The sequence below is a fragment of the Triticum urartu genome, chromosome 2A (genome assembly GCF_056163025.1).
Source record: "Triticum urartu cultivar PI428250 chromosome 2A, HENAU_Tu73, whole genome shotgun sequence".
NCBI classification, from domain to species: domain Eukaryota; kingdom Viridiplantae; phylum Streptophyta; class Magnoliopsida; order Poales; family Poaceae; genus Triticum; species Triticum urartu.
Genome location: NC_141874.1, coordinates 57460244 through 57532332, shown reverse-complemented (window position 1 = coordinate 57532332; position 72089 = coordinate 57460244). Strand labels below are relative to the sequence as shown.

Genomic DNA, 72089 nt, shown 5'->3' with positions numbered 1-72089 from the left:
TGTGGTGGGCTCTGGCGTTCCACCCGGCGCGGGAGCAGCTCTGGATGGTGCCCGTCGGGCTCGTCCTCCTCGGCACGCTGCTTGTCGCTTGGCTCTCCCTCTTTGCCTCCGCCTCGGGACCAGCCTCCTCTGCACGCCGAGCTGCACGGAGAGGAGCCGTGGCCGGAGCTCGCAGTCGCCGCGCGTGGCCGGGGCGGAGCTCACCCGCGCCCGCCTGTGCGTGGCCGGGGCGGCCCGCACACGCGCCCGCCTGTGCGTGGCGGAGCTCGGCCGCGCCCGTCCGCCTGGGAGCTGCCCTACTCCAGGTCGCGGACGACATCTCCTTCAAGGCCGAAGCTGACCGCAACAAGGCCGGCGCTTCGCGTCCCCGGCGCGGAGCTCGCGCTCGCGCGGCCTGAGCGAGCACGCATTGCCCGGCGCGGAGTTCGCGCTCGCGCGGCCTGAGCGAGCACGCATTGCCCGGCGCGGAGCTCGAGCTCGCGTGGCCGTGGCGGAGCTCGCGCTCGCGCGAAGTTGGAGCGGAGCACGCATGGCTAGCGCGGAGCGGAGAGCGCGCATGGCCGTGGCGGAGCTGGCTCGCGTGGAGGAGGGAGCTGGACGGAGGGCACGAGGACGGAGGGCTGGTGGTGCGTGGCGGACGGTGGCGGATGTCCTTGATGGTGCTGGAGACGGTGTGTGGGGGCGGAACGAGTGGATATTTTCTCGATCGCAGGCGAAAAAATTCACCGGCAGCCCCTCAAGAGGCAATAAAAATGCCTCCTGGGGGGCTCTACGGCTGGAGATGCCCTTAATCTTGTTCTCCAATGAGGTCGTTGTCAGCTGCGGCCGCCATGTTTATGTCCGCTTGTGCTTTTTCGGCCGCAGACTTCTGCACATTAATTCAGTGAGCGAGAGGCAGCCTTTTTACTGCCACTAATTCAGTACTTCTGTACTTATTACTGTGGAGTCACAGATGTTGTGTACTTCCAACGATTGTTAACTGGTCACGGATGCTTGATTAGCATATGACGGCGCCAGCTTTTGCTGAGAGGCAGGTGCAGGTGATGGACGGACGGACGCCTTCACCTGGTGCCGGAGACGGCGATGATTACCGTTTGGTGGGTCGGTTGCTTAACAGACTGGATATGGAAGAATTCTGGAGTGCGGCGTTGCAAACACCGGACTCCATGTTGCTCGTTTTCCAAAAAAAAAAAAAAATTTAATATATTTAAAAGTTTCCAAAAATGCCATTTTTTTTGTACAAATACATATGCATATTCTTTAAGTATGTGTAAATTTTCAGTAACTAATTTGATCATTTGCATGCTACAAAAAAAGACAAATATCTGACACAAATACAACAAAGAAAAAGCCTATTTCAATCTGTGTATTTGTCTTTTTTGTATACATCACATATGAATACATATGTTTACGAAAATTTGTACACGTATACTTTAAGTATATGTCTACATAAAAACAATTTTTTTAGATTTTTTTGAGTTATGAAAAAGGTATTTTGGCTGAGAAATGTATATAGAGCTCAGTGGAGCTCGGCCTCTGCAGCCACTTTTCGAGAATTCTGGCATTGGTACGACGGGAATCAGACGGCGCCGCTGCAGGACAGGAGACTAATGGCTCAATGATAATCATTAAGCGACTCTGACATTATATGCTGCAATGATCCGTGATTGGATCCGATCTGTACCACTTGCTCTACGCCGCGCATGTACGACAGTACGAGCATGCAGCAGCAGCAGGGTGCAGTACTTCTTTTGTTTTTAAAGAGGTGGACGTTGCATGCGTGCATGGCTGACGGCCTCTGCTCGTGTTACTTAAGTGCTCTTATTAATAACTAAGAAAAGAACTAAGGAGGAAGAGCATCGTTTTTGAGATTCGTTGCACTCACATGCACGGCATGGCTTTGGTTATTAAGGTTGGGAATTTTCAGACTTTGCTGCTGGTGGAGCGATAGTGCGGACTAGTGGGATCGGTGGCGTGCATCGTGCGCCCAAAATTTACTTCTTCTACTAGCCGTGGAAGGAACAGGCGTGCATCCGTTTTGAAAAGAAAAGGAACAGGCGTGCATGGAGTTTCTGGCTTCTCCAACAAGTGTGCCGGCCGGGAGATTCTAGCCAGCTTCTCGAACAAGTCGCGGCTTGCCAGACAAGACTTGCAGCTCACACTGGAGCTACTAGCACTAATTTGAAAGCGGCAGACTTGTAAAAGGACTATGAAGCACCGATACGGCATCACCGATACAGCGATACGAGTACGGCGATACGGGATACGGCAATTTTTAAAAACATCAATACGGCAATACGTCGACTATATATAAATATTTAATAAAATAACATGTAATAATATGAACATAATAGAATGTGTGAGATGAGATCAAAATACTGGCCCAGCACATGTCATATTGATTTCCCTCCCCAGCAGTAGATAATAGCAGTAAAGCAACAAATTCAGTCATCAGCAAGAAAATATATCCCACCAACGTCAACAGAGTGATAGCCTACTTTGTGCAGCTATTTCTCTCAGCGATGGAAGGTATCAAGCACATAGTATAGTACTACTATTAGTCTACTAGTACTACGAAACTACGAAGAAGACTCGAGTTGGCTCAGTTGAGGCGGCTGCGTGGCGAGTCAACAAGGCCGAGAGCCACCCCAGGCGGTGGAGACGGCGGCTGCGGCGGCGCTCCGGAGTCGCCCTCGATCTCCAATACCTGCTGCGGTCGAACAGAGTGCGGGAGAGGAGGGTTAGGATTAGGCCTTCTTTGGTTCATAGGATAGGAATTTTATAGGAATAGAAAAATCATAGAAAGTGAGATGACATGTATGTCAATTCCTATAGAGAAAGAGATGTCATTTGATGCATAGGATAGGATTTTTCCATTGAGTCTAGGTCAATGTTTTTTTTCTCCAAAATGTGAAGGATTGATTCCTATCCTACATAGGAATAGGAATCCATTCCTACAAACCAAAAGGCTTCAAAGAAAATTTTTCTTTGCAAATCCTATCCTATAGAATTCCTACAAAAATCCTACAAACCAAACGAGGCCTTAGTGTGGTCACAGGCTGTTGAGCCTCGCTCGGAGGCTGCGTCTCTCGCTCGCCGTGTCCCGCCGTGTCACGAGCGTGTCCCAGCCATATCGGCATTTTTTTCTTTTCTTTTTAAATCGCAAAAGGAGATACTTGGGGGATACGAGTATCAAAGCCGTATCGTCCGTATCGGAGTATCGGCGCCGTCCGGTACGGCGATACAGCAGTTTTTGAAGTATCGGTGCTTCGTAGAAAAGGAGGGAGACGTTCATGACGAGCACGGCATGGTCGAGTAAGCGCCAGCGTGTCGCGCCATCGAGGCCCACGCGCGGCCACGTGGTGGAGGGAAGGGAATTGCGCTACACCTGTAGGGCGTGAGCTGAAAAGTGAGGGGACAGGTGGAGGTTGGCGCGCGAGACGTGGCAGCAAGCAACCTCGCCAGGTTGTCATCGGTGCGGTCCATCACGTACTCTAGCTGCCTACAGTTGGGTTGAGCACGGCTACGATGAGCCCGATAGCCATGCTGAAAATGAAATGAGTTCGTTGGAGTGACAGCACGTGCTAGGGGGTCGTGTCAACGATAACCCCCACTTGTGCCTCTGACTTCTCCGTACGAGTTGTCGAGTGGTCTCTGAGTTGACATTCCGGATTCAAGAAATTTGGTTTAGTTTGACTCATGTGAAGCTTATAACAGCAACTTTAGCAATATCGTTGTACGGCCTAATCTCCATGGTAATAATTGCCTGTATGATCAACAACAGGCTAAGCACCTATGCATTGGGTGTTGAGTTGCTAAGGTATTTAATGCACTTAGCACCTCATCTAAGCACCTTTGCATTGAAAAAGGTCGCAGAGTCGTTGTATAAGCGTCGATCAACATAATTTATAGTGCTTGCTGCATAAACTACCTCGTAGCCGACCCCACTGCCAGCGCGGAAAAGAAGTTTCAGCTTCTTCATCCTCTTATCACGGCCGGGTTTGAAGCAGCATGCCGCTCATACACTCATCTTCATGTTTCGCGTAATCATCATGGGAGTGGCAGAGGCGTCTTCAGGGATCCAACCCCTCATCCGGGTGAAGGAGGAGAACGTCGTCCCCAACGGCCGTGATGGCCCGGTGGACGGCGTCGGCTGTGATGGCTTGGTGAACGACGTCGTCCTTGTTGGTACCGAACTGAAGCCGGTGGCGGAGCTCGAGGACCCGCTCGAGGTCGTGTGGTGGCTCATCGCCCTTGAACCTCGCAACGATGAGTGCATCCTCCGAGAGTACACCTGCACTCACCGATGAGGAGGATCAACGCTAGCTTGCGTTTGCCGCTCATTAGTCCGACCCCGTACTCATACGTTGATGATCACTCTGAGGAGGACGAGGAACACGCTGGAACTAGACGACGACGGTCACCGACTAGTGTAGGTAGTACTAGGTAGCATGTCGCTATTCAAGTGACATTGCTTATTTTGAAAATGTAGTTAAACGAGATTTCAAGTTGCTAATCATATATAAAGTGATACACATTATGCACCACTAAATATAGTTAATCACTTTTTAATTTAATGCTATCTCAAAAGAGTATTTTTATCCTTCAAATTAAGTGTGTAGTTTTTTGAGTTGATGCAAAAGAAGAACAAAAAAAAGGAGGTCGCATTATGGTGACTATGTGCTTGCATAGAGCGGCGGCCTCCATATCCATATGAATCACGATACATGTCCCACATGATGACCCGCGATATGGCAACTCTACTAGAGTTGCTCTAAGGTAGTTCCAAATGCTCCACCATGACGGCGTGTCTTGGTCTGCCATATTATCATTTTGTGGTACATAATTAATAAAGAGGGTGGATGCTTTCGTTCCTTATCTTATATGCATAGATCATTAAATTTATACTGTCAATCAATTAGACTAATATAATTTTAATAAATAGTGTGGATATCACTATAGACTAGAAGCAGCTATTGCATAGAGCATACTCGGAAATAAAATTGACACCATTTTTTATGTCAGTAGGCGATTATTATACAAAAAATCGGTCGGTGCCACAATCGAACTTGGATATTGGTGGACACCAATTTAGTCCTCTAGATTTTCTTTGAGGTGTCCTCTAGATGGCACATAATCAAATTGCTTCCACCCAATTCCAAACAACTGATTGGAAAGTAATAGTTATATTTTTAATGCTTTAAGCTACCATCAAATAAAGTTGACTACATATTTGTTCTCTCACTTAACCAAAATTCAACAATTTGGAGGTATGGCTGAGTGGCTTAAGGCATCAAGGTGGTCAAAAGCACGAAACCAAATACTGATCCAAATCGAGATGGCTTCTCTGTTGGCTTTTTAGAGCTGGTAAGTAATAAATTTTAGTAGAGAGAAGAATGGAGGAATGAATGTGAAACGAGGCATGGAACAGAGCCACTATGAAGAAATTATGGGAGTTATGAAAGAAGCTTTGTCCTTAAATTAACTCAGGAAGAACATGTTGTTCCAGCTAGATACCATCAAGAATTCTTGATTATTGCATGGGAACAGATTGATGTTAGAAGTATTTTTATTTTCCATTTTTTTGTTTGACTGGGCAAGAAATTGCTTTTTGTTCTCGTAATTACGAAACGGTAAAGATAAGAACACAAGCATGTTTGATTGAGTCCTACCACTCAAACTTCAGTTATTCGGTCTGTGCTACTTCCGTCTGCGAAGAGACTTCACTTGCCATTTCAATCGACGCAAAAGGACCAGTGTGGAGTGTGGTCCATTGCAGGATATGTGTGGCGCTCTATATGTGTAGCGGCCATTGTTGTTGGTGAGTGAAGAGGGAGCCATTATTTGCAGAGATACCATATGTTCAAGGGCACCTGCTTTCATGTCGGAAAACCTGAAGCCTCAGTTCCAGAGAGTGCAACTTAAATGGGTTATCTTAAAATTGTTACAGGAGAATTCAAAATGAAGTCTACTAGTAAAGTATGGATGGTTGTGCCACCGGGGGGTGGGGGTGACCACTATCTATCCGCCCACTGGCTTTAATACTGTTGCAGTTAGTTAGTAACTACTATCTGTCTCTGAAGAATACTCCCGTGGATGATAGGAAACAGATGTGGGATAGGGTATCCTAGGGCTGCCGCTGACAGTTCATTAAATCTAATAATCTTATGGAATTGACCGCCTGTACTGTACTGTTGTCAATATTATACAGGATCTCTTCCAGCCTTCCTATTGGTCTAACTACTAAATTCTTACAAAAACTATTGCACTGTTAGTTAGCAAGTGATCTTAATTTACTCAATAAGTGAGATATGAGTACCAAACCATGCACCTGGTGCTCCGTGTTGAGGATGTAAAAAACGGTTGAGTCGTTCAAGGATGTGCCTGAGAGTGGCCAACAGGGATCCGATGCATCACAGGTATATGGCAGCCGTAGTAGTTTTTTTACAGGTAAAAGAGTATCTTCCTGCTGCTCGGGTTCTCGTAATACCCAAACTGTCAATCATGCATGCAACTTGAACATTGAAAATTCTTTGTCTATCAAGTTGCATCCCTGTTAAAAAAAATGCAGACAGAGGCATGCATCCCTGTGACGTATGCTTGGCTAAGATCGATCGTGGTTCATGGTGGATTAGTGGTGGTTGGATCTTGCTTGGCAGTAGCCATTGGAAGCACGTAAACAAACAACGGGTTTTTTAAGGTCTGCGACGACCTAATAATGTTGCTGGTGCCTGAAAGATTCCGCGGTGGTTGTATCAGAGTTGCAAAGAATTCCAAACATAGCTAGGCAGGCACGACGCCCGCATGCGTGCATGGTGGTCCATTCGATAGCCGCACCAATGTTAAATGCCGATGTGCTTGTTCATGCTTGCTTTGTGATGATGGAAAATACAATATTCTCGATGTGTCCATTGTGACTTTCTGAGGTAAGAAACGATTCATTCCTGTCATGGCAATGCAAATCTTGGCACAGTTTACAGTTTCGTCTCCCGCCTTTTCCTCATGACGCATAAGCAGATTCAGGTCTCAGACACGGAAGTGGTAGTGGGCTCGTAAAGCTGTGGAGTGTGGATTCGTCATGTGTTCAGCCTAATTTGTTTCATCCAAGAATAAATGCATGGCTTGACACTTGACAGTAGTAGTGCCAAAAGCCTGAAGAAGAAGTGTGGCGGCATGGCATGGCATGGCATGGCAGGTGGCCATACTCGGTGACGGAGGGTGACCGGCGAGCGCGGCCGAGATGGCGGCAGAGCAGAGCAGGCGAGTAAAGTCATTGTCTCCCTCAGTGGCCCATCTTAATCTTGTTGTTCTGTGAGGTCATTGTCAGCTGCGCCCGCCATGTTTATGTCCGCTTGTGCCTTTTCCGGCCGCACACTTTTGAGGGACAGTGAGCCTTTTTTATCGCTAATTCAGCATTCTACTACTGTGTATCCACATGTGAGTTTGAGATGGTAAATTCAGTGAACAGTCTGAGCTGTTTCCCACAAAATATCTGTTGCTAAGTTACGAATGTAACAGTTCATCATTGAGGCAAATATGTTCTTCACTTGGATCGATTGTTAATTGCGCACGGATTCGTTCATCAGGGGAGGAGAAGGGTATGCATGCCCGCTCGGCATATGGCTCCAGCTTTTGCTGAGCAGCAGGTGACGGATGCCTTCACGTGGTGACGGAGACGACGATGATTAGCCTTGTGCGGGTTGGTTGCTTAACAGACTGTATCGGAGAATTCTGCCGTTAGTACGAGGGGATCAGGCGGCGCCTCTGTAGGACAGGAGATTAACGCCAAGGTTAGATCATCGCTAATTAAGCGGCTCTGACATTATGCTTTAATGATCCGTAGTTGGATCCGATCGGCACCCACTTGCCCTGCGTCGCGCATGTACGAGCATGCAGCAGATGAGCATAGTACTTTCCTTTTGTTTAAGAGCTGGACGTTGCATGCATGCATGACTACTGGCCGACGGCTACTGCTGGTGTGTTAATTAGGAGTAACCAAGAAAATAAAATCATTTTAGGAAATTCCTCGCACTGCCACTAACATACACGGCGTAGGCGTAGTGCACATTAATGGTGTCGAATCTCGATCCTGGATGACAGGATGAACGATCACCATAGACCAGACACTAGACCGTGAATTTTTTCTTCTGCAGAACAGAACAGATGTGCAAAGTGTGGCGTCCCGGAGTAAGTCTGCCGACGACTGCCTGACACTCAGACCTGGGAGATTCTGGCTTCTCCAAGAAGCCGGCTTCCCATGCAAGCTTTGTTTGCACTGGACACCAGCGGGTTCTTGGTGAGCACGGCGCGGCGGAGTCAACGTCAGGCCAGGGTACCTCGTCGGTGCAGGAGGGAGCTGCCGTAGAGCGTGACCGTGTGAGCTGGGAAAGACGGGGGACAGGTGGATGTTGGATCGGTTGACCCCGCTAGCTAGCTAGTCCAGGGTGTCATCGGCGTGGGTGGCCCAGGCAGCAGGGCCGCACGCACTCCGGCCGACTGCGGTTGAGCACGCTGGCGGTGAACTCATCAGAGTGGCAGCACGTGCTTGAGTGAGAGCTAGGGCGGCGTGTCAACGGCAACCCTCTATCTGACTTCTCCACATGAGTTTGGCACCGCAACTGGTTTCCCAGTCACATTTCGAATCACATGGATTTGGTTTAGTTTGATTCATGTAAAGCTTATGAGTCCTTCCAAATGCTCCACCATGACACCGTCTCTTAGACTTTCACTAGCAAAAAGATCCGTGCGTTACACCGGGATAGCAAAACGGTGGTCTTTAAATCATGTTTCAAAAATATACGCTACATGTACTAGTAAAAGGCACGTGCCATGCACGTACGGACTTAAGAATTATTGCAAAATGTTGTACGTAATTAATTGAGAGGGATTGAAGTCACTTTTATTTACTCGCAAAAAAGTCATTTTTATTTACTATATAATCAGGTTGTTAGTATTTGTTAACTTATTTTTTGAAGTAAAGTCCATACACATGCATGCATACACTGATTAGTCAATCTAATTGAGTAGATGTTTACGTAAAAAAGTATTGGTAGAACATGGGAAAAGTGGGCCATAATATTTGCAAAACGAATTGATAAGAGAAAGTAGAAAAATGGAGAGGCCGAGGTTTTTCTTTTAAAAAAAAGTAACAAAGCAGCTTTTGGGCTCTCAGGCAAACCCGTGCTCCTTGTGAGCAATTTATCAAATATGCTTAGTAATAACAAAGAAAAATCATGCATGCAAAATGGGGTGTTTTTTAATTAGCATAGCGGAAGGTTTCAAAAAATGATAGGGCTACCAAGATTTGCATGTCCTACAAAAACAAATCAATAGAAACATGCCAGAGTTCTTATGTTTGAACAGGCCATATTCGTTAGAATTATTTTACGAAAATGTATCAGTTTAGTAAGCCTGCAGATTACTACATGTTTCATTTTTCGACAAAAAAATGAGAAAATATTTCTGGCACCAAGAGTACTGGTGCCCAGGAGTGAAATTTTGAAAGTAACAAAGCTATTTAATTACAACAAATACAGTATTAATCTTATATTTTACTTGTTGTTTCTAATCTGCTAAATGCATCCTTACAGAGGCTGCATGCTCCATGTGTTTTTTTTTTCTCCCTCACCAGTCACCACCCTGCATAGTAGTACTCCTTGCCTTGTAGGTTGACAGTAGTACTGTAGTAGTACCGTGGGGCAGCGTCTCTTTATCACGAGGGCCTGCGAAAGATTCTAGGTGCCAGTGGCCGGTAGAAGAATCGCGAGCCTGCAAGTACTCTGCCCATTGCAATCTAGCAGCACCAAAATGAACCCCCACCGCCGAATCCCTGCGTGCTGGGCCATTAGATTGGCCTATCCTATGGTCTATATAAGGCCACGTAGTCCTCTATCCAGAGCAATTGAATCTGAGCCGTTCAATAACAAAGATTCAACGGTCCGCATAACTTGGTACTGATATACTATATAGGAGTATAGATATAGATATATGCGTATTTGAATATTTGTGCACCAACCGGCGCGCATCCGGACGTATGACACGAGCATTCTAACATGCTCGCAATGGATCGATGTTGAACTTCATCCTTGGCGCGTGTTTTTTTAGTACATCATCGGTGCGTGTATGAGAAGGAAAAGAAAAGAACGGTCTCATGATGGATGAAAACTAAAGGGCCCTATAACGTATGAATAATACGGAGGAGCGCTTATTTTTTTCATTTTTACGGATGGTGGGGTGGGTAATTTACTTCAACTTTAGAGGCAGTTACGATGGCAGATGAAAAATTTAGTGAAACAATTTATGAAGAGTTTTTTTCACTTGCGAGTGGTTGGATGGGTAATTTACTTCAACTTTAGGGGCAGTTTCAATAACTAGCTAAAAATTAAAGAAAAAATTAACGAAGAGTTTTTTCACTTACGGGTGGCATGATGGGTAGTTTATTCAACTGCATTAATAGACAACTAAGGGTAGATGAACGGACCCAAAAAAATCTATTATTAGATATAGGTACTCTCTCCGTCCCATAATATAAGAGCACTTTTGACATTAGACTAGTGTTAAAAACGCTCTTATATTACATGATGGAGGGAGTATTATATTTATTTTCATTTATTGTACATAATCCTCTATATCTAGATAGCTACTTCTTACTACACCATTTCTTTCAACATGTAAGCATCTCACCTCAATAGTCAGAATGCAATATGACGCAAAAAAAACTCAGCTCAACATCTCGAAACAATCTTTGGCCTCGCTTTATATGTGAACACAAAAAGGCCAAACCGATACAAGGTGGTGGGGAGATCACCATACAAGCAAGTCAAAAAACAATGACAACCAAGCGAACTAGGAGAAAATTCACATGCAATAGCACAAATAGGAAAAAAGCCTAACTCAGCTTGCAAACATGCATGATAGTTTCTATTTAATTATACTATTTATATTATAAACAATCAAACGTAATAAATCATCTACATTTTCAGTTTTAATTGTCATACTATTATCTAATATTCATGTTCCGTACGACCAAATTTCATTAAAATACAATGCAAAACATTTCCGTAACAACATGTGGGATATCATCCAATTAACAAAGAGAGTGGGTACATGGGAAATCATCCAGTTAGCAAAGAGAGTGAATACATTAGTTCCTTATCTTATATGCCTGGATCATTAAATTTTGGAGTATAAATTTACACTGATCAGCAGGAGCTCGTGTATAAAGCATATAAGTAATCAAATAGTATGTCTGCGGAAATAAATTGACACCATTTCTATGTTAGTCCGCGATTACTATAAGCATCGTATATATAGAATCATCATTAATAACAAACAATTGTTCAATTTACATTGGTGATAGAGGAACCATATCTTTCAAGGACACTTGTTTTCATGTGAAAAAACCCTTAAATTTTAGTACTAGAGAGCGCATTTTTAAGGGCTGTCGACTGTTGAGCATGGCTGGAGGCTAGTTGTTGTCAGCGTTGTCGAGCTGCCAGGCAACTAAGCTAGCGCGTGCCTGATTATCTACAGTGCAGCCACAAGGCTAGATAGATAGAGTACAGTGTGTGTTGGGCCGTGTGTGTGGGCAAGTCGACCGTTACAGCCCAGGCCTGTGTAAGTGGGCGAGGTTATAAGCCCAGCCTGTATTCGGTGTCCCCAAGTTGAGCTTCTCTTCTCCTACCCCCAATTCCCCATTGCTACCTTAGGGTTCGGGCATTACAGTTGTGGCACTGGGGTTGGGTTTGACCACATACCTGCCCACTGGCTTTAATACGGTTGCAGTTGGTTAGTAGTAGTATTTTGTTCTGGAGAACACCACAGCACTTGGATGATAGAAAACAGATCTGAGATATGGCATCCTAGGGCTGCCGCGGACAGTTCATCAACTCTAATAATTTGAAGGAATTGACTGGCTGTACGTACCGTGGTCCGGCACTTGAAAAAACTATTGCACTGTTAGTTAGCAAGTGATCCTAATTTACTCAATAAGTGAGATACGAGCACCAAACCATGCACTTGGTGCTCCGTGTTGAGGCTGTAAAAAACGGTTGAGTGCTTCTAGGCTGTGCCTGCGAGTGGCCAGCAGGAACAAGCACGGATCCGATCCATCCATAATTTACCAGTACAACCATATATAGAGATCACAGGTAGTATATCAGAAGTAGATTATAGGTATGATCCATCCCTACTGTATTATAACCATGGATCACATGTATAGCAGTAGCAGTAGCAGTAGCTTACATGTATGGGTAGTGGTTCAGATAAGATTAGAATCTTCCCGCAAAAAAAAATATATCGTGGTGATTGAATCTTGCTTGGTAGCTAGCCATTGGAAGTTACACAAACAACAGTTCTTTTTGAGGTAAGGCCTACGATTACTTGATAATCTCACTGTCGCTGGTGCCTGACAGATTCTGCAGTGGTTGCATCACCCGTTCGCCTGAGAACCGCAAAGAATTCCAAACATAGCTAGGCAATGCACGCGTGCATGTAGTAGTACTTCCTCCGGAAAGAAATATAAAAGCATTTAGGTCACTATTTTAGTAATCTAAATACTCTTATATTTCTTTATAGAGGGAGTACATTCTTAGTTTGCGTTGTTTTGTGAGGGTGCAAAATGTAGTGTTCTCAAGTGATGATGCGTGCAGATCTTACAGTAAATGTTTACAGTTTCGTCTCGTGCCTTTTCCTCGCGACGCATGGAAGCACATATTCAGGTTTCAGACACGGAAGCGGCAGTGAACTCGTAAAGCTGCGAGCCTGAAGAAGTGGCCATACTCGGTGAAGTCGCTGTCAGCTTCGCCCGCCATGTTTATGCCTGCTTGCGCTTTGCGGCCGCAGAATTTTGCACTGCGGCGTCTGAGTGTGTGAGACAGTGAGCCCTCTTTTTACCGCTAGTTCAGTAGTGTTGTGCGAGTTCCAGATGGTAAAATTGGTGAGCAGGCTGAGCTGCTTCCCACAAAATATCTATCTGTGGCTAACAAAAGGCACCACTTCATCAGTCATTGGAGAATATGTTTGTGTACTTCGAACGATTGTTAGTTGGTCACGGATTCATCCATCAGGTTCAGAGGAGACGGAATTGGCATTAATCGAGTCCAGCTTTTGCCGAGAGGTGAGCACGGGCAGGTGATGCCTTCACGTGGCGACGGCGATGACAATGATTGCCGTCGGGTGGGTTCGTTGCTTAACAGTTGGATCGGAGAATTATGCTGCCATTAGTGCGGGTGGAATCAGGCGGCGCCGCTGCAGCCTGCTGGACAGGAGAGGAGATTAGTGGTTCAATGATCGTCATTGGCATATGACAGGGGATTAATGACAGGAGAGGAGATTAGTTGGGTCGATGGCGTACAAATTTACTTAGGAATAGCCGAATAGGAGTATGCGTGGATGTACTACTATATAGGTACGGTAGACACGATGTACTACCAGCTGGAACCATGCACACATTTTTTTTTTGTAAAATTCAAACAGGTGTGGAGTTTCTGGCTTCTCCAAGAAGTGTGCCGGCTGGCGGCTGGTCTCCAGTAAGGCCAACTCCACCGCGCGATCCCAAACGAACGTTCGTTTTGTCCTGTTTTTGTCTCTTTGGATAGAGATTTGGGGTCGTGTCTGGGCCTGTCCTGGGATGCGGTGGCCGTGCGCCCAGCGCGCTGCCGCATCCTTTTGCCCCATCCTGTCCGTCAGGGCCAAGAAATGCCCAAATTTGCATTAAAACTAGTTTCGGACCCAAATTTGTGTCTGAAAATTAAAATAGTTTTACAACCCAATTAAAATTGTCTTTAATAAGATAGTTTTACAATCAAATCGAAATTGTCTTGACTGAACATAAAATGGACAAATACATTTATTGGCTGCCAATGTGATCCCACACGTGCTCAACCAAGTCATTTTGAAGATTCACATGAGTGTGCCAATCACGCATCCCATGGTGGAATTGGGCAAACTGTTCAAATGTGGCCGGGTCTTGGTGCAGGGGCTCAATATTTTCACCTTGATAATCAAATTCTTGGTCGAAGATACTCTCATCACGCTCGTCCTCGACGATCATGTTGTGCATGATCACACAAGCAGTCATCACCTCCCAAAGCTTCCCTTCATCCCATGACAGTGCAGGGTTTTGAACGATACCCCACCGGGATTGAAGCACACCAAAAACACGTTCCACATCCTTTCTAACACTCTCTTGCATTTGGGCAAATCTCTTTCTCTTCTCACCTTGGGGTTTCGAGATTGTCTTCACAAAAGTTGACCACTGAGGATATATACCATCTGCTAGATAGTATCCCTTGTTGTAATGGTGGCCGTTGATCTCAAAGTTGACAGGTGGGGAGTGGCCTTCTGCAAGCCTCGCGAAGATTGGAGAACGCTGCAGCACGTTGATATCATTGTGAGAACCTGCCATGCCGAAGAAAGAATGTCATATCCAAAGATCTTGTGATGCCACCGCTTCTAATATGACAGTGCACCCGTTAACATGCCCCTTGTACTGGCCCTGCCAAGCAAATGGACAGTTCTTCCACTCCCAGTGCATACAATCTATGCTGCCAAGCATACCTGTAAAGCCTCTAACTGCGTTGGTCGCCAACAATCTCTCTGTATCAGCGGCAGTTGGCTGCCTCAAGTACTCTGGGCCAAAGACCTCGATCATAGTCTGGCAAAACTTGTACATTGACATCAGACATGTTCTCTCACTCATACGCACATACTCATCCACCAGATCGCCTGGAATTCCATATGCAAGCATGCGGATGGCCGCGGTGCATTTCTGGCAGGAGGAGAATCCAAGCTTGCCAAGGGCATCTGTCTTGCACTCGAAGTATGGGTCTTGAGCAACCACTCCCTCTCGTATACGATTGAACACATGCCTTGCCATACGAAAACGGCGACGAAATTTATCCGGCCTGAAGAGCGGGGTGTTGGCAAAGTAATCAGCATAGAGCAGGGCGTGGCCTCTCTCCCTGTTGCGGTTCAGGTCGGGAGCACGGCCAGGGACTGACCCCCTGTACCGAGGAAGCTGCCGTTGAATATGGTCGTGAACGACCAGTGCAGGCACCACATGATCGTCATCATCTGACGGCGAATCGTTCGATGAACAAAGGAAGTGATGGAAGAAAAACTCATCTCCACTGTCCATACCTTTGTTGGCAAAAGGTCGAACACCTTGCGGTCGTGGTGGCGAAGAGGCCGCGATGATCACCTCGTCGCAGCAGGGTGGTTGCCGGCCGGCTACAGGCCGCTCTGGAGCTCTCGTCGGAATCTGCCTCGGCCGCCGTGGTACGTCGCCGGCAGTCGTGTCCCCTCTGCCACCGGCAAGGATGGCGACGGCCAAACCTCCTCCGACCGACGATCAAAACTACGGCGGAAGCGCGGGCGTGGTGGCGGCCATATCGAGACGTGGTTTGGTATGGACGGCGGGGGGGTTGCGCGGTGAGGAGGCGGCCGGAGAATAGCGGCGGCGCCGGCGGCGGGGCGGGGCGGGGAGAGAGGGTGAAGCGTTGGGAGCGGAGGGACTGCTAGTGTCCCCGACAGACGGGCCACGGAGGGGACAAGGGCGTGCGTCGAGGCCGTCCGCGCGCGTCCGTTTCACCCCAAACCGAGCGCAGGTTTGGGCCGGGGATGGATCGAAAGCGGACAGAATCCGGACATTTGTCCGTTTGCGCCCGCGCGCTGGGCCGTCTCGTTTGTCCTTTTTACCCCAAATAAACGGGGGCGGACAGGATAGGGTCGCACGGCGGAGTTGGCCTAAGCGCTGTCGCGCAGCCACGTCAGTGTAGGAGTGAACTTCATGCGCTGCAACTGTAGGACGCGCGCGAGCTGGAAAGAGGGGCGGCAAGCAACCTCGACCTGTCGACCAGCCGGCCCGGCCCTGTCATCATCAGTGTGGGTGGTCAAGCACGTGCTCCGGCAGCGTGCGGTTGAGCACGCCGGAGATGAGCTCGTTTGCGTTGCAAAGGAAAAGAATGACGAGCTCGTCGATCGGAACGGCAGCACGTGAAAGGGTGGGAGCTAGTATAATCTGCAAATTTGGTACAGCTTACAGTTTCCTTTTCCTATCTTTCCTCAGGATTATTCTTTGCACCCTCCGTGCAGTTTTCCTTCATTCTCCTCCCTTTGCTTTGCATCTGATCTGTGCGTGCGTCCGTGCATGGGTGGCACCTGATGATCAAGGCGCACGCGCGCATTCAGGTTTCAGACACGGGGGTGGTGGCAAACTCGTGGAGCGGCAAGCGTGCATTCATGAGCATGCATTTTGGACACCGAATATTTTCTATCTTACAAGTTGGAGCCGAGGTTCTGTATATTATATGGAAGCAGATGCATCTATGTGACGTAAGCCTTGGTAATTAAGATCGTGGTACTTCGAGAAGCTTGCTAGGATGTCCCGGATCCAGACGTAGTACATAGTGGATTGGTGGTGGCTGGATCTTGCTTGGTAGCCATTGGAAATACTCAAACAACGGGTTTTTAAGGTTTGAAATGTGTTAAACAATTCCGCTCGTACCTGAAAGATTCTGCAGTGGTTACATCAGATTGCAAAGAATTCCGAACATAGCTAGGCACGACGCCTCCCACATGCCCTGCATGGTCCATGCTATAGTCTATAGCTGCACCAATGTTAAATGCTGGTATGTACTATGTATACATCAGTGCACGTACGTGGTTAGGTTGGATGGCACTGCATGTCTGGTGCAGTTTGCAGTCTCGTGTCCTGCCTTCCCTCATAATGAATGGGAGCACGCATTGAGCTTTCAGACACGGAAGTGGTAAAGCCGTGGAGTGTGGATCCGTCATGTGGTCATGGGTTGAGATTCAAGGAATAGATTCTTGCCTTGATAGTGCTAGCAAAGTCTGGTGGCATTGCATGGCAGACGGCCATGCTCGGTCGGTGACGGTGGATGGCAGCGCGGAGCAGACGAGATCTGTCCCCCTCCCCTATCTTTAATCTCTCCCGGTGAAGTCATTGTCCATGTTTATGTCCGCCCCTGCTTCCGCTGCCGCAGACTTTTGCACTGAAGTGTTTGAGCGACGAGTCAGGAGTAAGAACTTTTACTACTACTGGTTATTAACAGTAATGTGTAGCCACAGCTGAGCTGGTGCAGTCAGCCATGGAGAGAGTTTGCAGCCACAGCTGAGTTTCTTTCAGATGGTCAAATTAATGATGAACAATGTGACGAAATCTGTGGTTAACATAAGGGAATATGTTTGAATTGAAACGTGGTGCTTTGAACGATTGTTAATCTGGCAATCGATTCGTCAGGGTGCGGTGGCGGCCGGAACGTGGTTGAGATGGATCTGCATGCTTGCTCGGCATATGGCTCCAATTTTCGTTGGGAGAAGCAGGTGTTCGACGTCTTCACGTGGCGATGGAGAGTTGGAGACGATGGTAACCGTTGGGTGGGTTGGTTGCTTAACAGTCTGGACTGAAGAATTCTGCCATTAGTACGAGGGGAATCAGGCGCCGCCGCTGCCTGAGGGACAGGATGTTATTGGCTCAATGATCGTCATTAAGCGGCTGACATTATGCTTCAATGACCCGTACGTCCGTGTAGGGATGGGCCTAACTGGATACGATCTGTACCACTTGACCTGCATCGTGCATGTACGAGCAGCAGCAGCATTGTACTCCCTCCGATTCAGTTTTGAAGTCCTGCACGTATATTTAGGTTATCAATTTTATATCACCCTAATATAAACTATATAACACAAAAATTATACTGTTTAAAAATAAAACATCTGAAGTTTATATTGATATATTTTTTGTAATATATGACTTGTATTAGGTTGGTCAAATTGACGATTTAGGAATACGCGCACGCCCTGTAAACTGAAAGAGAGGGAGTATCTTTTTTTTTTGCGAGTAGCATTGTACTTTTCTTTTGTTGAAAAGGACGACCTTGCATGCATGACTGATGGCCTCTGCTCGTCTTAAGTAATAACTAAGAAACTAAGAAAATAACAAAGTAGGAAGAGAATCATTGTTGAAAATTCCCTGCCCTACAGCACTAACAGGCATATCTTTAGTATCAGTGTTAGAGATACGACAGGCAAATCGAACGACGAAGAACGAAATTAACACAAGAGACACGCGATTTTCTCTACTCCTATAAAAGACTCGGTTGGTGATGATGGTGTCTGTCATCCGTCATTTCTGACTATTAGATCTACATCTAACGGTTGTCAGATAAGTTGTGGCATTTTTACAACAATAGCCCACTTCTCTGATCCAATTTACAGAAAACCCCTTATTATCTTGAAACCAACCACATCCCTCCCTCACCTCATCAAAACAGCCTAAGGATATATTTTTAGTGGTATATGTATATAAAAAATGGAGTGTTTTCTTTCAAGCTTGTGAATAAGTAATATTCTACTTTGGATCCGTTGCAACGCACGGGCACATTGCTAGTAACATGAAAAACCCCCTCCAACACTAAGAGGGAAAAACCACGGCCGCCAGTCAACAAATCTTCACTATATCTGGGGAGCTTACAAACGCCGAGAATTTACAACTGATCAACTTATCCCGTGCGGCGGCTCATAAAAGATTGTATATAACACAGGTGACCTAGATCAATACTGATAGCCTTCATCTTTATACTTGAATTTGGATCATAACATAACAATCAGCGTATTTGTATGTAGACACGAGGCACGCAATTAATTCTACCCCCTCTGATTTCATCTAGATTGAGAACCGACTTGTGGCTGGATGGTTCATCTGGTCCAAAAGAGATCAAGGTGACGTCATGTCTGTATGTACTGTGTTTTTTCATTAGTTCATCCCAATCTTGAATGATCGCCCAATACACAATACAATGTACTAGTCCCTCCATTCCAAAATGAGTGTCTTGATTTTAGTTTAAATTTACATCAAAACCACAACACTTATTTAACAAAGTGTACTTGTATTACTCACATAGCCCAGCTACACCCAGAATTACAAAGTTTGACAATATCATCCGGACGAGAACCAAAGCCAAATGGCGTACGTCCACTAGTTCTACCATAGTGAGCTAAATTGTTGCTGACAAAGTTGTGATTCCGTTGAGCATGAGCAATACAAGTATTTCGAAGTGCCATGAGTAATATAATCTCACACACCAAAAACAAGAAGCAGGATCCGTCAATGCCTTATTCACACCAATTTCATTGCTTCGAGGTAGTCAGACTCAATTTGAATGGGGAGATTACTCCACTGCAACACAAACGATAAATCTTCCTTTATGGATAATAGTTCTGCTTCCGAGGCATCCGCACATTGAAATATACACCTGCATGAAGAGAAGATAATATCGCCTGTGTGATCCCGAAGTATCATGTCAATCCCAGCATAGCCATTTTCTGCGAGCCGACCTCAGGTGGATTCCATGATGAAACCTGGTCTTCGGCATTAACCTCATTTGTCCCTTTAGAAGGTGGTATCTTACACGGCACAAATTTACCTTTAATAGGGATATAGGATCATGTTGTGGTTCATATCATATGTTGAGAAGAGATTGCACATAACTGGATAGGAACCGTTTCGGTAAGTCAATAGGTGGCGCCGGTTTGTGGTGGATAATCTCATTTCGACCAAACAAAATTCTCCACAACAACATGAGCAAGCGCGGATGTTCAACAATATCAAAGAACAGGAACCGTTTCGATAAGTCAATAGGTGGCGCCGGTTTGTGGTGGATAATCTCATTTCGACCAAACAAAATTCTCCACAACAACATGAGCAAGTGCGGATGTTCAACAATATCAAAGAACGGAAGCATGTGGGCAACGACAAAGATCGTGAAAGGTGGTATTAGATTGGTCAATGATTATTTGTTTCAAGGGTTATTATGTGCTTCCTCCCATGTCGGTAGTGCACTATTGGCAGTTCACCATGCGAACACATATACTTTTGGAGATGCCAGGCTACCTTGTATAACCTTCAAATGCTGCGGTCTCCACCTGGTGACCTACTAGAGCAACCTTGTATTTGCTGACAAACTTCATCGAAGTACATCTTATACACACTGCAAATAGAAAATTTCTCTGGCGGCTCACTCGCCCGAGCAATGAAGTCTGCGTTGTTCGCAGCAGGGAGTTTTAGCTTCAGGATCTCCGACGCATCAAGAGGGAGGTAGCACCTGATCGTGTTCATGTCCCATGATCCGTACATCAAAAAGATGGTTCCCGTGTACAACGTGTATCTAAAAAATGTGACATGTGTTGAAGAAAACCCAACAAATGAAGAAACAAAAAGAAAACCCCAAAACCGAGAAAATGAAATAAAATAAAAAATCATATGTATTGCGTTGGGGCGTTAATGTTTTGATCCCCCACTAGTGTAGGAAGATGAGTCGACCCATTAGACACCGAAGGGAAGCGAGCGCTTCGTCAGTTTTGGGAATGAGAAGGCTTCTCGTTGGTTTTAGGAACCTTTCACTCGTTTTTCTTTCTTTTTCTTCCATCAGTTTTTCCTGGGTTTTTTCCCTTGTGTTTGTTTCTTTATTTTTTTCCACCTGTTTTAGGGTTTTTTTTCCTTTCCTTTTTAACGTCCCTGAACATTCTTTGAATTCATCTAAAATTCGTAAACTCACAAATATTTGATCAAATCTTGAATTTTTAAAATTCACAAATATTGTATACATTCGTGAATACTTTTGTAAATTTGTAAATATTGTTTGACTTTGTGAGCAAAGATTTTTTAATTCACAAACAATTTTCTTATTTGCAGATATTTTTTAATTTTCGAGCATTTTTTTAGTATATGCGTATTTTTTATTTTGTCAACACTTTTCAAATTCGCAAAAGTTTTTCATATTTGGGAACATTTTTTTAATTCGTAAAAAAATCAAATTCACGAACATATTTTGAATTCACCAACATTTTCGAAGTCATGAATAAGTTTACAAATTTATCAAAAATAATAATTCATGAATAGAATTTAAAATTCGCAAACATTTTTTTAGTTCTAGAAAATTTTCAAAACTTTTTTGTTTGACAAATGATTTTTGTAATTTGTAATATAAACACACTTTATTCCAGTTTCATGGCATTCCTAGAAATAAAGGGAAAATAGTACAAAGGCTCACGCAGGGATGGATCGTTAACCTATTGTCTCTGTGATGGGCCAGGCCCACAATATGGTGGTGCAGGCGACGCTAGTTTTTCTTTTGCTCGCTTAAAGCGATACATAGCATCGCCCCTAGTTAAGTTCAAAAAAAAAAAAATTAGCATCGCCCCTAGATAACAGGCGCCCACAAGTTTAAAAACAATTGTTGCAGGCGCCACATGATATAGGCAGATCATTACCTGTACCCCTAATAATTCGAGATACCCCAAAAAGTTGCAAGTTTTGAAAATAATTGTTTGTGAATTCAAAAAATGTATGGGAAATCATAGAATTTTTGTTGTTTCAATTTTTTTTGGTGTTTTTAGAAAACTGCTCGCAAATTATAAATTTTTTTTGGATAAAAACGTTGGGAAATAAAATCATGTTCATGATTTTGAAAATAATAATAGTGTATCCAAAACTTATTCGTTAATATGAAAAATGGCAATTAAATTTGAGAAATATTTAAAAAATTGTGAATTAAAAAAATCAAAATTAAAAAAAGATCATTGATTCAAAAAATGTTTGCTGCGTCAAAAATTTCATGAATTTGAAGACTATGCATGCATTTCAAAAAAATGTTCTTCTAAACTGAACAAATGTTCGTGCATTTAATAAAAATGTCCAAATTTTAAAATAATGTTTGCCGATTCAAAAGCCTTTTATGTCTAGGATTTGAGTAGTTTTTGAAAAGTCTTTATATGTCTAGCAGTTGGGAGTAGGTCGTGCTAGATGAGATTTGTTATTAAAGTTTTAAACATTCCCTTGCATGACACAATGACAGGTGTGTCGTGCAGTGGGAAGCTCATTGCCTTGGGATTTACTATCGAATGCATTGCGATCACATGCACATCGCGTCCATGATCAGCGAGGATGGGAAGAAAGATAAGTGGTAACATGATGAGCCACAGTGTTAAAATACAGGACGCTGATATGTCGGGGTATTGAGTCATACTTATTTGGTTAGCGTGTAATTTCTTTGTCTCCCATTGCAACGCACGGACATGATTGCTAGATACGTCATTAAAATGCCCCCAAAGTTGCAAAATATTACCTACCAATGCCATGTATAAGTGACAAAAAACTTTTTGCAGGGAATCCCCTGCCTGGGCCGGCTCAATCATAGGGACCTACTATACTACACTCTACGCGCTAGAGAAGACACAGCGCACCAGTTTGGGCCGACCCATGTTCGGGCAACTATTTTTTTAGTTTCGTTTTTTATTTTCATTTTCAGTTTTGTTTTATTTCTACTCTAAATAATTTGAAACTTCAAAAACTTTCGAAATTTTTAAAAAATAATTTTGAAATAAAGTGTTTGTGAAATTAAAAAATGGTCAGAATTTTTATAAAAATGTTTGCATATTCAAAAAAATATTCATGATTTTGAAAAATATGCTTGCACAATAAAAAAAGTCCATGATTTTGAAACAAAAAGTCCGTGTATTACATTAATGAAATTTAACAAAATGTTTGCTAATTCAAACATGTTCATGCATTTTAGAAAATGTTCTAAAATTTAAAAAATAGTTCGTGAATGTTCCTTGATTCATAAAATGTTTGTTGATTCAGAAAATGTTCATGCATTTCAGAAAATTTTCGTGAATTTTAAAAAATGATCCACAATTTTCGAAAAAATTGTTCATCGATTCAAAATAAAACGCTTAAAACCGTTCTCAATATTAAAAAATGTCCACAATTTTTAAAAATTGTTTTTAAATAGTAAAAAATGTTTATGATTTTTTAAAATATTTCCAAATTCTTAAAAATCTTCATGAATGATCGAAGGTATGTAGTTAAACAGTAATACTTCTGAGTCTTTGTGACTATATACCCGCGTGAATTTTGAAAAATTAACTGCCGGGGTGGATTGGAATATTATAGTGTATTTTTTGAAAAATGTTTCTTGAAATTCACAGTATTTCTTTGAATTACCAAATTTTTTGACAACCACAATATTTTTTTGAAAATGTGAACATTGCTTCAATTTGTGAATAAATTAAAAAAACATTTCTTGCATTTGTGAACAAATTTTCAAAATCATGCGAAGAGATGTGAACAAAATGTGGTCAGAGCCATTGGAGATTATGATTTTTTTTCTTCCATTGCAACACCCGGGCCATTTTGCTTGTCCAAATAAGAGAAACATAAATATCCATCCTTTATTATTAGATCAGATACAGGTAGATTTAGAGATAGGGATAGAGATATAAGGATATAAATATTATATTAGGATTCATTTCGAAAAAGATAATGCTTCCGGTCGGTGTGTGATGCGCACATCCAACTATGCGACAAAACATATATATATATATATATATATATATATATATATATATAGAGAGAGAGAGAGAGAGAGAGAGAGAGAGAGAGAGAGAGAGAGTGAGAGAGAGAGAGAGATATATATTCTGAAGAAACATATGTGTGCAAGATCCTCTGAAATTAAGGTTGGCTATTACTAGGTGTGATTTGAAGTTGTAGCCTCCAAAGGATGGTGTCATACATCTACCACATTTAAGGATGGAGATATGTTGTATTCCACCTTTGAAGACCTGGACACTTACTACATCCGTTTTGGTTTATTACTCCCCAATGTATTCTATGTCAAATTTTGACCGTAAATTTAAATAATAAAATGTTTATGCATGTCACAAAAAATTATATCATTGGAAACTATGTTCGAATACGAATCCAACCATATAATTTTCTTGACATGCATTAACATTTTCTTAGTTAAATATTTGGTCAAAATTTGACACAAATTACAAAGGGGACCAAGAAATCAGGACAGAGGTAGTACTGTTATAGTCTCTTCGATCCATATTAATTGACGTTGATTTACGATAATTAATTGTCGCTCATTTAATACAAAGTTGTATGTTTGTATTAAATAAGCGACAACTAATATGGACCAAAGGGAGTAATGCATTTCACAAATGATAGGGCTAGCTAGCTTTATATATCTGGATAGGGAATATGGGGAGGAGACCCAAACATGGCCAGAAGAGTTTGATCTTCGACCATGGGCATGGCCATGGCCATGGGTGCAAAGTCAATGATGAAGAAGAGCTTATTGCTAATATTGTTTGTGTGCCCGCTGACCATCACTGTGACCGATTGCGCAAAGGAGATCACTCCCTCTGTTCCCCAGGATCCTCGTGCGCAATAATTTATTTACTTTTCTTTCTTTCAGTTTTGATTGAATAAATTTTTGGGTTAATCACGACTATTGGCCATGGGATGCAGCGGGAAACAAAATCTGCGGTGCCGTCAGCAAAACATGGCCCTGGTTGAAGTTTTGCGGCAGACACGACACCTGCAATAAGCCATGCCGGGCAGAAGGGTTCGAGGGGGGCTGCTGCGGCATGTTCCCCTTCGTATCGACCTGTTGTTGCACCAAGCATTGTCTTAGAGCCGCCCCTGGGCAGTCCGTGCAACCCGTGCACAAGGGCGACAAACAAATTCAAGCCATTTTTAGAGAATGTTGACTAATTGACAGGTCTGTAGTTGGCATCAAACACAATAAACTATGCTATAAGGGTGAGTAACCGCGCGGTACACGTGTCCTTGTTACTGTGTTGACGAGAGAGAGAAAATGAAGCGAGTAAAATAAAAAAGGGGAAAACTTCGCACAGTCCTCGGGCTCCCCTCTTTCTTGCTCACGGTCTCTCACTCCAGCGTTCCTCTTTTCCGCTGCCACCTTCGCCGGCCGGTTCCCGCGAACTCCGGCGGTCTCCGCCATCGTGCTGGCTACCAATCTCTCCATCTCCTCGCGCTCTATATACTCCACCGCATGGATACGTCGATCCCATCCTCCCGTGGTTGCCCGCATCAGTTTTCCCAATCTAGGGTTTCGGTGCGGTCGACCTCCTTATTGTTGGCGATGCTCCAGCGCCTTGGTCTGGTTTGTCTCCTGTCATACTTTCTCGTGCTGATGTGCCTCCTGGATGGCGCTCTTGTGCCTAGGATGCACGCCCACGTCGGCGGGGACGGCACAGTGAGCGGGTGGGAGGAGAGGCGGTGGCTTTGATCTATTATCTATGTCCACATGGGAGGCGACAGAGCGATCTAGACGAGATGACTGGTGCCGGTTTCCTCACCAGCTGCAGGTCCGTATCTCGGTTCCTGCCCATCGTCTGCCACCATGGGGCCTGCTGCTTTGGGAGAAGGCTAAGGTGAGACGTCGCTGCACCCAAAATTTCTGTTTCTGAATTGTTTCGTTGTTCTCTCACCTGACTGGATTTTCTTTGTTGTCCAGCGTCACTCTTTGTGTGCATCTATCTTTGATTCTTAAGTACGTCCCTAGCCCCACCGTGCCTTCCACTCGTTGTTTCAATTGCGGCTGATTTTTTCATTTCTTGGTCGTGCAAGTTGACACCATCGTATTGGCCCATAATTTTGAGAGAGCCAAGGAATTGATTTATTATATTGTTAGCATGGGAACATTTTTAGCAAAACAATTGATGGTTTGACTTCTCTATCAAAATTTTGGTTCGGCAATAGATTTTGGAAGAACAAAAAGATCCTTTGTAGTTCACACTTTGACCAACATCTGAAGATGGCAAAAGCAAGAAACCTTCCAGAAATTCATGGTTTGACTTCTCTGTCAAAATTTTGGTTCAACAGATTTCGGAAGTATAAAAAGATTCTTTTAGTTCACACTTTGACCAACATCTGAAGATGGCAAAAGCAAGAAACATTCCATAAATTCATTGCTGAAGTAAGTAGCAAATGTGCATTCTAATGTGTACATTGGCTTTCTACCCATTGTAGTGTGTAATAGGGATTTAGACTGTTCCACTTGCTGGTCCTGCTATTGCACAATAAAGACTCCATATATTTGATACACTTTGATTTGATTAGGTAATTAAGTTAGGACTTCGAAGTAGTCTACTAAGAATGGATAAGCCTTGATCCAAACTTTATTCATAGTAATTTGGATACTTAGATTCTTAGGATTTGATGCATTATTCTGTGTGAACAAAAAGTACAATTCTTCCCATGAATCTGTTAATCCGTCTTTTTGTTTGTTGCAACTAACATTTTCAACTATACTAATAGACGAGAACATGATGCATGTTTGTCTGGCAGAGAATTAACCTCGCTTCCTTACATCCTTTGAATTCAAATACAAAATATGGATGCCATGATAAGTGGCAGAAACAATCTTAATTTATATTATCATATATTCTATTTCATGAGCCATGCATATTTGAGATTTTTTTCCTTTTAGCATCTTAGTCGTGTAGTCACTACGAAGAATGATTAACATATGTAGTTTACTATGTTTGGACTGCACCACTAATTTAATTTGTCTTTGCTGAATGTTACATATGTACTAACCCCTACTAAGCTAAATCAGATACGAGGGAACTTTGTGGCGGCATTTACACTGTCTAAGGAAGGTGCGGATGCAAGCTCACATGTTTTTCTAATTTTGTTTGTAGCTAGCTCTTGGTTACTAACTTATGAAAAAATGCTTACTTTGTACTAAGTTGGTAGGGTTGCTGAAAATTCCATTAACATCAACTTTCTATGTTGCTGCATTCCCTTTGTAAGCAAAGAAACATCATCTTTCAACTCGGACAAAGATTTCTTGAATGTTGCAGACTGCTATGTTCACCTGTCTGACACGTTTTGGATTCTATCGCATATGAGGTTGGTATCATGAAACAACCCATTTTACTTTCATTTTCAAGACTCATGCACACCATCTACCTGCTAAAATCGCCGGGAATGACTACAAGATGAAGGCGCACAGGGTTTCTTCTCACCTTCCTCTGGGTTTTCTCTTTGATATCCATTGCCTTGGGCTTTTCTTGATTCCTTCTCTAATAACTACGTTTGGTTTACTAGCTAAAATGTAAATCCATGAGCCACTTAGAACCCCTCACGATTTTTAGTTCTACCCCATTATTGTTTCGACTGCTGAACTTCTGTGCTATTTTTGGGACTACAGTTATCAGAACTCCCTAAGAGTTATTACTAGTGAGAATGAGCCATTGTTTCTTTTTCATGTTGGTCTCTATCAAACCATAACTTTTATGTATCGATGATCTGCGCCATGGACGGCTGATGAGTATTCAATAATGACTGGCATGTTGTGCACTAAACGTTGCACTTTTTATGGTGTTCTTCCTCGAGGACTATTGAGCATTAGAGTTACCAAGAACTAAACCGAGTGATCATATTAAGCAGGGACTTTCAGTGTGGTTTGAACACGAACGGCTACAAAGGGCAAGAGCTTCAGGAAAAGGCATTGAAGAGGTGTTTGCACCATGTTTGTGATTATGTCCTATGAGTTATCTGCAATTATTAACCATATGGTTAACTGCAGACCTATCGCATCCCTGGTTTAAGTCTTATTTTGTTATTTCCAGGAGCTACTTGCTCATCCTGATCCATCTCTTTAGAAGTTACACATGAGGTCGTGTATTGTAAATTCCTAAGCTTCTACTGTTGACTTACTAATTCAGTATCTATATGTAGGTGGGTAATATTAGTTGCATTTCAGGATCCTGTTTTGTTAAACTATAGCTAAGTTATGTGGTCGAATCTAATGGACTCAAATAAATATAATTTGATGTGACAATCCATGTCATATTATAACTCATGGCCAACTTAGCAAGAACAAAATTGTGAAATGAGTTGTGTAAAGTGTTGATCTTGGTATTATTTGCCTATCTTTAGGAATTGTGTTACAGTGATGTCAACTATGGAGTAAACTTATTGTAATATTATTTTTGTGCTCCATGGTTTAGGTACAAGGAGCTGAAGGTCTTACTGTTAGAGTGGTTTCTTAAGATGCAAGAGTGCTTCAGGTGATTTTTTTAAGAAGGAAAATTATCATGGGAAATTTCCGTACAAATCAAAGGTGATCCTGTAATACTTTATTTAACAAATTATTTCTTCATTGTATCCAAGTTAATTATAACTTAGATAATTAGTACATAATGAGGGCTAACTTTTGGTTACTTGTCCGTGCGTGCTTGATGAATCCAACCCTTCCATCTGTAGGGCCCAGCGAAAGGGAATCAATATGTACATCGCCAGGAAGAAGATCCAGAAGGGCATGGGCGTCGAGCCCTCTAAGTTCGGGGATACCATTGAGAAGGTGAGCATCTCTCGTGTTCCTCACATTGCCGGCTTTGTGTCATTTCTACTTTCTACATCTATAACTGCTCTTTAGTTTGCTTTGTCAAGGTTTAACGTGCTTGTGGTGGCTAATATCTCTGTAGCTAGGTTTTCTTTGACCTGGAGAATGACAACCAGGAGCTCAAGAGTGACCTCAAGGACCTCTACATTAGCACTGCAATGTAAGTCGCATTTCACTACATCAAGATCCTCCTGATCTATTGTGCATGCCGATCTATTTGGCTTCGGTGTACGAGATAATGATACGGTCATGATGTGCATAAAACTTCTAAGGTTTGTAGGCTACCTCTGTATTCTCCTTTTACTTGCGAACCAGTTAGTTAACTTTTATTGTACATGCATTCTTTGAATTCCGTGGATGCTCTTTATATTGGTAAATTGGTTGTGCCACCTACCATAATAGTTTCTTTTGGTCTAAGAACTTTTACAACAAAACCCCTAGCCACCAAAGCATTACTGCATGGAAATTACTGTGACATTACTATGTTTGAATTTTATGCAGAAACAAGTCAGCGAACTGGAAATAGAAATAGGTTAGTTCCATGGTTATTGAAGATAGCGTGGGCTTCATACAAGGAGATGTTGTGTTTTGACAATATTAAGAAATTGAGTTAACTTAGTTTGAACTCACAACATATTGTACTAAAAATTTGTGCTCTAAGAAACTCTACATTTCATGGAACTCGATGATGCCTCGTTTTGTCCAAAATTGTTTATATGCTGAGGCAATCGAATTTGTTGGTGCAATGCTTCATGATCGTTTTCAGCCTACTTGTATTTCTGAGGTTAGAACAACTTAATGTTGATTTTTATTTTCTCTTTCTCTTTTCTGCAATACATGCTTTTCATAAGGTGGTCCATAGTTGGTCCTCGAAGAAATTCATGACTGGATGGAAGGTAGAGCTGTATGATCTGGCAGCATTCACTTTCTATGCTCCTTTGTCCATTGGAAAATAATGCTGGTAGGTTTTGTCGTAAGGTTGCCATGAGCATAGCTAAATAGTATGGACAGTGTCACAGTGCAAACCTATTCTTTGATGCCAGGGCCGATCTCATTCTTTTCAAAAGAACCAACTTGACAAATCGAGAATATCAAATGGATCATGCTTGCTGCATATTATGTTTTTTACAACTTTTATGACTGGAGGAAGGAGGACTGACTAATTTAATCATATGAAGAGTGATCCTGGCAGTCTCGCGGCCTTGGCTTAGTTTGCACTCTTCAGAAAAGATTGTGGTTAGTGAAATGGCTTCATTGGCCTTTGATTTTGAGTCCCGTCCAAAGTTATACAAGTTTGTCCCCTGATTTCCTTTTATTTTTCCTCTGTAAGGCATGAGTTTCCCAACAAGACATGTTGAAGAAAGTTGCCACATGTTAACATAGCAGTGCTTTTTCAAGATTTATTACCATTTGTGGACCATGAAATAGCTTTTATTTTTCTTCAGGGTATATATCCTTGTCATTGGTATCCAGTTATCTGCTGGTTGGGACTGGGTCTATTTGTATGGCCACAGAAGAAGCCAGGAAGGTGGGGCAGAGCAGGAGGACAAATCTATGGTGGTGATCTAGTGTGGGGTGGGAGAAGGATCTGCGTGGGGAGTGTGGTATCTCACATCTCTCTCATAGTTTACGCTCAATTAATCCAGTACTATCATGTACCGGTATCATGGAGTTAGACAGGTAAAAAGTGACTATTTATCTTATCTTTGCTCAATTAATTTATAGCACTTTCTCATCTTTTATGATTGCCACCGACATCTTCGTTCAAATTTAGCATCAGTTTCCTGCTGGTAAGTCACGGTGTTCTTCGAATTATATAACACATTGTCACAATCAGATCTTTACTTTCAACATTACTCGACTGGACACCGTTATTTCTATTTGCAAAAAAGAGGATTTTTTTGGAACATTCCACTCAATTGTTGAAACACAGTGAATGAGATTTTGCTATTGGCACTCCCTTTTGCTGTGTAGTAGTTGCCTATGGTAATGTGGCACACGGCTGTATGTTACTCGTGCATCTAGAAGTTCATGTCTCTGATAATGTCTCCTTATGTTTACATAGCCCAGTTGACAAATATTCCAAAACTAATATAGTGTGTTACTTTTCCTTGTTTGCTCAGCGACTGACTGAATGAACTGGTGGGCTCTATGTTTCCCCTACTATGGTTGGAAGCAGGTCAGATAGACTAATCGCAGGAGCTAGGGCTGCAAAGATGTCTCTAGGATTGAACGGTGATACGTCCATTTTGCATCATGCTTTTATATCAATATTTATTGCATTATGGGTTGTTATTACACATTATGTCACAATACTTATGTCTATTCTCTCTTATTTTACAAGGTTTACATGAAGAGGGAGAATGCCGGCAGCTGGGATTCTGGCTGGAAAAGGAGCAAATATTATAGACCTATTCTGCACAGCTCCAAAAGTCCTGAAACTTCACGGATGATGTTTTCCAAATATATAAAAAATACTAAGCGCAAGAACCTCACCGGGAGGGGGGGGGGGGCACACCCTGCCCACGAGGGTGGGGGGCACGCTCTACCCCCCTGGGCGCGCCCCTACCTCGTGGGCCCCCTGGTGGCCCTCCGGTGACCATCTTCTGCTATATGGACTCTTTCGATGGGAAAAAATCATAAGCCATCTTCTCGGACGAAACTCCGCCGCCACGAGGCGGAACCTTGGCGGAGCCAATCTAGGGTTCTGGCGGGGCTGTTCTGCTGGGGAAACTTCCCTCCCGGAGGGGGAAATCATCGCCATCGTCATCACCAACACTCCTCTCCTCGGGAGAGGGAAATCTCCATCAACATCTTCACCAGCACCATCTCATCTCAAAACCCTAGTTCATCTCTTGTATCCAATTCTTGTCTCCAAGTCCGGGATTGGTGCTAGTAGGTTGTTAGTAGTGTTAATTACTGCTTGTAGTTGATGCTAGTTGGTTTAATTGGTGGAAGATCATATGTTCAGATCCTATATGCACATTAATACCCCTCTGATTATGAACATGTTTATGCTTTGTGAGTAGTTACTTTTGTTCATGAGGACATGGGAGAAATCTTGCTATTAGTAGTCATGTGAATTTGGTATTCGTTCGACATTTTGATAAGATATATGTTGTCTCTCCTCTAGTGGTGTTATGTGAACGTCGACTACATGACACTTCACCATTGTTTGGGCCTAGAGGAAGGCATTGGGAAGTAATAAGTAGATGATGGGTTGCTAGAGTGACAGAAGCTTAAACCCTAGTTTATGCGTTGCTTCGTAAGGGGCTGATTTGGATCCATATGTTTCATGCTATGGTTAGGTTTACCTTAATACTTTTGTTGTATTTGCGGATGCTTGCAATAGAGGTTAATCATAAGTGGGATGCTTGTCCAAGTAAGGGCAGCACCCAAGCACCGGTCCACCCACATACCAAATTATCAATGTACCGAACGCGAATCATATGAGCGTGATGAAAACTAGCTTGACGATATTCCCATGTGTCCTCGGGAGCGCTTTACATCATATTAGAGTTTGTACAGGCTTGTCCTTTGCTACAAAAGGATTGGGCCACCTTGCTGCACTTTATTTACTTTTGTTACTTGTTGCTCGTTACAAATTATCCTATCACAAAACTATCTGTTACCACTTATTTCAGTACTTGCAGAGAATACCTTGCTGGAAACCGCTTATCATTTCCTTCTGCTCCTCGTTGGGTTCGACACTCTTACTTATCGAAAGGACTACGATAGATCCCCTATACTTGTGGGTCATCAAGAATCTTTTATGGCGCCCTTGCCGGGGAGTGAAGCGCCTTTGGTAGGTGGAATTTGGTAAGGAAAATTTTATATAGTGTGCTGAAATTTACTCTCACCTGTTACGATGGAAAGTAGTCCTCTAAGGGGCTTGTTTGGGGTATCTTCACCCCGACCAGTAGAGCAAAGAGTTGCTCCTCAACCTACTAAACCTACTGAAAATGAAAATGCTTGCTTTAAAATTCCTTTGGGTATGGTAGAAAAACTGTTAGCTAATCCTTTTTTAGGAGATGGAACAAAACATCCTGATGAGCATCTAATATATGTGGATGAAGTTTGTGGATTATTTAAGCTTGCAGGTGTACCCGGAGATGTTGTTAAGAAGAAGGTCTTCCCTTTATCCTCGAGGGGAGATGCATCGACATGGTATAGGCTATTTGATGATATGGAGTCTTGGAACTACAAACAATTGAAATTGGAATTTCATCAAAAGTTTTATCATATGCATCTTGTTTATCGTGATCGCAATTATATATATAATTTTTGGCCTCGCGAAGGAGAAAGCATCGCTCAAGCTTGGGGGAGGCTTAAATCAATGTTATATTCATGCCCCAATCATGAGCTCTCAAGAGAAATGATTATTCAAAAAATTTATGCTCGGCTTTCTGGTAACAATCGCACCATGCTTGATACTTCTTGTGCTGGCTCTTTTATGATGAAGACTATTGAATTCAAATGAGATTTATTGGAAAGAATTAAACACAACTCTGAAGATTGGGACCTCGACAATGGTAAGGAGTCAGGTATCACACCTAGTTTTTATTGTGTTAAATCTTTTATGGATACTGATATTTTTCGTAAATTTAGCACTAAATATGGACTTGACTCTGAGATAGTAGCTCCTTTCTGTGAATCTTTTGCTGCTTATGTTGATCTCCCCAAGGAGAAGTGGTTTAAATATCATCCTCCCATAGAAGTAAAAGTAGCTGCACCTATTAAAGTAGAAGAAAAGACTATCACTTATAATGATCGTATTGTTCCTACTTCTTATGTTGAGAAACCACCTTTCCCTGTTAGGATAAAGGATCATGCTAAAGCTTCAACTATGGTTCGTAAAAGCAATATTAAAACATATACACCTCCTGAGCAAGTTAAGGTTGAACCTAATATTGCTATTGTTAAAGATCTCTCTCTGATAATATAGATGGGCATGTTATTTATTTCTGTAATGAAACTGCTAGAATTGCTAAACCCCGTGATACAGATAAACCTAGACATGTGGTAGGCATGCCTATTATTTCTGTTAAAATAGGAGATCATTGTTATCATGACTTGTGTGATATGGGTGCTAGTGCTGGTGCAATACCTATTGACTTATACAAAGAAATTATGCATGACATTGCACCCGTTGAATTAGAAGATATTGATGCCACAATTAAGCTTGCTAATAGAGATACTATTTTACCAATGGGAATTGTTAGAGATGTTGAAGTCTTGTGTGGGAAAACTAAATATCCTGCTGATTTTCTTGTCCTTGGTTCCCCACAAGATAGTTTTTGTCCCATTATATTTGGTAGACCCTTCTTAAATACTGTTAATGCTACCATAGACTGCAAAAGGGATGTTGTTACTGTCGGTTTAGATGATATGACTCATGAATTTAATTTTTCTAAATTTAGTAGACAACGCCGTGAGGAAGAATTACCTAGTAAGGATGAAATTATTGGTCTTGCTTCTATTGCCGTACCTCCTAGTGATCCTTTAGAACAATATTTGCTAGACCATGAAAATGATATGTTTATGAATGAAAGAAGGGAATTAGATGAAGTATTATTTAAACAGGAACCTATTCTGAAAAACAATTTACCTGTTGAAACCCTAGGGGATTCTCCTCCACCCAAGGGTGATCCCGTGTTTGAGCTTAAACCATTACCTGATACTCTTAAATATGCTTATCTTGATGAGAAAAAGATATATCCTATTATTATTAGTGCTAACCTTTCAGAACACGAAGAAGAGAGATTATTGAAAACTCTGAAGAAGCACCGTGCTGCTATTGGGTATACTCTTGATGCATTAGTCCCACTCTGTGTCAACATAAAATTAATTTGGAAGAAGATGCTAAACCAGTTCGTGATCATCAACGCCGTCTGAATCCTAAAATGAAAGAAGTGGTAAGAAAGGAGATACTAAAGCTCCTCGAGGCAGGTATAATTTATCCCGTTACTGATAGTAAGTGGGTAAGTCATGTCCATTGTGTCCCTAAGAAGGGAGTTTTTACTGTTGTTCGTAATGATAAATATGAATTGATTCCTCAAAGAATTATTACTGGTTATAGGATGGTAATTGATTTCCGCAAATTAAATAAGGCTACTAAAAAAGATCATTACCCCTTACCTTTTATCGATCAAATGCTAGAAAGATTGTCTAAACATACACATTTTTGCTTTCTAGATGGTTATTCTGGTTTCTCTCAAATACCTGTGTCAGCCAAGGATCAATCAAAGACTACTTTTACATGCCCTTTTGGTACTTTTGTTTATAGACGTATGCCTTTTGGTTTATGTAATGCACCTGCTACCTTTAAAAGATGCATGATGGCTATATTCTTTGAATTTTCATGGACGACTTTTCCATCTATGGATCTTCTTTCGATGATTGCTTGAACAACCTTGATCGAGTTTTGCAGAGATGTGAAGAAACTAATCTTGTCTTGAATTCGGAAAAGTGCCACTTTCTCTACCTAATATTAAAGGACAGATCGTTTCTCCACTTTTTTTGGTTTACGGCGAGACCAGGTAATTTTTCGTCCGTCGGACCCAGACATTTTTTTCGTTCTGTCTCGATCGAATAAAAAGCACGCAGCTTTGAATCCTAAAATGAAAGAAGTGGTAAGAAATGAGATACTAAAGCTCCTCGAGGCAGGTATAATTTATCCCGTTGCTGATAGTAAGTGGGTAAGTCATGTCCATTGTGTCCCTAAGAAGGGAGTTTTTACTGTTGTTCCTAATGATAAATATGAATTGATTCCTCAAAGAATTATTACTGATTATAGGATGGTAATTGATTTCCGCAAATTAAATAAGGCTACTAAAAAAGATCATTACCCCTTACCTTTTATCGATCAAATGCTAGAAAGATTGTCTAAACATGCACATTTTTGCTTTCTAGATGGTTATTCTGGTTTCTCTCAAATACCTGTGTCAGCCAAGGATCAATCAAAGACTACTTTTACATGCCCTTTTGGTACTTTTGTTTATAGACGTATGACTTTTGGTTTATATAATGCACCTGCTACCTTTGAAAGATGCATGATGGCTATATTATCTGACTTTTCATGGACGACTTTTCCATCTATGGATTTTTTTTGATGATTGTTTGAGCAACCTTGATCGAGTTTTGCAGAGATGTGAAGAAACTAATCTTGTCTTGAATTGGGAAAAGTGCCACTTTCTCTACCTAATATTAAAGGACAGATCGTTTCTCCACTTTTTTTGGTTTACGGTGAGACCAGGTAATTTTTCCTCCGTCGGACCCAGACATTTTTTTCGTTCTGTCTCGGTCGAATAAAAAGCACGCAGCTTTGAACAAAATACGAAAAATAAAATCACACTGCTGGGAATCAAACCGCCGGCCTAATGCTAGATACCAGCAAAGCCAACCATCCGAGCTAGCGACTTAATATAACTACAAGGCGGTCCAAAACTTTTAAAAACCCTAACGACAGCAACAAATTCGTTTATTCGAGATTTCTTTTAGATGGTAAGTCGCCCGCAATCAGTCCCGATTAAAACTGCCAGTCGCTACCGCCTGGGCCGTAGCCCATAACCTGCACTATGGCCCAACTATCTCATAGAAGAGCTAAAAAATATTTGACCGAGTTGGAATCAAACTCACGACCCTTACACCAAGTCCTAACGCTCTATCCAACTAAACCAGGGCCTTTTTTTTACATAAAATAGGGCTGGTTCGTTTTAGTAGTCTTACCTCGCGTCTCTTTATGCACCAATTAATGTCCATGTGTGAAACTTCACGTACTAAGCCAGCTCCAGGATGGATTGGTACGTCGGCTACCTAGCTTGGCTGTGTACGCCAAAAAAAAGGGACGCCAGCAGTCCAAGGACGCTACAAAAAAGTCAATAGGTCCAACGCTTTCTCACATATAAGATGGGAAATTAAGTCGAACAAGGACGCTACGACAAAGGCCAACTATATATCCAATTAATTAACATACCTGAACATCAGTTCCGTGGAAAATATGGATTTCTTCCATTAGTGGAATAAAGCAAAAATTTTATCCTTCCATGGAAAATATGAATTATTTCCATGAGTGGAATAAAGCAAAAATGCCAAAGCAATTTGTCAAAAATGTCAAAATTATGGTACAATTGGAAGGGGAGGGTGTCTTGGCGAGACGCGGGACAGAAACAAGTTGGCTTTGCTTCTTCTTCTTCTTCTTCTTCTTGTTGTTGTTGTTGTTGTTGTTGTTGTTGTTGTTGTTGTTATTGTTGTTGTTGCAATAGGTTATGTATTTAATGTTTTGTTAATTTGGTAATGTTATTTTTTAAAATTACTTATAAATTTTGGATTGGAAGGCAGAGGAGGTTGAAACCTTTTAATAACGTTATTTTTCCAAATTTAATTTTATATTTCAGAATGGACTAATAATTTTAATTGACGTTGTTCATCCTAACCAATTGACCCGGGACCACATCACATGGTCTAAACTAGGGTCTTTAAAAACTCTACCCTCAATCAATCCATTGTTTGACATGTCAGAATTATAGGACGTAGACCTGTGGTCTGTGGATGGTCTTGAGCATGCTTATCAAGCTATAAGGTGTGCTATTTTTTTATGTCCCGTTGCAACGCATGGGCATGTTTGCTAGTATAAATAAACAAAAAAATGATGTGAATAGTTACAAGCATCAAATATTCACAACAAATAACTGTGTACTTTTATCTTTCTTTCTGTTCTTGAGTTGTGAATCAAATTTGGTCTTCAAATTATGTATCATGGCTGTTGCACCATGTCTCAAGGTTGTCTTTTTTACATACAAAAAATTTCTTTTAGATTATGCGTCTGTTCTTAGTAGATAGTGGAGAAATACCGTCAAGGAGGAAGCATCAGGAAAAAATGATGATTTTTTGGGACCACGTATAGGACGTGCACTCAGGCACTAATAAGCTCATAGCTCATCCTTCTTTTTACAAAATTGCTTCCATTTCATTATTCTTTCCCTTCTTTTTTTGGCGGGGGATTTCATTATTCTTTCCATCCTACCTATTAATTTGACTCTTTTTTTACAGTTACAGTTGCAGATGAAAAAGACTTAGACGGTCAACATGAGCCCAAGCAAAAGAAGCCTAAGACTACAAGCACCGAAGCCGATGAGGCAATGACCTGCTCACAGGCTGGGCTGCTAGGAACCAATCAAGGCCAAGAGAAAAATTGAAGAAAATCAGTGAAGAAAACTAGAGTGATCAATGGCAGCATTTTTCCCGCTTAAACAAAAAGAAAAAGGAACACTGTCGTTGCGAAGCTATTTCCACCTTGTGTTGTGAACTTAATTATATGGTGGGTTTGTCGTGAAACTTGCAACCAAAGGTGACAGTCGTAGGAGGTTTTCGTCCCATTGTCCGACTCCGAGTATGGGATTGGACCTCCTCGGTGTGTTGAACCCTGTTTGCTTTTTTCTATTTTTGCTTTTGTGTTTTACCTCCTGAGAACTTAGCCTTGCCGTGGAACAGGATGATTTTGTGAATTGTTTAATTGGTACCGAAATATATTTGGATTTTCTCTGATTTTACTCGTTTCCTGAACTGTAATCGTCTATACGGCATTACATGGCTCTGGTTCTGGCAGACAGGTAGGTTGCAACAATGAAACATCATAAGCATTTAGGCATTAAGAAGCTCAAGCTGTCGATCAAAAGGAATTGTGTGTGCATTTATTTTTATCTTTATCTTTACCTAATAATAAAGGACGGAAGGTTTTATAGTTCTCCATACATCACCCTTTTATATCCGTTAATTTTATGTTAATCATAAAGATTGACGGCCCAGATTTAAAAGTAGATCTATGTAATAGATTGAAAAAAAACTCCACATCTCCTCTTGCAATACGAGAAGAAAACCGAAAACAAAAGCGTGTGTGCACACATGCACAGATACGTTTCATGTACGGTTTGGTTCACGTCTCATGCTCGGTTTTTGTGTGTACAAAGATCTGAAAAATCTAACCCATAGAGAAAACCAGCCAACAAAATCTCGGCAGCCCAGGAAAGACTCCCGACCCAAACTGTATCCCTCTCCCAAGTGCCAACACGCTGCCCAATCGACCCCCGTCCTCCGCGTGCACTCCAGGCGCTGCAGGCCAAGGCCGGCATCGTCGTCTCCTCCATGCTCACCTCATAGACTTCAAGCGGATCTCCGCCAAGTTTCCGTCCATCGTGCAACCCTGGTCCTCACTCTGGCGAGTACTTCCCAGGTTCCCCTGCTCGCCTCTCCATCAAGGTTTTGAAGCTTTGGGAAACCTTGGCATCCGGTGCCGGCGGGTCCGAGTCACTCTCTGACCGGAGGCGCAGATCTCCGCGCTCCGGGATAAGGTCGCTTCCCTCGAAACCACGTTGGGCATGCAGCGACTGGTCTTTTCCGAGTTAATTGGGTAAACCACCAGGCTCGGATGGACACCATGCCGGCGGCGCACTTCCCAACTTAGTCTTCGTAGGAGACCGACGTTGAGGCGAGCCTCAAGATGTCTGTGGCTTACGGCGCGTTCATGGATGTATTGCACTCCATCAAACCGTGCATTCACAACTTTTCTAGGCCTGGTGTGATGAGTATGAAATGATATAAGAACTTGGAGAAGAAGAGCGAAGACGCTAGCAAGGTTTGGTTTTCAAGGAATGCACATACAAACTAGCTCTGGCAATGATGACTCTAGGTATGGACATAGAGATCATGCTCGGCCAACAGTCAAAAGCTGGAGTTGTACGTAGCTCGGTCTTGGAGAGGTACTCGCCACTTTACTTGATTGATTGAAGATTGACTGTCTTTGATTATTATATATAGTTTTACTTAAATCTCATTGTTTCAGACAGTCAAATATAACTTTATGGTGTCGCATGGTTCGCCGGGGCGGCGCCCAGCCGGACCATGTTGGTATGACGCAGTGAGACGGGGATCAGCAGCGCGGTGGGGGCGTTTTCCTGCATTCGTGCTGAGACTGAAGGAGCGGACTGGGAGCGATGAGTACCTGTTGCACTAGCTATTGGAGGGCTGCGACCAAGACCTTAAAAGTATTGCCTTTTGAAAGCATAGTATTTTGTTTTCAAGAATAGTGATTTTATCCTGTAAAAGTAAACAAATTATTTGCACCATGGAAACTTATAGCATGCTATAGTGGTGTTATTTTTCTTGTGAGAACATTTTATATTTCTCTGAGTATGGAAATTATGGTTTAAACAATGGAGATTACATTATGTGTACATCTTGGAAGATGCTAATGCATGTTCTTTCTTTTCTCAATGCAGGCCAACTGAGTTGGATTGAGCACCTTGATTGAGAAGGTTGTATATCTGACATATTACATGATAACACATGTTGTTGCCACATTAATTTCATATAGAACGACAAGCTTATCATACATAACATGTAGACGGTGAAAAAGCAATGACGGAAAATAGCACCGACATTTTTTGAGCTCATGATGTCTACTACACAACCTTCTTCTTGTAGACGTTGTTGGGCCTCCAAGTGCAGAGGTTTGTAGGACAGTAGCAAATTTCCCTCAAGTGGATGACCTAAGGTTTATCAATCCGTAGGAGGCGTAGGATGAAGATGGTCTCTCTCAAGCAACCCTACAACCAAATAACAAAGAGTCTCTTGTGTCCCCAACACACCCAATACAATGGTAAATTGTATAGGTGCACTAGTTCGGCGAAGAGATGGTGATACAAGTGGTATATGAATGGTAGGTAATAGTGTTTGTAGTCTGAAAATATAAAAACAGCAAGGTAACTAATGATAAAAGTGAGCGTAAACAGTATTGCAATGTCTGGAAATAAGGCCTAGGGTTCATACTTTCGCTAGTGCAAGTCCTCTCAACAATAATAACATAATTGGATCACATAACTATCCCTCAACATGCAACAAAGAGTCACTCCAAAGTCACTAATAGCGGAGAACGAACGAAGAGATTATGGTAGGGTACAAAACCACCTCAAAGTTATTCTTTCCAATCAATCCGTTGGGCTATTCCTATAAGTGTCACAAACATCCCTAGAGTTCGTACTAGAATAACACCTTAAGACACAAATCAATCAAAACCCTAATGTCACCTAGATACTCCAATGTCACCTCAAGTATCTGTGGGTATGATTATACGATATGCGTCACACAATCTCAGATTCATCTATTCAACCAACACAAAGGACCTCAGAGAGTGCCCCAAGGTTCTACCGGAGAATCACGACGAAAACGTGTGCCAACCCCTATTCATAGGTTCATGGGCGGAACCCGCAAGTTGATCACCAAAACATACATCAAGTGAATCACGTGATATCCCATTGTCACCACAGATATCCACGACAAGACATACATCAAGTGTTCTCAAATCTTTAAAGACTCAATCCGATAAGATTACTTCAAAGGGGAAACTCAATTCATTACAAGAGAGTAGAGGGGGGAAGAAACATCATAGGATCCAAATATAATAGCAAAGCTCGCGATACATCAAGATCGTACCATCTCAAGAACACGAGAGAGAGAGAGAGATCAAACACATAGCTACTGGTACATACCCTCAGCCCCGAGGGAGAACTACTCCCTCCTCATCATGGAGAGCACCGGGATGATGAAGATGGCCACCGGAGAGGGATTGCCCCCTCCGGCGGGGTGCCGGAACGGGTCTAGATTGGTTTTCGGTGGCTACGGAGCTTCTGGCGGCGGAACTCCCGATCTATTGTCTGTTCCCTAGAAGTTTTACGATACGTAGGTATATATGGGTACAAGGGGTACGTCGGTGGACCGAAGGGGGGGCCACGAGGCAGGGGGCGCGCCCCTACCCTCGTGAGCACCTCCTTCATCTTCTGACGTAGGGTCCAAGTCTATCTGGTAGGTTTCCTTCCAAAAATAACTTCTCCGGTTGATTTCGTTCCGTTTCGACTCCGTTTGATATTCCTTTTCCTCGAAACACTGAAATAGGCATAAAACAGCAAATCTGGGCTAGGCCTTCGGTTAATAGGTTAGTCCCAAAAAATAATATAAAAGTGGATAATAAAGCCCAATATTGCCCAAAACAGTAGATAATATAGCATGGAGCAATCAAAAATTATAGATACGTTGGAGACGTATCAGCTCACAAAAGACTTATCTTAACGACTAAGTTTTTCTTCCGAAATTACTACACATGCAGTACTTTTAGTCTGACGTGAGTGTGACTATGAATCCAATGTTGTATGTATTTTGTTGCTAAGTGTGGATGGTTTGATCTTGAACCTTGTACAAATATCCGATGAAAAAATTGGTATGTATAGCGTCATTGATTTTCTTGAGTTGTTTAACAACTAGATTAATTCATGTTTCCTTCCTATTCTTCCAGCAAAGCTTTTTGGCAGAACTTGATCTTGAACAGTTCGTGAAGTCCGAGCTTTATTAACATCCCTACCTGCTGGATGGTAAACAATACATCTTTTTGTTTTTCTATAATAAATTTTAATATTTGGTTTACTGTTTATTCAATGCATTTCAATGCATTCTACAAAATTAGGGCATTATTTAAATTAGTTTATTGACTTAGGGGTATATATTATTAAATAATAATTTGTTCCCGTTGCAACGCACGGGCCATTTTGCTAGTATGGTTAATGAAGGTATCGTCTTGGGGCATAAAGTTTCTGAAAGAGGTATTGAAGTTGATAAAGCCAAGGTTGATGCTATTGAAAAGATGCCATGTCCCAAGGACATCAAAGGTATAAGAAGTTTACTTGGTCATGCCGGTTTTTATAGGAGGTTCATTAAGGACTTCTCAAAAATCTCTCGGCCTCTGACTAATTTATTACAAAAAGATATACCATTTGTCTTTGATGATGATTGTGTAGAAGCATTTGAAATACTTAAGAAAGCATTGATCTCTGCACCTATTGTTCAGCCACCTGATTGGAATTTACCCTTTGAAATTATGTGTGATGCTAGTGATTATGCTATAGGTGTTGTTCTAGGACAAAGAGTTGATAAGAAACTAGATGTTATTCAATATGCTAGTAAAACTCTAGACAATGCTCAAAGAAATTATGCTACTACTGAAAAAGAATTCTTAGCATTTGTATTTACCTGTGATAAGTTTAGACCTTATATTGTTGATTCTAAAGTAACTATTCACACTGATCATGCTGCTATTAAATATCTTATGGAAAAGAAAGATGCTAAACCTAGACTTATTAGATGGGTTCTCTTGCTACAAGAATTTGATTTACACATTGTTCATAGAAAAGGAGCTAAGAACCCCGTTGCAGACAACTTGTCTAGGTTAGAAAATGTTCTTGATGACCCACTACCTATTGATGATAGCTTTCCTGATGAGCAATTGAATGTCATAAATACTTCTCATACTGCTCCATGGTATGCTGATTATGCTAATTACATAGTTGCTAAGTTTATACCACCTACTTTCACATACCAGCAAAAGAAAAAGTTCTTTTATGATTTGAGGCATTACTTTTGGGATGACCCACATCTTTATAAAGAAGGAGTAGATGGTGTTATTAGACGTTGTGTACCTGAGCATGAACAGGAACAGATCCTACGCAAGTGTCACTTCGAAGCTTATGGAGGACACCATGCTGGAGATAGAACTGCACATAAGGTACTGCAATCTGGTTTTTATTGGCCTACTCTCTTCACGGATGCCCGTAAGTTTGTCTTATCTTGTGATGAATGTCAAAGAATTGGTAATATTAGTAGACGTCAAGAAATGCCTATGAATTATTCACTTGTTATTGAACCATTTGATGTTTGGGGCTTTGACTACATGGGACCTTTTCCTTCCTCTAATGGTTATACACATATTTTAGTTGTTGTTGATTATGTTACTAAGTGGGTAGAAGCTATTCCAACTAGTAGTGCTGATCATAACACTTCTATTAAAATGCTTAAAGAAGTTATCTTTCCAAGGTTCGGAGTCCCTAGATATTTAATGATTGATGGTGGTTCACATTTTATTCATGGTGCTTTCCGTAAAATGCTTGCTAAATATGATGTTAATCATAGAATTGCATCTCCTTATCACCCTCAGTCTAGTGGTCAAGTAGAATTGAGCAATAGATAACTCAAATTAATTTTGCAAAAGACTGTTAATAGGTCTAGAAAGAATTGGTCCAAGAAACTAGATGATGCATTATGGGCCTATAGAACTGCATATAAAAATCCTATGGGTATGTCTCCGTATAAAATGGTCTATGGAAAAGCATGTCACTTACCTCTCGAACTAGAACACAAGGCTTATTGGGCCATTAAAGAACTTAATTATGATTTTAAACTTGCCGGTGAGAAGAGGTTATTTGATATTAGCTCACTTGATGAATGGGCCTACGAAAATGCCAAGTTGTTTAAAGAAAAAGTTAGAAGGTGGCATGATAAAAGAATACAAAAGCGTGAGTTTAATGTAGGTGATTATGTATTGCTATACAACTCTCGTTTAAGATTTTTGCAGGAAAACTTCTCTCTAAATGGGAGGGTCCTTACGTTATCGAGGAGGTCTACCGTTTCGGTGCCATAAAAATCAACAACTTTGAAGGAACAAATCCGAAGGTGGTGAACGGTCAAAGAATCAAACATTATATCTCAGGTAATCCCATAAATGTTGAAACCAATGTTATTGAAACCGTAACCCCGGAGGAGTACATAAAGGACACTTTCTGGAAAATTTCAGACTCCGAAAAGGAATAGGTATGTGGTACGGTAAATAAACCGACTCCAAAACAGTTTTTAAGGCAATATTTCTACGTTTTGGAATATTTAGAAAAATAGAAAAATAAGCAGCAGTCTGGAAAGGACACGAGGGCCCCACGAGGGTGGAGGGCGTGCCCTACCCCCCTGGGCGCGCCCCCTACCTCGTGGGCACCTCGTGTTCTCTCCGGACTCCATTTTCTTACAGGACACGTACTTTGGTCGGTAAAAATTCATTATATAACCTCCCGAGGGTTTTGACTCCCGTATCACGCAAAAATCTCCTGTCTTTGTTTCGAGCTATTTTTCTGACATATTTAGATTATCATGACGTCTCCAAGTGCTCCCAAGGACAAGTTCTTCGAGAAGGTCATCAACCCTTACTTTGCGGAGGTGCAGCGACACCCTCAAACCATTGAGATGCGTGATGGGTTGCTGCACATCCGTGATGCTGAGGGTCCGAAGGGGAACGGAAGCGTGGAGACGAGGCTCGAAGCAATGGAGCAACAAGTTTTCAAGTGTCAAGGGATGGTGGAGCGTGGACTCAACTCCAACTACATGATGATCCCAGAGTTCACCAACAAACACAAGCTGGATGCCGACAACATCGGGGAGACCATCTTCAAGCTTCACGAGAAAATCGAGCACCTTCAAGCTCAAATCTATGACCTGCAAAACCAAAACCGTGAGTATGAATATAGATTCAAAAGGATGAGTTTGGCTATAGATTTGAGGATCCCGGAGACTCGGTCATCCTTCTATGATGGTGAGCCTATGCCTTGGAAGAAGGGCGACAAGGCTACGCCATCAACAAAATCACCACCGTCTCCACCAACAAAGAAGAATTGAGTATCTGGTATGGGCACCCCACTTGGCAACTGCCAAGCTCGGGGGAGTGCCCCGGTATCGTATCACCATCACTTTCATCTTTACCATTTTTCTTAGTTCGATCCTTTTGGTAATATCTTGATCTAGTAGATTAAAAGTTCTTAGTATGATCTAGTTGTGAGTTTTGCTTTATTATCCTTCTATGTAATCGAGTCTGTGAGCTATATAATAAAGATTAGTGTTGAGTCAAGGGCTTGATTATTTTTGCCATGATCCCAAGTGAATAAAAGAAAAGAGAAAGAAATAAAAAGAAACAAAAAGATCATGTGACTCTTATGGAGAGTAATGAGCTCACATAGAAAGAGTATGATGAATAAAAGTTATTGAGGGTTGACAAACATAGTTTTGGTCATCGTTGCAATTAATAGGAAGTAATAAAGAAAGAGAGGTCTTCACATATAAATATACTATCTTGGACATCTTTTATGATTGTAACGCCCTCGATGCGGCTATATCTCCCACGTGTCGAGGCACGACTTAGAGGCATAACCGCATTGAAAGCAATGTCGCAAGTTAGGCAATCATCACAACATCCCATGTAATATAGATAATAAAAGGGGAGATACATAGTTGGCTTACACTCGCCACGTCAATCAAAGTACATAATTAGCATTACATCAACCAAACACTCATGGCCCAACTACGGCGCCAAAATGAAAGATAAACCGAACATGCGACACGGTCCCGATCACCCCAACTGGGCACCACTACTGATCATCGGGGAAAGACACGTAATATCGGCGTGAGTCCTCGTCGAACTCCCACTTGAGCTCAAGCGCGTCATCTGGAACGGAATCATTAGGCCCTGCATCTGGTTTGGAAGTAATCTGTGAGCCACAGGGACTCAGCAATCTCGCACCCTCGCGATCAAGACTATTTAAGCTTATAGGTAAGGCAAGGTAATATATGTGGAGCTGCAGCAAGCGACTAGCATATATGGTGGCTAACCTGTTCGCAAAAGAGAGCAAGAAGAGGAGGCAAAGCCGAACGAGAAACTAGAGAGCAACCTGCGGCAAGCATTACTCCAACACCGTGTTCGCTTCCCGGACTCCTCCGATAAGAGACCATCACGGTAACTCACACTGTTGATTCATTTTAATTAAGTTAAGGTTCAAGTTGTCTACAACCGGACATTAACAAATTCCCATCTGCCCATAACCGCGGGCACGGCTTTCGAAAGTTCAAATCCCTGCAGGGGAGTCCCAACTTAGCCCATGACAAGCTCTCACGGTCAACGAAGGAATAGACCTCCTCCCGAGACATTCCGATCTGACTCGGTATCCCGGTTCTACAAGACACTTCGACAAGTTAAAACCAATCCAGCAACACCGCCCGAATGTGCCAAAAAATCCCGATAGGAGCTGCACATATCTCGTTCTCAGGGCACACTCAGATTGTCTAAACTTCCGGTAGGCCAGCCCAGAGTTGCCCCTGGTGGCCACCGGCGGCTGACGAGGTGGACCAACACTCAGAGGAGCACTGGCCCGGGGGGGTTTAAAATAAGATGACCCTCGGGCTCCGGAAACCCAAGGGAAAAGAGGCTAGGTGGCAAATGGTAAAACCAAGGTTGGGCATTGCTGAAAAAGCTTTAATCAAGGCGAACTATCAAGGGGTTCCCATTATCACCCAACCGCGTAAGGAACGCAAAAATCCGGGAACATAACACCGATATGACGGAAACTAGGGCGGCAAGAGTGGAACAAAACACTAGGCGAGAGGCCGAGCCTTCCACCCTTTACCAAGTATATAGATGCATTAAGATAACAAGGCAATATAATGATATCCCCACAAGTAAATAATGTCCCAACCAGGAACGGTCTCCGATCTTCACCTGCAACTAGCAACGCTATAAGAGGGGCTGAGCAAAGCGGTAACATAGCCAATCAACGGTTTGCTAGGACATGGTGGGTTAGAGGTTTGACATGGCAATTTGGGAGGCGTGATAAGCAATTAGTAGGCATCGTAGCATAGGCATAGCAAAAGAGCGAGCATCTAGCGAAGCAAAGATAGTAGTGATTTCGAGGGTATGATCATCTTGCCCGCAAAGTTGTCAGAGTTGACTGGATCCTCGAAAGCAAACTCAACGGGCTCCTCGTTAGCGAACTCATCTCCCGGATCTACCCAAACAAGACAAACAAGCAACAAGGACACAATCAACCACGTGCAAGGCTCAAACAATATGATGCAAAGATGGTATGCTACGCGGGATGCAATATGTGATGCATATGCAAGATTTGACAAGGAATGCATGAACCTGGCCTCAACTTGGAAAACCAAGTGTGCCACTGGAAAGATGAGATGAAATCTCTTGAAAACGATATAAAGAACGCCGGAATCGGAGTTACGGTTTGGGAATGGCAAGCGATTCAAATATGAACACGTTCTGCGATTTACAGCAAGTAGCCAACTAGATGCAACAAGATGGACATGCTACAGCACCCAAACATGTCATCAAAATACATGTCAGGGATCCATTCGTGATGCTTAACAAAAGACTAGCACTGAGCTACGGCCAATTCATCCATTAACAGGTCCAAACAAGCATGGCAAAAATGCATTTGGTAAACAGATTTCAGACTTAGTGAAATTAACACTTGTCTGGAATTTCAGATCAGGTAGCCCACTTTGGAGCATGAAAACTATATGCTACAGGACCTGAACATGGCAAAGTAAAGCATTGAATGGAGCTACTCAAAGAGCTTAACAAAAGTCCCTTAGTGACCTTGAGCCAAAAGGGATCAGAAAATACATTTGCAAGCATGTGAACATGGCAAAAAACATAATCAGTTCTCAGACTTAGTGAAAACTGGAGCATGCTGAAACAGATATCAAGTAGGCATGTTTACGAGCTCGATGCACTCACTACAGAGCAAGTCATGACAATCTAATCATACCCCCATCAAGAATACACAAAATACAAGCTAGACATGGCAAGAACAATAACATAGCATGCACGGATCAACTACAACATCCTCGGCAAAATTGCTAACAAGTAGACAATCTGCCCAGATTCACGAAATGACAAAAGTAGAGCTCGATTGACTCAAGCTAGGGTGCTCCATAATTGCAAACAAAGACATGGATGGATAGAGAACTACAAGATTAACAAAACATCCTTACTGATCATCCTCAAAAGAGGCACGGATCACTAGGAAACAACATGAACATATGGCATATTGAGATAAACAGCTCAAGGACTTTGTGGAAATGCTAAGTCCCTGAAATCAGCATTAACGAATGCTCCACTTTGCAAGCTTGTGCTAATCACCACACACATCACAAAAATACATGGATTGCACCTCTCGATAGATGACAAAATATATGTCAAAACTCATGAAGAGCTCAGGGCATATCATGCACACAATAATCATGGCAAAAATGACAAATATCTAAATGGAGCAGCAGATCTGACAACTATCTCAAATAGCATTCTTATAACAGCATTTCGGGCATCAAGATGAACTCAAATGAAAATGATGCAATGAGATGAAATGATGTACTCTCTGAGATGAACATTTTGATATGCTATATGCCCAAAACGGAGCTACGGATGCGGAGTTACGATGCGATGAACAAGGGCATATGGATCTGGGAATCGGGGACTTAGAAGAAAATTCCACCTCGCGGATTAGGGTTGACCCGGGCACGCAAAACGAGGCGGTGGTGGATCTCTCCGGAGATGACGACGATGGCGGCCGGCGAGGTCGGGGTCGCCGGATCCGGCCCTCCCGCGGCCGGATCTGGCCGGAGGCGAGGAGGCGGCGACCGACGACGAGGTGGTGGCGGCGGGCGGCGGAGCAGGCCGGCGGAGGAGGAGCCACCGGGCGGCGCGGGCGACGGGCTCGCGGGGGCCCGACTCGGGCCTCCCGGGCCGGAGCGGCGGCGGCAGGGGCGTGCCACGTGTCACGTGCCGATTGGCGCGGGCGCGGCGGCGGGATCTGTCCGGCGCGGACCGGATGTGTCCGGCGCGCGGATGGAGCGGGGCTAGGGTTTGGGGGAGAGTGGAACCACGAATTTTTAGGAGGGGTCTATATATAGACATAGAGGGAGCTAGGAGTGTCCAAATGAGGTGCGGTTTTAGGCCACGCGATCATGATCGAACGCTCTAGATGATGGAGAGGGTTTTGGTGGGTTTTGGGCCAAAATGGAGGGGTGTTGGGCTGCAACACACACGAGGCCTTTTCGGTCCCTCGGTTAACCGTTGGAGCATCAAACAAAGTCCAAATGGTACGAAACTTGACAGGCGGTCTACCGGTAGTAAACCAAGGCCGCTTGGCAAGTCTCGATCCAATCCGGAAATGTTTAATCCCCACACACGAAACAAAGGTAGAAATGACCACCGAAGGAGAACGAAGTGTCGGAATGCAAAACAGACAACGGGAAAAATGCTCGAATGCATGAGATGAACATGTATGCAAATGCAATGCACATGATGATATGATATGAGATGCATGATAACGATAACAACACACGGAGACAAAAACCCGAACCCGAGAAAATAAAACAACTTAACGTCGGAAACGGCAAGAGTTGGATTACATATTGGGAAAATCATATCCGGGGTGTTACAACACTCCACCACTACGAAAGGATCTCGTCCCGAGATCTAGGACTGAAAGAACGCCGGGTACTCAGAACAAAGGTGATCCTCGCGTTCCCAGGTAGCTTCACGGTCAGAATGGTGTGACCACTTGACTTTGAGGAATTTGATTGACTTATTGCGAGTCTTGCGTTCAGTCTCTTCAAGGATAGCAACGGGGTGCTCACGATAAGAGAGATCTTCTTGGAGCTCAATGTCCTCGAAGTTGACGGTGCGGTCAGGAGTCTTGAAGCACTTTCGGAGCTGAGAGACATGGAACACGTCATGAACATTTGCAAAGTTTGAAGGAAGCTCGAGTTGATAGGCGAGATCGCCTCTCTTGCTGACGATCTTGAAAGGTCCCACGTATCTAGGGGCAAGCTTCCCTTTGATACCGAAGTGACGAGTACCTTTCATTGGAGAGACGCAGAGGTAAACATGATCTCCGATCTTGAAAGCCAAATCACGGTGCTTACTATCATAGTAGCTCTTCTGGCGGGATTGGGCTGCTTTGAGGTTATCTCGAATGACTTTGCACATTTCCTCTGCCTCTGTGATTAAGTCATTTCCCAGAAGTTGACGTTCACCGGTTTCAGACCAGTTGAGAGGGGTACGGCACTTCCTGCCATACAGAATTTCAAATGGGGCCTTGCTCGGACTTGATTGAAAATTGTTGTTGTAGGAGAATTCAGCATAAGGAAGACAATCCTCCCACTTCATGCCGAAGGAGATCACACAAGCCCTGAGCATATCTTCAAGAATCTGATTGACACGCTCGACTTGACCGCTAGTTTGCGGATGGAAAGCTATGCTGAAGCGGATGTTGGTGCCCATGGCCTTCTGGAAAGATTCCCAAAACTCGGAGGTAAAGATGCTGCCACGGTCTGAAGAGATCACTTGTGGAATACCGTGCAGAGAGACAATTCGAGAGGTATAGAGCTCCGCCAATTGAGCTGCAGTGATTGACTCTTTGATAGGCAGAAAGTGAGCCACTTTAGTGAGTTTGTCAATGACAACGAATATAGCATCATTGCCATGTTTGGACTTTGGAAACCCAGTCACGAAGTCCATCTCAATGTGGTCAAACTTCCATTCTGGAATGGCAAGAGGTTGGAGGAGACCAGCTGGCCTTTGGTGTTCTGCCTTCACTCTTCTGCAGACATCACACTCATTCACGAATTGAGCAATCTCGCGCTTCATTCGAGTCCACCAATAAGCCTGCTTGAGGTCCTGATACATCTTCGTGCTCCCAGGGTGGATGGAGAGGAGAGAATTATGAGCCTCGTTCATGATCACTTTACGAAGGTCACCTTTGGGCACGACAATACGATCCTCGAAGAAGAGAGTATCCTTGTCATCGAGGCGGTAGCACATGTACTTGGGTTGACTCTTGGCAATCCCAATTTTTACCTTCTTCACCATAGCATCAAGAAGCTGAGCTTGGCGAATCTGGTCTTCCAAGGTAGGAGAGACTTGAAGGTTGGCGAGGAAACCTTGAGGAACAACTTGCAGATTAAGTTTGCGGAAAGCTTCACAAAGCTCGGGTTGATAAGGCTTGAGAATCAAGCTGTTGCAATAAGCCTTCCTGCTCAATGCGTCAGCAATCACATTGGCCTTGCCTGGAGTATACTCGATACTCGGATTATACTCTTGGATCATTTCGACCCATCGAGTTTGCGTGAGGTTGAGATTAGGCTGCGTGAAGATGTACTTGAGACTCTTGTGGTCAGTGAAGATGTCCACTTTTCTTCCCAATAAGAGATGTCTCCAAGTCAAAAGAGCATGCACAACTGCCGCCAACTCGAGATCATGAGTGGGGTAGTTCTTCTCGTTGGGCTTCAACTAGCGGGAGGTATAAGCCACAACTTTCTTTTCTTGCATCAACACTGCACCAAGACCTTGGAGAGAGGCATCGCAAAAGACCTCGTACGGCTTGGATTCATCAGGCGGAGTCAGAACTGGAGCGGTGACCACTTTCTCTTTCAAAGTGTTGAAAGCAATGTCACAATCCGGAGACCAAACGTACTTGACGTGCTTCTGGAGAAGATTTGAGAGAGGCTTCGCGATCTTAGAAAAGTTTTCAACAAATCTTCGACAGTAGCTTGCGAGACCGAGGAAGCTACGGAATTGCTTCACCTTCTGAGGAGGTTCCCAATTCACAATTGCAGACACCTTCTCAGGATTCACCGCAATGCCCTTGGTAGAGATGATATGACCAAGATAAAGAACCTCATCGAGCCAAAATTCGCACTTGGAGAACTTGGCGTAGAACTGGTGTTCCCTGAGCTTATCGAGTACCAAACGCAAGTGATTGGCATGATCTTCCTTGTTCTTCGAAAAGACCAGAATGTCGTCGAGATAGACCAAAACAAAGTCGTTGGTGTAGGCGTTGAAGATGAAGTTCATCATGCGAGAGAAAGTCGGAGGAGCGTTGATGAGGCCAAAAGACATGACAGTGTATTCATATGAACCAAAGCTTGTCCTGAAAGCCGTCTTGGGAATATCTTGCTCACGGATTCGAATCTGATGATAACCCATACGGAGATCAAGCTTGGAGAATACTTGGGCACCTTTGAGTTGTTCGAACAGCTCATTGATGTTGGGAAGTGGGTATTTGTTCTTGATAGTCTTCTTGTTCAATGGACGGTAGTCAACACAAAGTCGGTCCGTTCCATCCTTCTTCTTCACAAAAAGAACACCACAACCCCACGGAGAAGAACTAGGTCGGATGAGACCCATTCTCTCTTGAACATCGAGTTGCTTCTTCAGCTCCTTCAACTCTTCAGGTCCAAGCTTGTAAGGACGCTTGCACACAGGTTCCGTGCCAGGCTCAAGATCGATGACGAATTCAACTGGCCGGTGCAGAGGCATTCCTGGAAGCTCTTCTGGAAAGACGTCTTGATATTCGCAAACGACTGGAATTTGCGAGATAGCATCCAGTTCACCCTTCTCATTGAGAGAAAACAGACGGATTGTATTATCCCGAGCGGCAAAGACAATTACATCCTCAGACGAATGAGTCAATTGAATCTGCCTGCCTGCACAATCAAGCTGAGCCTTGTGCTTAGAAAGCCAATCCATCCCGAGAATAAGATCAATATCCGAGTTACCAAGGATCATTGGAGAAGCCAGAAACTTGAAATCACCCATCGAGATAGAAATATCCGGAACCTCGTAGTTAGCGAGCAAACAACTACTCGGAGAGACAACTGCTAATGGTTTATGCATAACTTGAGAATACCACCCATGTTTAGATGCAAAAGGTCTCGAGATGAAACAATGCGATGCACCAGTGTCAAAAAGAAATTTTGCAGGAACATCGTTAACAGGAAGGTTACCCATGATGACATCTGACGAGTCCTCTACTTGAGCTGCATTCACCATGTTAACCTTGGCGTACTTGGGGTTATGCTTGACCACAGCTGTACTTGCCGATCTCACAGGAGGAGGAGGAGGGAGACGCCTCTGATTGAAGCATTTGTTGGCATAGTGACCCTTCTATTGGCACTTGTTGCACGTGACCTCTGAAAGCAGACGGTGATACAGAGCACTCGATCTTGGAGCTTGAGACGAAGTCTTGTTCTGAAAGCCAGGGTTGGGTGGGTGGGAAGATCCACTGCCACCTTTGCTCCTCTGCTGATACGGCTAACGGAACGGAAGAGGAGGAAGCCAATACTTCTGCTGCTTGGCCACTTGAGTAGAGGAAGAAGGAGTAGCATCTCTGACTCGCTTCTTGGAAGCATCACACCTCAGTTGAGCGGCCTCTTGCTTCAATGCCATGTTGTAGAACTCATCGTATCTCAAGGGCTCAAAGAGAACAAGTGCTAGCTGAATTTCTTTCCTGAGACCACCCCTGAACTGGTATATCATGCTCTTCTCGTCAGGGACGTCCTGCTTAGCAAAGCGGACGAGCTTCTGGAACAACTTGTTGTAGTCATAGACAGACAAAGAGCCTTTCTTCAGGTTGCGGAATTCCTCACGCTTGCTTTCAACCACGCTCTGAGGAATATGATGAGCTTTGAAGTCTTGACGGAATTCATCCCAGGTAATCACACGGCCTCCTCTGGAATCCTTGTACTGCTGGAACCATTCTGCAGCTTGATCTTTGAGTGGAAGCGAACTTGACGAAGTCCTCAGGCCTGACGTTACTGCACTCGAAATGCTTGCACAGATCCACTAGCCAATCGTTAGCATCAGTTGCCTCAACACAATTGCTGAAAGTCTTCGGCCCGTTAGCAAGGAACTGGTTGAGTGTAGCAAAGTGATTCTGATTGTTGCCTTGGTTGCCTTAGTTCGCTTGATTGCGCTCTTGAAGAATTTGCATGATCAACTGTGTGTTTGCATTGGTTGCGGCCATCACAGCTTGCCATGCCTTCGGAGGAGGAGGAGGTGGTGGCGGATCTTGATTCTGATTCTGATTGGTGCTCTTAGCGGGAGCCATCCTGAAGAGGGTGACAACCGTTAGCACATTGACAGATAAAATGAAGCTGAATCAAACGGGTTGAAATTGCAACATAAAGTCTTCACATCCGAACATAAGAACGAATGAAATCCACTTGAAATGGTCACATATCCATAAATTGAGAAGCCACTTAGAATTTAGGTACAGGAATAAAACAACAAGGTACGGATCAAGAACAAATACTCGGTAAGAAATCCCAATCTCAAACCAATATCCGTGGAAGAAGAACTAGAGCTACAAGAATTCCCACCTATGAAACTCCCGAACCTTTCCGGTTATGCAATCAGGTGTTGGGGATACAGGGGAAGCATAATATCTCACCCAAATCTAGCAAATCCTACATCCAGATGTATCCATCCTTCAACACATAACCGAGAAAAACTTCGGAAACCATCTACCTCAACCTTCGAAAAGCATCCGTTATACAAGTTATGGCGATACTCCCGAACTCCCGCCCCAGTTCTGGGTGGCGTCGAGGTTATCTCACCAACGAACTACATAAAAGAGATTTTCGATGTCGGCGTACTAAATTCAGGTATTCCAGAACTGCAACGATAAAATTGTGACGACAACACCTCGGAGCTCAACTCCCCGGGACACTGCCACAACCCCTAAAGACAGGAGGCACCAAGAACAATGTTCTCGTCACAAAACCATCGGAACGACTCCAAGATACCCGCGTGATCCTAAAATTTTTTTTAGTGAAATTTGAGAAGAGAAGAGTTAAAACTCTACGTCAGGATGCCTTACCAGAGCGATGAGGAGACTGGGGAGTAAAAAGAATTCCTAACTCTCTGATATATAATTCCTAAATGACTCAAAACATTTTTTCTAGACTCAACTCGGCTGCTAAAAACGATCAAGCAATGGGGCTCCTAAGGTCGGGGAAGGCTCTGATACCAACTTGTAACGCCCTCGATGCGGCTATATCTCCCACGTGTCGAGGCACGACTTAGAGGCATAACCGCATTGAAAGCAATGTCGCAAGTTAGGCAATCATCACAACATCCCATGTAATATAGATAATAAAAGGGGAGATACATAGTTGGCTTACACTCGCCACGTCAATCAAAGTACATAATTAGCACTACATCAACCAAACACTCATGGCCCGACTACGGCGCCAAAATGAAAGATAAACCCAACATGCGACACGGTCCCGATCACCCCAACTGGGCACCACTACTGATCATCAGGGAAAGACACGTAATATCGGCGTGAGTCCTCGTCGAACTCCCACTTGAGCTCAAGCGCGTCATCTGGAACGGAATCATTAGGCCCTGCATCTGGTTTGGAAGTAATCTGTGAGCCACAGGGACTCAGCAATCTCGCACCCTCGCGATCAAGACTATTTAAGCTTATAGGTAAGGCAAGGTAATATATGTGGAGCTGCAGCAAGCGACTAGCATATATGGTGGCTAACCTGTTCGCAAAAGAGAGCGAGAAGAGGAGGCAAAGCCAAACGAGAAACTAGAGAGTAACCTGCGGCAAGCATTACTCCAACACCGTGTTCGCTTCCCGGACTCCTCCGATAAGAGACCATCACGGTAACTCACACTGTTGATTCATTTTAATTAAGTTAAGGTTCAAGTTGTCTACAACCGGACATTAACAAATTCCCATCTGCCCATAACCGCGGGCACGGCTTTCGAAAGTTCAAATCCCTGCAGGGGAGTCCCAACTTAGCCCATGACAAGCTCTCACGGTCAACGAAGGAATAGACCTCCTCCCGAGACATTCCGATCTGACTCGGTATCCCGGTTCTACAAGACACTTCGACAAGTTAAAACCAATCCAGCAACACCGCCCGAATGTGCCAAAAAATCCCGATAGGAGCTGCACATATCTCGTTCTCAGGGCACACTCAGATTGTCTAAACTTCCGGTAGGCCAGCCCAGAGTTGCCCCTGGTGGCCACCGGCGGCTGACGAGGTGGACCAACACTCAGAGGAGCACTGGCCCGGGGGGGTTTAAAATAAGATGACCCTCGGGCTCCGGAAACCCAAGGGAAAAGAGGCTAGGTGGAAAATGGTAAAACCAAGGTTGGGCATTGCTGAAAAAGCTTTAATCAAGGCGAACTATCAAGGGGTTCCCATTATCACCCAACCGCGTAAGGAACGCAAAAATCCGGGAACATAACACCGATATGACGGAAACTAGGGCGGCAAGAGTGGAACAAAACACTAGGCGAGAGGCCGAGCCTTCCACCCTTTACCAAGTATATAGATGCATTAAGATAACAAGGCAATATAATGATATCCCCACAAGTAAATAATGTCCCAACCAGGAACGGTCTCCGATCTTCACCTGCAACTAGCAACGCTATAAGAGGGGCTGAGCAAAGCGGTAACATAGCCAATCAACGGTTTGCTAGGACATGGTGGGTTAGAGGTTTGACATGGCAATTTGGGAGGCGTGATAAGCAATTAGTAGGCATCGTAGCATAGGCATAGCAAAAGAGCGAGCATCTAGCGAAGCAAAGATAGTAGTGATTTCGAGGGTATGATCATCTTGCCCGCAAAGTTGTCAGAGTTGACTGGATCCTCGAAAGCAAACTCAACGGGCTCCTCGTTAGCGAACTCATCTCCCGGATCTACCCAAACAAGACAAACAAGCAACAAGGACACAATCAACCACGTGCAAGGCTCAAACAATATGATGCAAAGATGGTATGCTACGCGGGATGCAATATGTGATGCATATGCAAGATTTGACAAGGAATGCATGAACCTGGCCTCAACTTGGAAAACCAAGTGTGCCACTGGAAAGATGAGATGAAATCTCTTGAAAACGATATAAAGAACGCCGGAATCGGAGTTACGGTTTGGGAATGGCAAGCGATTCAAATATGAACACGTTCTGCGATTTACAGCAAGTAGCCAACTAGATGCAACAAGATGGACATGCTACAGCACCCAAACATGTCATCAAAATACATGTCAGGGATCCATTCGTGATACTTAACAAAAGACTAGCACTGAGCTACGGCCAATTCATCCATTAACAGGTCCAAACAAGCATGGCAAAAATGCATTTGGTAAACAGATTTCAGACTTAGTGAAATTAACACTTGTCTGGAATTTCAGATCAGGTAGCCCACTTTGGAGCATGAAAACTATATGCTACAGGACCTGAACATGGCAAAGTAAAGCATTGAATGGAGCTACTCAAAGAGCTTAACAAAAGTCCCTTAGTGACCTTGAGCCAAAAGGGATCAGAAAATACATTTGCAAGCATGTGAACATGGCAAAAAACATAATCAGTTCTCAGACTTAGTGAAAACTGGAGCATGCTGAAACAGATATCAAGTAGGCATGTTTACGAGCTCGATGCACTCACTACAGAGCAAGTCATGACAATCTAATCATACCCCCATCAAGAATACACAAAATACAAGCTAGACATGGCAAGAACAATAACATAGCATGCACGGATCAACTACAACATCCTCGGCAAAATTGCTAACAAGTAGACAATCTGCCCAGATTCACGAAATGACAAAAGTAGAGCTCGATTGACTCAAGCTAGGGTGCTCCATAATTGCAAACAAAGACATGGATGGATAGAGAACTACAAGATTAACAAAACATCCTTACTGATCATCCTCAAAAGAGGCACGGATCACTAGGAAACAACATGAACATATGGCATATTGAGATAAACAGCTCAAGGACTTTGTGGAAATGCTAAGTCCCTGAAATCAGCATTAACGAATGCTCCACTTTGCAAGCTTGTGCTAATCACCACACACATCACAAAAATACATGGATTGCACCTCTCGATAGATGACAAAATATATGTCAAAACTCATGAAGAGCTCAGGGCATATCATGCACACAATAATCATGGCAAAAATGACAAATATCTAAATGGAGCAGCAGATCTGACAACTATCTCAAATAGCATTCTTATAACAGCATTTCAGGCATCAAGATGAACTCAAATGAAAATGATGCAATGATATGAAATGATGTACTCTCTGAGATGAACATTTTGATATGCTATATGCCCAAAACGGAGCTACGGATGCGGAGTTACGATGCGATGAACAAGGGCATATGGATCTGGGAATCGGGGACTTAGAAGAAAATTCCACCTCGCGGATTAGGGTTGACCCGGGCACGCAAAACGAGGCGGTGGTGGATCTCGCCGGAGATGACGACGACGGCGGCCGGCGAGGTCGGGGTCGCCGGATCCGGCCCTCCCGCGGCCGGATCTGGCCGGAGGCGAGGAGGCGGCGGCCGACGACGAGGTGGTGGCGGCGGGCGGCGGAGCAGGCCGGCGGAGGAGGAGCCACCGGGCGGCGCGGGCGACGGGCTCGCGAGGTCGGGGTCGCCGGATCCAGCCCTCCCGCGGCCGGATCTGGCCGGAGGCGAGGCGCGGGCGCCGGGAGGAGGCGGCGGCCGGCGAGGACTGTGGCGGCGGGCGGCGGAGCAGGCTGGCGAGGTCGGGCGGCGAGGCGGCGGTTAGGTGACGCGGCGGCCGGCGACGAGGTGGTGGCGGCGGGCGGTGGAGGAGGAGCCACCGGGCGGCGCGGGCGACGGGCTCGCGGGGGCCCAACTCGGGCCTCCCGGGCCAGAGCGGCGGCGGCGGGGTCGTGCCACGTGTCACGCACCAATTGGCGCGGGCGCGGCGGCGGGATTTGTCCGGCGCGGACCGGACGTGTCCGGCGCGCGGATGGAGCGGGGCTAGGGTTTGGGGGAGAGTGGAACCGCGAATTTTTGGGAGGGGTCTATATATAGACATAGAGGGAGCTAGGAGTGTCCAAATGAGGTGCGGTTTTCGGCCACGCGATCGTGATCGAACGCTCTAGATGATGGAGAGGGTTTTGGTGGGTTTTGGGCCAAAATGGAGGGGTGTTGGGCTGCAACACACACGAGGCCTTTTCGGTCCCTCGGTTAACCGTTGGAGCATCAAACGAAGTCCAAATGGTACGAAAGTTGACAGGCGGTCTACCGGTAGTAAACCAAGGCCGCTTGGCAAGTCTCGGTCCAATCCGGAAATGTTTAATCCCCACACACGAAAGAAAGGTAGAAATGACCACCGGAGGAGAACGAAGCGCCGGAATGCAAAACGGACAACGGGGAAAATGCTCGAATGCATGAGATGAACATGTATGCAAATGCAATGCACATGATGATATGATATGAGATGCATGACAACGATAACAACACACGGAGATAAAAACCCGAACCCGAGAAAATAAAATAACTTAACGCCGGAAACAGCAAGAGTTGGATTACATATTGGGAAAATCATATCCAGGGTGTTACAATGATTGTGAGCACTCATTAAAATATGACATACTAAAGAGTTGACATTGGACAAGGAAGACAACGTAATGGGTTATGCTTTCTTACATCTGAGATAAATTATATTGTCTTGGATCCTCCAACATGTTGAGCTTGCCTTTCTCCCTCATGCTAGCCAAATTCATTGCACCAAGTAGAGATACTACTTGTGCTTCCAAATACCCTTAAACCAGTTTTGCCATGAGAGTCCACCATACCTATCTATGGATTGAGTAAGATCCATCAAGTAAGTTGTCATCGGTGCAAGCAATAAAAATTGCTCTCTAAATATGTATGATTGATTGGTGTGGTAGAAATAATCTTTATACAATCGTGTGATATGAAAGTAATAAGAGCGATAGACTGCATAATAAAGGTCCATATCACAAGTGGCAATATAAAGTGACGTTCTTTCGCATTAGGATTTTGTGCATCCAACCATAAAAGCGCATGACAACATCTGCTTCCCTCTACGAAGGGCCTATCTTTTACTTTTATCTCCTATACTGCAAAAGAGTCAAGGTGATCTTCACCCTTCCTTTTTACATTTTATCCTTTGGCAAGCACAATATGTTGGAAAGATCCTAGTATATATGGCTAATTGGATGTGGGTTTTCATGAACTATTACTGTTGACATTACCCTTGAGGTAAAACGTTGGGAGGCAAAACTATAAGCCCATATCTTTCTCTGTGTCCGATTAAAACTCCATACCCATAAGTATTGCGTGAGTGTCAGCAATTGTGAAAGACTATATGATAGTTGAGTATGTGGACTTGCTGAAAAGCTCTTATACATTGACTCTTTCCTATGTTATGATAAATTGCAATTGCTTCAATGACTGAGATTATAGTTTGTTAGTTTTCAATGAAATTTACAATCCATACTTGATATTGTGATTGAATTATTACTCTAGCATAAGATATCATATGGCAAGAATTATATAAGTTCCTGCTCTAAGAATGATCATGATGCCCTCATGTCCGTATTTTATTTTTATCAACACCTTCATCTCTTAACATGTGGACATATTTTTCGATTTTGGCTTCTCGCTTGAGGACAAGCGAGGTCTTAGTTTGGGGGAGTTGATATGTCCATTTTGCATCATGCTTTTATACCAATATTTATTGCATTATGGGATGTTATTACACGCTATATCACAATACTTATGCCTATTCTCTCTTATTTTACAAGGTTTACATAAAGAGGGAGAATGTCGGCAGTTGGGATTCTGACTGGAAAATGAGCAAATATTATAGACCTATTCTGCACAGCTCCAAAAGTCCTGAAACTTCACGGATGATGTTTTCCAAATATATAAAAAATACTGAGCACAAGAACCTCACCAGGGAGCCACACCCTGCCCACGAGGGTGGGGGCGCGCCCTACCCCCCTGGGCGCGCCCCCTACCTCGTGGGCCCCCTGGTGGCCCTCCGGTGACCATCTTCTGCTATATGGACTCTTTCGATGGGAAAAAAATCATAAGCCATCTTCTCGGACGAAACTCCACCGCCACGAGGCGGAACCTTGGCGGAGCCAATCTAGGGTTCTGGCGGGGCTGTTCTGCCGGGGAAACTTCCCTCCCGGAGGGGGAAATCATCACCATCGTCATCACCAACGCTCCTCTCATCAGGAGAGGGCAATCTCCATCAACATCTTCATCAGCACCATCTCATCTCAAAACCCTAGTTCATCTCTTGTATCCAATTCTTGTCTCCAAGACCGGGTTTGGTGCTAGTAGGTTGCTAGTAGTGTTAATTACTCCTTGTAGTTGATGCTAGTTGGTTTAATTGGTGGAAGATCATATGTTCAGATCCTATATGCACATTAATACCCCTCTGATTATGAACATGTTTATGCTTTGTGAGTAGTTACTTTTGTTCATGAGGACATGGGAGAAGTCTTGCTATTAGTAGTCATGTGAATTTGGTATTCGTTCGACATTTTGATAAGATATATGTTGTCTCTCCTCTAGTGGTGTTATGTGAACGTCGACTACATGACACTTCACCATTGTTTGGGCCTAGAGGAAGGCATTGGGAAGTAATAAGTAGATGATGGGTTGCTAGAGTGACAGAAGCTTAAACCCTAGTTTATGCGTTGCTTCGTAAGGGGCTGATTTGGATCCATATGTTTCATGCTATGGTTAGGTTTACCTTAATACTTTTGTTGTATTTGCGGATGCTTGCAATAGAGGTTAATCATAAGTGGGATGCTTGTCCAAGTAAGGGCAGCACCCAAGCACCGGTCCACCCACATACCAAATTATCAAAGTACCGAACGCGAATCATATGAGCGTGATGAAAACTAGCTTGACGATATTCTCATGTGTCCTCGGGAGCGCTTTACATCATATTAGAGTTTGTCCAGGCTTGTCCTTTGCTACAAAAGGATTGGGCCACCTTGCTGCACTTTATTTACTTTTGTTACTTGTTGCTCGTTACAAATTATCCTATCACAAAACTATCTGTTACCACTTATTTCAGTACTTGCAGAGAATACCTTGCTGGAAACCGTTTATCATTTCCTTCTGCTCCTCGTTGGGTTCGACACTCTTACTTATCGAAAGGACTACGATAGATCCCCTATACTTGTGGTTCATCAAACGGTAACTGCTTCATTCGCATATCCATTAGAATGGTACTCCCTCTCTTTTTGTACACAAGGCCACTAACTAAAATCTTAGATACCAAGAAGTATAGAAGTAATTAATTTCATATTAACTCATCATCTTGTTTCTGTCGATATTGTTTTGTGGTCCATCCAAATTAAATTCTTATGCATGCAATCTACTCCCTTTGTTCATAAATATGTCTTTTTAGAGATTCCAATATAGACTACATACGGAGCAAAATGAGTGAATCTACACTCTAAACTACGTCTATATACATCCGTATGTAGTCTATATTGAAATCTCTAGAAAGACTTATATTTAGAAACGGAGGGAGTATCAATCACTCACGCCCCTCACCCTAGGAAGGTGTACATATGCATGAAGCACATTAATTTTCTCAGCATACGAAGCACAAAACATACGAAGCACAAAAAAAGTTAATTTTCTTGTGCAAGTGTGGGGAGAGAGCCAGTGGCCTTGTATATGTAGAAAAATGTGTTCTTGGACGATCTGACATGTCATAAGCTTTACCTCAACGAAATAGTAAGACATTGGGAATTTTGAGTGACTGTCTGTTTACTTGTAAGAAAGATAGCTTATATTGTTAGCCTGCTTTTTTGTTTGTTCCACAAGCTTCAAATATTCTACAGTGCTGATAGTGATGGAGAGGTTTGGTTACGGTTATTGGTGTATTGATGTAGAGCCCTCCCAAGTTTTCAAGTACTATTTTAGTCTCCCATTTTTGCAATATAGAAAGTCTCATGATACATTTTCTTCTGCAATGTTATATATAGGATTGTAGTACATGTTCGGTTTAGTGCTCCTAGCAGCTACTCCATCCGTCCCAAAATAAGTGACTCAACTTTGTACTAGTTTTAGTACAAAGTTAATACAAACTTGAGTCACTTATTTAGGGACGGAGGGAGTATTGTGCACCTCTCATCCTCCTGGTTACTTCTCTCACACATATAAATTTGGTTCTTGTGTAGTATCGGGCAAAGCACGCGACGTGCGGCCCGTGCGTCGCGAACCACGCCAAGTGCCCGGCGTGCACGGACGTCAATGTCTTGCACGAGCGCGACGAGGGGGCTGACCGGTAACCGCTACCTCCTATCGGTGAGGATGCCCTGCCCCAACGAGGCGTACTGCTGGGGGAGCTCCGTGGTGTACTGCATGGTTGGCGACCACCGCCTGGTGTGCCCGCACACGCTATGTCGTTGCCCTGAGCCCGGCTGTGGCTTCCTCGACCCGTCGTCGGCGCTTCAAGGCCACCTTGTCGAGCGCCACAAGTGGCCCGTGACTGACATCGCCTATGGGTCCATGTTGGAGATCAACCAGTGGCCAGCCTTTTTCCCCTCGCCGCTGCAGATCAACATGACGACCCCTTCTCGGTTGCTTGATCCGCAAGCAGAACAGCTTCTTTCAGGTCGCCTCCCCCAGCTGCCGCCTCTCCGGTGGTGCCGGCACCGCCGATTCCGTCTTGCTGAGAACGTTGTAGCTTCTGCAGGGACTTGTCTGCTAGCTTGTGCATGTTGAAGAGGACGTGCTTGTACAGAGGGTGGCCGGGCGTACTCCACCAGGTAGTCCGCACTGATGCAGGGGATGTCGTGGCTCACGAACATTTTGAGAATTTTCAAAAAAAAAATCAAATTCACGAACATATTTTGAATTCACCAACATTTTTCGAAGTCATGAGTATTTTTTAAAATTTGCCATTTGATTCATGAATGGATTTTAAAAATCACCAACATTTTTAAGTTCTTGAAATTTTAGAAAACTTTTTTTGGGGTATGACAAACGATTTTTGTAAATAGTAATATAAACACACTTTATTTCAGTTTCATAGCATTCCTAGAAATAGAGAAAAAAAAGTACAAAGGCTCACGCTCGGATGGGTCGTTAGCCTCTTGTCTCTGTGATGGGCCAGGTCCACGATAGGGTGGTACAGGCGCCACTATTATTATTATTTGCTCGCTTAGAGCGATACTTAGCATCGCCCCTTGGTAGCAGGCGCCCACAAGTTTAAAAATGGTAGCAGGCGCCACATGATAGAGGCACATCCAAATACGAGAAATACAAATATCTTTTCTTTATTATTAGATTAGATAGATACATGTAGATTTAGAGATAGAGATAGAGATATAAAGATATAAATATTGGGTGTGGCTAGGCCTCAGTCAACTGAGATTTAACCAAGTCTCAATTAAGTGACATAACATGCAAGAGAGAAAAAGAAAAAACTGTTTTTTTTGCACGGATCTCAATGTAAGATTTTATGAATATAGCATCGACTGAGACTTAGCAAGACTGATAAATATTATATTTATTAGGTAGAAAAAGAGATATAGCATCCAAGCCTAAGAGACACGAAATAGCAGTTGTCCATTTGGACTTTGGAGATATTCACTTCTAGAAAGATAATGCATCCGGTCAGTGTGAATCACACATGTCACACTATATGAGAAACATACTTCCTCCGTCCAAAAAAACTTGTTCCTCAAATGGATGCATCTAGCCATAAGAGGAGATGCTCGAGATACATCGTAGCACAAAGTTCGACCATGCCAAACATAAGAAACAATGTACATAGAGATATCCTGGAAAAACATATGTGCGCAAGATCTTTTGAAATTAATGTTGGGTATTAGTACTAGTTGTGCTTTGACAAAGTTAAAGTTGTAGCCTTTAAAGGATGGTGTCATACATCTACCACATTTAAGGATGGAGATATGTTATATTGCACCTTTAAAGACCTAGACACTTAGTGTTATACTCTCTTCAATTCATATTAATTAACGTTGATTTACGACAATTAATTGTCGATCATTTAATACAAAGTTGTATTTTTGTATTAAATGTGGGGCAATTAATATGGACCAAAGGGAGTAAAGCATTCCACAAACGATAGGGCTAGCTAGCTTTATATATCTGGATAGGGAATATGAGGAGGAGACCCCAAACAGAGCCAGAAGAGTTTGATCATCGACCATGGCCATGGGAGCAAGGTCGGCGATGAAGAAGAGCTTATTGCTAATACTGTTTGTGTTCCCGCTGATCATCACGGTGGCTGATTGCGCCAAGGACATCCCTGCCTCTATTCCCCATGGTCCTCGTACGCAATAATTTATTTACTTTTCCTTTTTTTTCAATTTTGATTGAACATTTTTTGGGTTAATCACATCTATTGGTCATGGGATGCAGCGGGAAACAAAATCTGCGGCGCCACCAGCAAAACATGGGGCGGGTGGAAGCTGTGCAGCGAGCGCGGCACCTGCAATAAGCCATGCCAGGCAGAAGGGTACGAGGAGGGCTACTGCGGCTTCTTCCCCTTCATAACGACCTGTTGTTGCACCAAGCACTGTCTCAGCGCCGCCCCTGGGCAGTCTGTGCAACTTATGCACAAGGGTGACAAACAAACTCAAGCCTTTTTTAGAGAATGTGGCTTTATGACCAATTGACTGGTTTGTACTTGGCACAATACAAGAAAGCGACCCACGGGGCAACGCGGTTGACCTTGCCCCTATATCTGGCCATGGTTTATGGACATTCCATGTTAAGTGGCCTACCAAAGTGCAGTCAGTCTATTTCATCATATATATCTATATCTATATATACCTACTATTAAAGGGAATAGATATTCTTGGTTTGGTTTAGTCCTTTTCATTTGACTCATACACAGGCTAAGCCACCTAGGCCAGGTACTTATATGTTGTTGGGCCTTTTATGGGCTTTCATAGAGACCGTGAAAAATAATTGGGTCAAAATAAATCAACATCGTTGGAATCGAACACAAGACCTACTGTCTGGATCTTTGATGTAACAACCAACGACCTATGCGCATTCACATTTACTAATCCCAACTCACCTTCAATATATTAGTGGCAGTCCTCATGTTTAGGGCGAGCTAATTAAGCGAATGAGCTAATTAAAGGAAGGATTGTGGGCTTAAATAAAATATTAAAGCAAATGTGGCCAATTAAAGAAAGAATTATGGGAAAATCGATGGAATAATTAAAAGGAAGATTGTGGTCTTAATAAATAGAATATTCAAATAGCTGAGGCTAATTAAATGAAGGACTTGAAGTAAAAAGGTAGGACAATTAAAAGGAAGGATTAGTAGGTTTCAATGTGTTGGGGCTGCTAAATTAGAAAAGGAAGGATTTGACTCCCGACTAAAACAAGTAAGGGCGTCATGGTAATTAAAGAAAGGATTATACTTAAATGACATCAATGAGAGATTATGCTCGACAAAGAAAGTCTGAACAAGGCTAGATGCATTATATTTTTTTATGTTTATTTTATAGAAGGATGTTGGGTTGCAGCATGTTCTTCATAGTGAATCTGGTGCTGTGGGACATTATGCTTGCACAAAACATAAATTTTTCCCGTTGCAACGCACGGGCATATGTGCTAGTGAACGAAAAAGACAGGTCTTGACCTACTGTCTGGATCTTCGATGTAACAACCAACGACCTATGCGCATTCACATTTACTAATCCCAACTCACTCTCAATATATGAGTGGCAGTCCTCATGTTTAGGGCGAGCTAATTAAGCGAATGAGCTAATTAAAGGAAGGATTGTGGGCTTAAATAAAATATTTAAGAAAATGTGGCCAATTATAGAAAGAATTATGGGAAAATCGATGGAATAATTAAAAAAAGATTGTGATCTTAATAAATAGAATATTCAAATAGCTGAGGCTAATTAAATGAAGAACTTGAGATAAAAAAGGTAGGACAATTAAAAGGAAGGATTAGTAGGTTTCAATGTGTTGGGGCTGCTAAATTAAAAAAGAAAGGATTTGACTACCGACTAAAACGAGTGAGGACGTCATCGTAATTAAAGAAAGGATTATACTTAAATGATATCAGTGAGAGATTATGCTCGACAAAGAAAGTCTGAACAAGGCTAGATGCATTATATTTTTTTTATGTTTATTTTATAGAAGGATGTTGGGTTGCAGCATGTTCTTCATAGTGAATCTGGTGCTGTGGGACATTATGCTTGCACAAAACATAAATTTTTCCCGTTGCAACGCACAGGCATATGTGCTAGTGAACGAAAAAGACAGGTCTTGACCTACTGTCTGGATCTTCGATGTAACAACCAACAACCTATGCGCATTCACATTTACTAATCCCAACTCACTCTCAATATATGAGTGGCAGTCCTCATGTTTAGGGCGAGCTAATTAAGCGAATGAGCTAATTAAAGAAAGAATTGTGGGCTTAAATAAAATATTTAAGCAATGTGGCCAATTATAGAAAGAATTATGAGAAAATCGATGAAATAATTAAAAAAGATTATGGTCTTAATAAATAGAATATTCAAATAGCTTAGGCTAATTAAATGAAGGACTTGAGATAAAAAAAGGTAGGACAATTAAAAGGAAGGATTAGTAGGTTTCAATGTGTTGGGGCTGCTAAATTAAAAAAGGAAGGATTTGACTACCGACTAAAACGAGTGAGGACGTCATTGTAATTAAAGAAAGGATTATACTTAATGATATCAGTGAGAGATTATGCTCGACAAAGAAAGTCTGAACAAGGCTAGATGCATTATATTTTTTTATGTTCATTTTGTAGAAGAATGTTGGGTTACAGCATGTTCTTCATAATGAATCTGGTGCTTTGAGACATTATGCTTGCACAAAACATAAATTTTTCCCATTGTAATGCACGGGCATATGTGCTAGTAACTTATTATGGATTAAGAGGTAGATTTTCACCAAGTATGCATCACCATCACTCTCTCGTTCGTACGTCGCGAACAACATGTTGTGCAACACTACGGGTGGAAGAAAAGGATCTTGCGCATGCATGGACGAAGCGCCTTTTACCCGTCGGAAGAAATGGAGTGCACTTTGATCTGATCCGGTGATTGCAGGTGCGGCCAGCCAGCCAGCGGCAAGGCATATGAGATTTCAGATCCGTGCCTCGCCGCAACGCAAAGCCTGCGGCGGCCCCCTGAGAAAAGAAGCGGGAGTGATTACATCGCTTTAACTTAGGCCCTGTTTGGAGAACCTTCACTCCACAACTCCACCCCCGGAGTTGGTGGAGTTGCAGTTGAAAACTGCGGAGCAGCTATTTCCTGACTCCATAACTCCTGAAATTTCATGGAGCTGCTGAAATTCTGAACAGGCCTTTAGGCTAGGCGCACGCTTTTCTTGCAGAAGCTCATACAGCGCAAAAGCATTACTTGCCAGGGGTTTGATGCTGCTGCGTCCTTGCTTCCATGCCAAGCTCTAGCTGGTGCGTGCACGTCCAGATCAGCGGTTGATCTTGCATCAGGTCCGCTGCCTCATGTTGCTGTTTGGGTTTCAGAGAGCTTAGTTTGATCTGCTTCTCACATTCTGTGAAAAATTGAATGCATGATTGTTGGCATCTTGTTTGAAAATTACAGCCAGAGGAACGTACGGTGTGCCTTCTGCCGTCTGGCTTGAAAGTAGACACTGATCTTATTGCAACAGCCCAGCGTAAAATGACAGATTAAAAGCATTGTTGTTTAGGTGTACCACACTCTGCCGTGTGCGTTCAATCAAACCACTAAATAATCCACAAACCTAGTACAGAGCTGAATGGATCTGAGTTGGAATGACAACTCGGCAGGCGTCTGCAATACAAATCTCCGAGTGACACAAGTCTGTACATTGGCACACATCACTATCATTGCTACATGGGTCTGTCTATATTACATCTAGATGTGAAATATTAAGTTCTAGTCCAGCCCACCGCTTTGTTCTCTTATTTGTTTTTTCTTTCTTTCATCGGGCTGGCCGATTGGAGCGCTAAAAAGAATTACAAGTGACACGCTACCTAACACAGGAATTTGGCCGATTGGAGCGCTACCAAAAAACTACAACGCAAACACAGGAATTTGGCCGATTGGAGCGCTACCAAAAAACTACAACGCACTAACCGACACATGAATCGAACTGGAGACCTCAGTCTCGGGAACAACGTCTTCTACCACTCCAACCATTACATGCTACCAATTTAATGAAACGGGAAATGTTTAAGAACACAGTACAGGGTGGAGATTAGAAGACATTTTTAAATTAATTGAAACCCTTTTTGCAAATTATGAACAATTTTGAATTGTCGAATATTTTTTGAACACAAATTATGTGCCTAATTACAATTGGGATAAAACAAATTACGTGCCTAATTACGAGTCGAGGGTGGAATTATAACTGGGAACAACAAACTATGGGCCTACTTGCGAGTTGACAGTGGACTTGCAACTGGGACAAAAAAAAGGTCAGAGCCCAGTTGCGAGTTGACGGTGGACTTGTAACTAGGATAAAAAAAAGGTCAGAGCCCAGTTGCGAGTCAAGGATGGACTTGTAACTGGAACAAAAAAAATTGTCGCGCCCTAGTTGCGAGTCGAGGGTGGACTTGCAACTAAGGGAATTATATAAAACAATGATACGAGTTGCAAGTTGAGGGTGAACTTGCAACTGAGATGGAAAACAAAAGAATTCTAAATTGCGAGATAAGGGCGGATTTGCAACTGGGACAACAACAAACTATGGGCCTAGTTGCAAGTTGAGGGTGGACTTGCAACTGGGACAAAAAAAGGTCGGAGCCCGGTTGCGAGTCAAGGGTGAACTTGCAACTAGGACAAAATAAGTGTTGGACCCCGTTGCGAGTCAGAGAGTGGAGTTGCAACTGACACAAAAAAGGTCAGACCCCAGTTGCGAGTCAAGGGTGGACTTGCAACTGGTACAAAAAAGGTTGGGACCAGTTGCGGGTTGATGATAGACTTGCAACTAGAACAAAAAAGTTAACCCTAGTGAGTTGAGGTTGGACTATCAACTAAAAAAAAAGACCGGGCCCTAGTTGCGAGTCGATGGTGGACTAGCAACTAGAACAAAAAAAAGGCCACGCCCCAGTTGTGAATCGAGGGTGAACTTGCAACTGAGACAAAAAATGTTAGGCCTCCTTTGGTTTGGAGGAATTTCATAGGAATTTTAGAGGATAGGATTTTTATAGGATTTTTTTCTTTAGAGCCCTTTGATTCATAGGAATAGATTCCTATTTCTACATAGGATTGGTTCCTATCCTCCACATTTCATAAGAAAATAAAAATGACCTAGACTCAATGGAAAAATTCCTTTGGTGTCAACCAAATGACATCTCGTTTCCTATTCCTACTCATAGGATTTGAGATACATGACATCTCATTTCCTACAAAATTCCTGTTCCTGTGATAATTCTATCCTATGAACCAAAAGAGGCCTTAAAGGCTAGTTGCAAGTCAAGGGTGGTATTGCAACAAGGACAAAAAAAAAATCTCGAACCACAGTAGCGAGTCGAGTGTGGTCTTGCAACCGAGGCAAAAAAAATGACAACACCTCTGTTTGGTGGTGGACAGTCAACTAACAACAATGAAAAAATTCATGAATTTTAAAAAAATAGAAAATAAAAAATTGAAGTGAAAAAAGAAAATAACAAAATTACAGAATTTAAATGTTTACAAATTTGAAACAAAATAAATAAAAAATTAAAACAGAAAAGGGGAAAGAGAAAAAGAAACAAAAAAGGAAATAAAAAATTACTTATGGCTGCAACCCACGACCACAAGGCAAGGAAAAAACAAAAAACGGCCTACATGCCACTACGGGGTCTCCTCACGTGGGCAACGCGTGTGGAAACAACACCAAAAGAAAAAAAATGCTAAAGAAACAAAAAGAAAAAAGGACAAAAGAATACGAATCTTGATGTAATTGTGTGGTTAGAAAATTAGATGTGAGATAACTATTTCACATCTAGATGTGAAATAGCAAACCTGTTGCTACATATAGTATATTAACACAGCAGCAAATGTCCTTGCCAAAAATAAAACAGCAGCAACAGAGCCAGAATGGTCATTTGCGCTTGGGCTTTCCTGATCTGCTGCCACCTTTCTTGGCCTTCTTCCTAGGAGGTGGTTTCGCTTTCACATGCCCGTCGTCGCACTTGGGGCACAACCAGTCACCATCCAGAGCAGCTCTAGCTCCAGGCTGCGGGTTCAGGCAATCGGCATGCATCCCAGCGCCGCAGCCAGCCTTGCTCCCCTCGCCGCTACCGCTGCAGATCAACATGACGGCTCCTTCCTGGTTGCTCGATCCGCAAGCAGAACAGCTTATTTCGGGGTCGCCTCCCCCAGCTGCCGCCTCTGCAGTGCCGGCGCCGCCAAGTTCACCTTGCTGAGAACGCTCTAGCTTCTGCAGGGACCTGTCTGCCAAGTCGTGCATGTTGAAGAGGACGTGCTTGTTCAGAGGGTGGCCGGGCTTGCACACGTACTCCACCAGGTAGTCCGTGCTGATGCAGGGGATGTCGTGGCTCACGAACTCCTGGACCCACGCGTCCGTGCCCAGCACGCCTGCAGATACTACCGCGAAACTGGCGCCGTGTTTCAGTACCCGGGTGTAGGGTGGGGAGGTCGCTAAGATGGTGCCATCGCCAGCCTTCACTACACGCTTCAGCGTGTCCTGTTGAGAAAATGGAAGGCTTATCTGATAGAAGTGCATATATAGAGCAGCAGCATTAAAAAGTTGCAAAGGATGCGTACCAGATAAACAAGTGTGCGTCCAAACTTACCAATGATGGAGAAATGCACTCTCCATATATAATGATCTTCATCCCGTGGAAGGCGCCATGTCCAGTGCGCTGCCTTAGTTGTCGCCATTTCCTTGGAGCATCCAAACTTATCGTGTCGCCATTGTTTGGGCCATCACCATGCCACTCAAATGGTTCTTCCTCTACAAATTTGCCAGCCTCATTGCAAGCACTCAAGTAATCAGACTTGAGTATCCACCTAATATTTCAGAGAAGCAACTAACATTCAGATATTGTGAAATAGAAAAGGGGGTAAAATGACTGTATGTGCCTTTTCTTTTGTACGAGAATCTAGGCAACAAGAACAAGGTATAAAGAACTAAACATGAAGCCTCTGAAACGGCTCATATGGCAAGAGATTTACCTCCCAGCTGCAGCAGCTGCAAAGAATTTTTCGGTTCTGCGGAGCTCAGGTGCGATAAAATGTGTCGCTTGGAAAGACCACTGATGTGAACCCCTGCATACTCTTCCCTTCAGGCGTCTAAGTATGGACATATAATCCTTCCTCAGTAAGCCATGTCCGCTTAAAATAAACCATGTTGGTTCCAACAAGGCCAAGGTTGTGCAATCATTTCCTTCTCTTGTACTGTGGTCACCAGGCACATCTTTCCCATTCCGTACCGATTTTGTGATACATTTGGAACTTACACAGCTAGTTCCATATTTTGATTTAGGAGAGAGGTTAGCATTGGATGGTACATTCTCCTTCTCAT

The 72089-nt window shown here is 43.2% G+C and overlaps 3 protein-coding genes and 1 pseudogene across 21 annotated transcripts in view; 2 read left to right on the top strand and 2 right to left on the bottom strand.

Annotated features, from left to right (window-relative positions):
* Positions 1 to 13849: 13849 nt before the first annotated feature.
* LOC147983706 (uncharacterized) lies at positions 13850 to 15139 on the bottom strand (annotated as a pseudogene).
* A 9438-nt stretch (positions 15140 to 24577) lies between these two features.
* LOC125535544 (small ribosomal subunit protein eS7-like) lies at positions 24578 to 60372 on the top strand. Of its 18 annotated transcripts, none has more exons than XR_007294720.2 (10): positions 24578 to 25269; positions 25353 to 27361; positions 27475 to 27521; positions 27856 to 27968; positions 28112 to 28208; positions 28333 to 29211; positions 29294 to 29486; positions 29696 to 29930; positions 30374 to 30485; positions 30595 to 31282. XR_007294720.2 is itself a non-coding variant. In XM_087543069.1 (9 exons), exons 2-5 carry the CDS (start codon positions 27943 to 27945, stop codon positions 29133 to 29135), a joined length of 231 nt encoding a protein of 76 aa, XP_087399195.1. In that variant the 5' UTR covers positions 24578 to 25269; positions 25353 to 27942; the 3' UTR covers positions 29136 to 29211; positions 29294 to 29486; positions 29696 to 29930; positions 30374 to 30485; positions 30595 to 31282. The 18 variants fall into 18 exon arrangements, 6 of the variants coding, with proteins under 6 accessions (XP_087399195.1, XP_087399192.1, XP_087399191.1 ...); XR_015615720.1 differs by lacking the exon at positions 27475 to 27521 and having other exon boundaries at positions 24579 to 25269; positions 25353 to 25388; positions 26457 to 26499; XR_007294721.2 differs by having other exon boundaries at positions 24578 to 24950; positions 25061 to 25269; positions 25353 to 27968.
* A 4340-nt stretch (positions 60373 to 64712) lies between these two features.
* On the top strand, positions 64713 to 65403 carry LOC125540927 (uncharacterized). Its single transcript, XM_048704450.2, has 2 exons — positions 64713 to 64884; positions 64974 to 65403. Exons 1-2 carry the CDS (start codon positions 64761 to 64763, stop codon positions 65228 to 65230), a joined length of 381 nt encoding a protein of 126 aa, XP_048560407.1. The 5' UTR covers positions 64713 to 64760; the 3' UTR covers positions 65231 to 65403.
* A 4808-nt stretch (positions 65404 to 70211) lies between these two features.
* Positions 70212 to 72089, bottom strand: part of LOC125535525 (BRCT domain-containing protein At4g02110) — a 6775-nt gene continuing 4897 nt past the window's right edge. Inside the window, exons 8-10 of one of the 2 annotated variants that reach the window (XM_048698590.2) lie at positions 71741 to 72089; positions 71359 to 71575; positions 70212 to 71249 (exon numbers count right to left, since the gene is read on the bottom strand). The exon at positions 71741 to 72089 is cut by the window's right edge and continues 2702 nt beyond it. In XM_048698590.2, coding sequence (XP_048554547.2) covers positions 70644 to 71249; positions 71359 to 71575; positions 71741 to 72089 — 1172 coding nt within the window. In that variant the 3' untranslated portion in view covers positions 70212 to 70643. Of the gene's footprint in view, positions 71250 to 71329; positions 71576 to 71740 lie in introns of both variants that reach the window. The other variant, XM_087543062.1, reaches the window with a different exon arrangement.

Coding starts and splice junctions, on each gene's coding strand:
- LOC125535544 (XM_087543068.1), top strand. CDS start 27,943: ATGGGAAATTTCCGTACAAATCAAAG. Junction 28,209..28,336: donor TCGGGGATACCATTGAGAAG/GTGAGCATCTCT, acceptor CTCTGTAGCTAG/GTTTTCTTTGACCTGGAGAA. Junction 28,411..29,695: donor CTCTACATTAGCACTGCAAT/GTAAGTCGCATT, acceptor ATTTTTCTTCAG/GGTATATATCCTTGTCATTG.
- LOC125540927 (XM_048704450.2), top strand. CDS start 64,761: ATGGCCATGGGAGCAAGGTCGGCGATGAAGAAGAGCTTATTGCTAATA. Junction 64,885..64,973: donor CTCTATTCCCCATGGTCCTC/GTACGCAATAAT, acceptor CATGGGATGCAG/CGGGAAACAAAATCTGCGGC.